General features: G+C 50.7%; 1 long non-coding RNA gene across 1 annotated transcript; it reads right to left on the minus strand.

The window, feature by feature from the left end:
* Positions 1 to 29,732: 29,732 nt before the first annotated feature.
* LOC144733900 (uncharacterized) lies at positions 29,733 to 59,500 on the minus strand. Its single transcript, XR_013588453.1, has 4 exons — positions 59,185 to 59,500; positions 56,860 to 57,131; positions 55,179 to 55,376; positions 29,733 to 29,828 (listed from the first exon to the last, which is right to left on the minus strand). It is a non-coding gene; the product is annotated as an uncharacterized LOC144733900 (long non-coding RNA).
* Positions 59,501 to 72,089: the final 12,589 nt, after the last annotated feature.

Here is a 72,089-nt window from a genome sequence, read left to right on the forward strand (position 1 = left end):
GGAGGACCGTTTGAGGTAGGACAGTTGTTTCAGAACATTACTTTCGTGGATAGGCTGGAAACTAAATTCGTTTAATGTTTAGACAGAGGTGTAGGAAATTGCATGAGCAGGGGTGACTCCCAATACATTATCAAAAAGGTCACCAGCTTCAGAAAAATGAAGGTTAAAATTGACGACTATTTTTGGGGCTCTGAAAAATAGTCCCCATTTTGGTTAGTGCAACAGGCAGATTATCTGTGTTAGATGCCTTTTCTATACATTTGATTGTTTTCCAGAATATCATGTCATTGCCATGTGATTGCATCCAACAGGGAGATGGGGCAATACCAATTAGCTAAGTGTTGTGTGGGCTAGGTTGCATAATTACTTTGCAAGTTTTTGAGGGATGGCAACCGGCTTCGGGAGGCCTTCGCCCAGCGGTGGATTGAACATAGCCGATTATGCAATTCGCCATGCAACAGCAGCAGCGGTGTGAGTTGACCTTACCTCTGCTAAGGAAGGCTTTCCTCTGAGCACCCGCATGCTCAGTGACCCCGGTTGAACTTCAATGTTGGGGAGTGAGTATTTGTAGTCGAGGAAAACTGTCGCCGTAGTCTCGGTTCCCAGCTCTGAATGCGCTCTGTCACACACACAAAACACAAAGATTCCGCGTTTTTTCCATGAACAGACTGTTGGGGAAAGTGCTGTAAGCGAATTGCACCTACGAAGGCCGACATAGCACACGAGGGGGGTGGTTGGCCAATACCATGCCCGGCCGCCTTTGTTTCCCCATTGGCGACATCTAAAATTGGAGTACCGTGATGTTTCACCAGTAATTACAAGAACCAACATCATCAGGCGACAGCCAGAGTTGTGGAGAAATCCTCCCCCTGTTTTGGTCTTAATAACTTACCTTATAACAATATACGCGTTGAAAGCACGAGGAGCGCCTATCCAAAGAGAGATGGTAACTGCGCTTCCTGCGTGCAGGGTCTCCAGAAAGTTTGAGCCATTTTGGAATGAGACGTTCGACTTCAGAAAGGAAAGGTGATTTGGTATCTGCGAAAGGGAAAATTATTGTTGAAATAAAGAATACAAATAAATCGTGTGCACACACGTGGATTTTGTACCACTTTCCAACATTTGCCCTTGAAAAGATTTAATTAGCGATATAATAAAGCCATCTCGTTATCTTTCAAGTTGCATGATGAGATGACGAAGATGCTTGAGCAGTGTTTCTTTTATTACAGCAGTCCCTCGGTGAACAGTGACATCATCGGGTTCACGGTTTTTCGGGTTAACGTTTCGCATCCCATTGGGACCCCCATGGTTTCAACTTAACATTACGAATTGTGATGTAACAGTAACATGTTTATGCACACGGGCGCCAATTTCGGCATATCGAGCGCTCGTAAGTGTGGCTGAGCCATGCCCTCGGTCAATCAGCGACGCCTATCTGTGAGCGTTTATATCTCGACTTTCTTTGTTTACATTCTTGCGTTTTCTGTCTTGGCAGTGGAAAAAGCTCTCTCGTGCAAACTCTGTGATGTTTTACTTTTTTTTCAACTTATAAGTGCATTAGATTCACAGTTATTTTAGTTAACAGTAATTATTGTGGAGCGGATTAAAACGTTAACCGAAGGACTACTGTACTATTAATATTATTTCCACGTTATGGGAAAACCTGCGGTCAATAAATTTGGCCAGAATTCCACTTGGCAAGGCCCAAACAGAAATGCAAACTTAAGCTGCCCCACGGACTTTTTTTTAGATCGGATACAGCAGGGAGTGTACAGTAGGGCTGAACGATTTGTGGAAAATATCTAATTGCGATTTTTCTGACAGATATTGCGATTGCGATTTGATTTGCGATAAAACATTTAAAAATCAAGCTTCAGTTCAATATTCACTGTGTAATAGATTTAAAACATGTGATGGAGCATTACCACATGATTCCATCAAAATACGAACTGATCTTTATCTTCTAATGCAAGGATGAGAACTTAAAATATACGAATTACTTCAAACATGTGTAATAAAAGACTCGGACGCTTCTCTCTGTCCTGTGTCCTTTATTTGGGTTCGATCTCTTTTCCCTCATGGCACTCCCCTATATACTCCTCGCTCTGCAGCCCCAGGCTGCTGTCGCTCACGTAGCCCAACTCCCTCCTAGCAGACCCGCTGCTGTCTCGTCGCGCAGACCCCCGCTGCCCAACTCCTCCATTGCAGACCCGCTGCTCTCTGCAGCCTCCTCGCTGCTCCTGCTGCCCCGGGGTCGGTCACCGTTGGCGACGGTGCCGATCCTCGTGGTCCGTGTGTGTGGCGATCTCGCCACTCTCTCTCTCACCCTTCGCCCTGCGTGGCCTCACACTTTCCCAGTCTCCGATCACTCCCCTACTGCTTCCGGTTTCCCCCTTATAGACCTGAACCCTCTCCCCCACGTGACGTAACTCCTCCCCCCATGACGTCACTTCCGGGAGGTCGTTTACGCCCGCATTACACCACCCTCCCCCGTAGAGAAAATCCAGCCGACCTCGGCTGAACACAACTCCAACAAGCAATGCGAGCGAACACGACCGAATACGTACGAAAAAGGACACAGGACACACAATAATATACCGAAAAAACAAGAATACAACACAATAATTAACGAAATGTGAGGGATTTCGAGCGGGTGCGGGTCGCCGGGCCGTCCCGGACGGTCGGTGGCCCACCCGCCGAGCAGGAACGTGGCAGGGTTTTAAGAGCGACAGGCTGAAGTTCGTCTGTCGCTATTGGAGGCCAGGCAACGTCCCGGTCCCCTATTCTCGAAGGCGCAGCATCAGAGGCGTCCCGCAATCGCGTCCGCGGCGGGGTTGGAAGGGCTGCGGGCCTCAAAGGTTCCGCAGCCGTGGTAGGCGCACCCCGAGCTGAGTCTTCTTTCCCCTGCCGCGTCACAGCCGGCTCATCTGTGAAAGGCACGACAGGCGCTCTTGCAAGGTCAGCAGGCACAGGCAAGGGCGAGTCGGTAGCAACAGACCCCGGCAAGGCAACCTCAGGAGATGACGCATCCGGTCGAGGGGCCACGTATGGTTTCAACCGAGATGTGTGGACGAACCAACGCCGAGAACCAAACCGAACACGCGCCGACTGTGGGTTGGGAACCTCGATGAGGCGAACAGGCCCTTGCCATGGTTTATGTAACTTAGGAGAGGTACCTGGCCGCACCTGTGGACAATGGAGCCAGGCCAGGTCCCCCGTTTTCCAGGGGCATTCCCCTTTTGAACGTCGCGCACACCGCTCGTTCCGAGCCTGGGCTTTGGCCGTAGCCATGCGGGCCCCTTCCCGCGCCTCAGTGACTCGGCGGACGGTGTCCTGAATATAATCAGGAAGAGGCTTAGCAGGTCCCCTCGCTCCGGTTCCCAACTGTTCATTAATCGGCGGTACGTTTTCACGACCGTACATTAGAAAAAACGGCGAATATCCTGTAGCCGCATGCGGCATCATCCGGTACGCTGAAAGCACCCCAGGGATATGCAAATCCCAATCCGATTGTTTTTCACTAACCGTGTGGCACAACATGGCGGACAGGGTCCGATTAAGCCGTTCCACCATACCATCCGTTTGTGGGTGGTAGGGAGATGTCCGTATTTTTTTTGTTCCCAGAGCCGCACACACCTCCCCCAACAATTTAGACGAAAAATTCCGGCCTTGGTCTGTAAGGAGCCTCTCCGGCGCCCCTTTGTCCATAACATACCCAAATCGAAAGGCGTCTGTGATAGACGCCGCTGACTGGTCAGGCAAAGGCCAGGCCATCGGCCAGCGGGAGAGGTACTCCACCCCTACCAGCAAGTATTTATTTCCCCTAGCGGATGGCGGAAAGGGTCCCAAAATATCTAACGCCACCAACTCATTAACTCGAGACACCTGAATAGATTGTATCGGCGGCACATATGGATGTTTAGGTGGCTTACGGCGGGCACAATCGGGACACGCGCGAACGTGCCCGACGACATCCATCGTCATGCCGTGCCAATAGTAGTCTCGCTGCAGCGTCAATAGCGTCTTCTGCACCCCCAGATGTAAAAGCGTGTCACTATGCAGAGTCCTAATCAATTCGTACCGCAATGATGCCGGTACAACAAGACGCCAGCGTTCCTGCATCCCTTCCCTCCACATCACCAAGCCATCACGGAGAGCGGTTTCCGGCACGCCTCCCGCACAGAGTCCCCCACTCCCCTTCACAGGCCGCTTACGTAACGTTACCAAAGAATCATCCAACATTTGTTCCCGAATCCACACAGACCTCGGGAGATGTAGAATGCCATCAGCCGGTACCCCATCAGCCGGCCCCGGCTCAAGCGGAGCTTCAGGCACTTCGACTGCCAGCACGACAGGCTGAGGGGGGTGCTGAATCGGCCCACACCTATGCGTCCCCGACGCACACGCGCAAGGGGATCGCTGCGGCAGCCTGGAAAGTGCGTCCGCATTAGCGTGACGCACTCCCTTCCGATGGTGAATTTGGAAGGAAAATTCTTGCAGCGTGTCCAATCACCGCGCCAGCTGGCCGGATGGTTGGTCCATTTTAAGAGCATACTGCAAGGCTGCATGATCCGTGCGAACAATAAACGAACGACCGTACAGATACGGTCGAAATTGGGGGAGAAAAAAAACAATAGCCAAAAGTTCCCTGCGAGTGACGCAGTAGCGGGTTTCAGCGGGAGACAAAACCCGGCTACCATACGCCATCACGCGTTCCACACCACCTTTGGACTGAGATAACACCGCCCCAATGCCCGTGTCACTCGCGTCCGTATCCAGAATGAAGGGATGTGCAAAATCCGGATAATCCAACGTCGGTGCCGTAGCCAATAGATCGCGTAGGCCTCGAAACGCGGCCTCCTCTGGCGGTCCCCACGCAAATTTATGTCCTTTACCCGTAAGGAGATGCAAAGGCCTTGCGATCGTAGCAAAATTTGGAACAAACCTCCGATAATATGAGGCGAACCCCAAAAACCGACGCACATCCCCCACCGTGGCAGGGGTTGGCAGGTCACGGGCGCACGCAGTTTTGTCCGGATCTGTGGCCACCCCGTCCGCACTGACAATGTGCCCCAAATAACGCACGGAGTGTTGCAGTAGGTGACATTTCTTAGGCTTAAATTTCAAATTAGCAGAACGCATCCTGGTGAACACAGCCTCCAACTGTGATAAATGCTCGTCAAATGTGCGGCTAAAGACGATAATATCGTCTAAATAGATAAGACATGTCTCCCACTGCAACCCCGTTAATACCAACTCCATCAACCTCTGAAAAGTGGCAGGGGCCGCATTCAGCCCCATCGGAAGACAGTTAAATTGGAATAACCCCTGCGGCGTACGGAAAGCAGTCTTTTCTCGCGAGGACTCGTCAAGGGGAAGCTGCCAGAAGCCCGAAGAGAGATTTAGCGTTGAAAAAAACTTCGCCCCCGACAAGGCATCGAGAGAGTCGTCCATACGCGGCAGGGGATACGCATCTGCCACCGACACTTTATTTAATTTACGAAAGTCTACACAAAATCGCAATTTGCCATATTTCTTCTTGACTAAAACAACAGGTGCGCTCCATGGGCTGTTAGACGGAGATATTATGTCCGCAGTCAACATGTCATCCACTGCCCCTCAAACATGCTCTCGCTCAGCCGGACTCATCCGATGCGAGTTCAACCGAATAGGGGCAGCGTCCCCTGTGTCAATATGATGGTAAAGCAACGAGGTGCGTCCTAAGTCCAAATCGTCGGAGCTAAACACATCAGAATAGCTCAATAATAATTTACGAATCGCACAACGTTGTTCCCCGGAAAGAGCTGAATTCTCCCCACACAATTCAGCAATCCAGCGATCATCTGCAGCTCCGGGGCCCGAAACACCTCCAACAAAACCCCGGCCGGACAGATCATCATGAGCTGTAAACGCAGTAGTGGCATGTGCCACAACGGTACCCGCCGGCACACACACGCTTTCGGCACTCGCGTTAAGCACCTGCAAAAACGGCTGCTGGTCTGGCCGGATAATAGTTTGTGCCCCAACCAGCGCCGATCCACCCGTGATGGTGGCGGACGGCGACAACAAAACCCCAATCGCTCCTTGACGACCAGGTACAGGCTTCCGATAACGCAAAGAAATGAGCATCTGTGAGCCAGGTGGAATATCAACAGACACTTCGGACAACGCCTGCACCTGGGCGACAGGAGCAGGTCGCCCCCAGGGCGACGGCAAAAACGCAATTTTACGGCCTTCCGGTAATTCAATGCAGTTCTCATTAATTCTAATTAGAATGGGCATTTTGGCCAGAAAATCGGTCCCTAATAAACAAGGAACCGCAAGAGACATCGAAATTAACACAATTCCCGAGGCCGACACTCCCCCGATAGCAATGTTAGCGTCCACCTGGCCCACAATGCCCATGCTACCCCCGTTCGCGGCGACGCAGGAAGCGTAAGCCGGACTCACGGCCTCTGGTGGGATGTTCAAGAGATGGAATATTACATCCGAAATAATGGTCACGGACGCTCCGGAATCTACCAAAATCCGTACGTCCACCCCTTGTATCGACCCAGGTATGGTGGACGAACCGGTAGCGGCCGCGACGACTCGCCGAGCCAACTTACGCCACTGCGTTACCGAGCGACAAGGCGCAGTCAATGGCTTCCGTTATTAACAACACCCGGATCGCATGACAACGGTGATGAGTGAGGTGTCAAGCCTTGCCGGGTGTCTGGTGCGCACCGACTTGCCTGTGCTGGCGAATCCTTTCTTGGAGCGGCCGCTGTCGAGGCCTCCTGCTGGGGCGGACCTGGGACGCGGGCCCAGCAGTCCCTGGCGTAATGGCCCTCACGCCCGCAGCGGAAACAGTCGATGTCGTTGCGCCTGGCTGCGGGCGCCCCGTCCCGACGCGGCCGTGTCGGCGGCGCAGCCCGCGGCCCCGGCCCACCGCGGCCCGGCCACGGAGCAGCGGCAGCTGACAGCTCCTGCGGGCTCCTGTCGTCCGGCACATAAACTGCCTTCTTGGGGTCCCAACCCAAGGCTCCCCCTTCGACGATGGGCCCCCCCGTAACTTGCTTCCACCGGCGCAGGTTGAACTGGGCATCCAGACATTTAGCCGCAGCCCGGGATGTGAGCTTCTCGGGACCGCACACCGGCATAGGAATGCCGCGATCCCGGGACAACTCCAGCATCTTCCCCAGGATGAGAGGTTCCAGCAGGTCAGGCTCCGTCTCCGGGTATGCGGCCATAGCCAGCTCCAGTACCACGCCCCTATACGCCACCGGAGACTCCTCAGGTGCGCGTTGCCGTTGCACAAACCGGCGATGAGCATCATCCGGCGGCTCGTAAGCGTCTGCCATTTCGTCGAACACACCTCACAATGTTTTCTTCTTCGCGGCTTTTATAGAGCGAAAGAATCTAACGGACTCGTCATCGAGAAGAGTCGGAAGAACTTCTAATGCCTCGGCGTCAGTCCACCTCGCCGAGCGTACCGCTGCCAAAAATCTGCAGGCGAACGCACTCCAATCGCCCCCCATGGAGAACTCCTTGACAGTCGTTAGGTGAAGACTGCGACTCCTTGGCGCGCTTCCTCCAGCCTCTGACTCATCCGGTGGCATGTTCAACATGGCGTCGCAATGTCGTGTCGACAAGATGGCGGCCTTCCGTCGCGGAGGGCCCAAAATGGCGGATTCCCGCCTTTCGTCGTGCGCCACGCCCAAGATGGCGTCTTCGTGCCGCGTGGCCGATGGCGTCGACAGAGAAGACACCCCGGGCTCCTGCGGACCACCAACATCTCCTTCCGACGCCACCCTCGGCGTGACGAGCTCACACAACTGTGCAAGTACGTTCTTGAGAGTTTCCAGTTGCTCCGCCATCTGACTCCATCTTAAATCCGCATCCTTTGGTGCAGACGGGTCCGCCGACGCGGCGACATCTTGGACCCCCAGACCCGCACTCGTCCCAGCACGGATCTCCTCCTCTGCCGGAGTCAGGTCCACCCCAGGAGGAAGGTCATCGTCGTCGGAAGATGAAGCCGATGCCGGAGACGGAATATTCTTTTTTCTCAGTTGTTTAGCCATGCCGTTACACTTTTGACACCAGTGTAATAAAAGACTCGGACGCTTCTCTCTGTCCTGTGTCCTTTATTTGGGTTCGATCTCTTTTCCCTCACGGCACTCCCCTATATACTCCTCGCTCTGCAGCCCCAGGCTGCTGTCGCTCACGTAGCCCAACTCCCTCCTAGCAGACCCGCTGCTGTCTCGTCGCGCAGACCCCCGTTGCCCAACTCCTCCCTTGCAGACCCGCTGCTCTCTGCAGCCTCCTCGCTGCTCCTGCTGCCCCAGGGTCGGTCACCGTTGGCCGACGGTGCCGATCCTCGTGGTCCGTGTGTGTGGCGATCTCGCCACTCTCTCTCTCACCCTTCGCCCTGCGTGGCCTCACACTTTCCCAGTCTCCGATCACTCCCCTACTGCTTCCGGTTTCCCCCCTTATAGACCTGAACCCTCTCCCCCACGTGACGTAACTCCTCCCCCCATGACGTCACTTCCGGGAGGTCGTTTACGCCCGCATTACACATGTATTTATGAAAATGTTTTAAGATAAACAGAACAATCAAACATAAAACAATTGTTAGTTAAATAAATAAAGTATAATAAAAAGAAACAATTCCAATAAGAAAGTAATAGAACTTTTCAAATCACAAATTTGCTAATAGCATTGTTTCAAATTGCGATTTCGATTTGAAATCGATTAATCGTTCAGCCCTAGTGTACAGTAGAACCCTTCTTAACGACCACCCCTGTTAACGACTAATCGCTTCACGATGGGCCTCCATAGAGCCCACCTACCGATCATTCCCCTGTTTATTACAGGCTGTTGTAGGTATAGTAAATATTAATTAATGTATCGATTAACCGTGTTTTTTTCTATATTATGTGTTTATAATGTTGTTACTATCTTTATGCATCAATAATGATTGTTTAAATATTATAAAGTGCGTTTTTTTGGTGAAAAAGGGTAACTTTTGATGCAAGCGGAACGAATTATGCCTTTAATGTGCATTTCCTATACTGGCTTAACGACCAACGACCGGTTTTGTGTAACCAATTACCGTCGTTAAAAGGAGGAGTTCTAACATACACCAAGTTCGAGAGTGGCCCCCTTTGCAGTGATGGAAATCACAGAGTGCACACTAGAATCACGAACGGCGTTTTTTTTTCCAGGGGGAAAATTAAACGCTGCTCTCAACCAGTGCCCTATTAGAGCAACTGAGATGTTCGTGAGATGGGGTGGGGTGTTACTGTGACCTACTTCTGAGTGGGAGGCCTCATGTAAACAGGTGAGCTGTACCAAGTAAAGTTATTGGCTATAACTTGGCCCTGCCAGGGGGGGCATTTGGTGGCCTACCACCTACTACGCTCGTAAGGAATCGTAACTGCAAGTGCCCGACAGTGGTGATGTGAAGATAGGTACCTCTAACATCGTTACCAGGTAAGGCCCGCTACTGAGCTACTATGTAGCTTCTCTTTCAGAAGCGACCTGATCATCACGAAAATGATAGCTCAACGGAGTGGCTTATCAACATCGTGTGTAATATTATAAGCAGTCAAATTAACTAAATGCACACTTCTAAATGTGGAGGGATAAAAGCGGAGGACCCGGAGAAAAATCCACGTGACCATGGGGAGAGAGACACACAAACTCCGAATATATGGCAGGTGTCAGGATCGGCGTCGAACCCACGACCTCCTCCATACCCAGTCAACCAGTTAATATCTCCTACCGTGGTGTAATGAGCAGCACACCGAACGTGCAATGGAAAGGTTTCTGGCTCAATGGTGTCCACCTATGTCCATGCCGCAGTGCGAATTGGTACACCGGTTAGTCGATTGTCAGGTGGTGGGTGGCGGGGTGAACCGTGGTTACTTCCACCTCTCCTAGACACAATAATCAGAATCGTTATCTAGAATGGACGAATCTGTGAGCTCTGAAACTCTTTTTCACAGATGTCCACATCAGGCCAGTGTGGCTTGATGTGTGTTAGTCTCGTGTCACTTCCCCCGCACCTCCGATTAGCATGGTTGGCTTACGTACGGTGGTGCCAAAGAAGTTCAATGTATGTGCAAGAAAATATATTTCAGATCGGTCCACATCTGGCCAGAATGAACGCAGTGGCCAAATACCGCTCTCTACAGGGCTCTCCCTAGAGCCCCCTGCGATGGATGCTCCTTTGCACCAGGAGTGGAGTGAGCGAAGCCACTGCTTGCCTCCAAGGTGATGTTGAACAGGGGTACGGATGCCAAGTTGACCAGACTGGTGGCGTCAGGCCGCAGTTCCTGGATTTCTCCCTGGGTATCGCCACTCATGTAGATGCTGCTCGGCTGGAACATCATGCCCAGAACGTCCCAGGACTGCGGCACGGCGCCGGTTCGTGCAGCGGGGTGTCTTGCAACCTAGAGGGGGGGACAAACGTTGCGTTTCAAGTCGCAAGGGGACAATTTCACCGCCTAAGAACGCGAACCTAAAATTAAATGGCGTCTTTAATTCAGGTTGATTGGGTTCCAGGTGTTCACACGAGTGAATAGAGGTGTTGTTTACACCAAATTTTCTTTTAGGTAATCACTACTTCTTTAAAACGTACGCTTTCGCGACCAATATAATCCACAATAGAGGTTTTTTGTTGGTAATTACTGTCAAAACGTACTCAAACTGTAAACGTAGTGGGTTTACTCTCCAACACACAACCGGTTAGTTAGTGCTGTACTTGCACTTTTGTTTACATGACATGAACCTTACCGATTGGCCGTGTCAAGTGGTGGTGGTGGGTTTAACGACACACACATTTATTTTGACGCAATCTAACCCAAAACCCCCCCTCTATTATGGATCATTACTTTTACAATACAGCCGTGGGGATCATCACAAATAAGCCACAACAACATGCAGATCTTATAGCTGATTTAATTGGAAATCCACTGCTATGTGAAGGCCTCCCCAGACCCTGTGTGGAGTTATTTAACTACACTCCACTACGCTGGTGAGTGCCGATGTTGATGAAGGTGGGAAATGTGGAAGAGGCAGGTGTGGGAGGGGGGTAAAGAGGCATAGAAGCACAGTACCACAATTGATTTTGTAACACTACTTTCTTCCAACTACTGGGGTGAGTGGGCATTTTCTGTCACTGCACCATGGTTGTGGAATTCTCTATCGTGGGAAATTCGTTCATCTGATAATGTGGACACATTTAAGTCTTGTCTTAATAACACATCTTATTAGGTCAGTTAATTCTATTTAACTTCTCCCTCTCTCTTGGCCTTATTCTTACAAGGCGCCTTCAGACATTAGTAAAAGGCACCTTAAAGATAAAATATAAATTGTTATTATGACCAGTTCATGAAGCCTAGATTTGAAGCTTTCGTGACTGCAAGGAATCATCTTCTTAGGTTTTTTTGGTAAAGTCACGTAGAAAGTAAAATAAAATAAAAACAAAATTCACGACGTTTCGGAGGCAACACAAGTCTCCGTCATCAGGTGGGACCGTCACAGCCAGATTAGCTGTATCAAGTGAGGCAATGATTCAAGATGTAATCCCTTAAAAGCGAGTTGAGGGGGGAGGGAGAGGGAGGGGGGAGCTCATCAGACTATGGTAGCCAATGAAAGGAACGTATCGGGAGGGAGGGGGGGCGAGGCCAAAAGGGTGGGCGATGGACGTGGAAGCGCTTGTGCGCAAGCGGCCAATTACTGCACACACCAACACAATGGAGCGATTGTGCGTAAGCGGCCAGCCACTGCACCCGCCAACACAATGGGCAGAGAGGAGGAGGGGAGGTCTAATACACATGATAGACAAAAGAACGAAAATGATGATGGGTACAAACTTAGGGGGAGCTCATCAGACTATGGTAGCCAATGATTGGAACGTATCGGGAGGGAGGGGGGGGCAGGGGGGGGCGAGGCCAAAAGGGTGGGCGACGGACGTGGAAGCGCTTGTGCGCAAGCGGCCAATTACTGCACACGCCAACACAATGGAGAGAGAGGGGGAGGGGGGGGTCTGATACACATGATAGACAAAAGAACGAAAATGCCCATGTTTATACCAATGCTGGCTGAACAATGAAGAGAGTACTGTTAAAATAACTGGGGATGTTAACACTCGGTAAAGTACAGTAAAATAGTGCTTGTCAGATAAGATGGTCCAAAAAATTTGTGATTAAGTCTTTTTTTTTTTTTTGCGTGGTTGATAACATCTTTCCAATGATTACTAAGTTTGTACCCATCATCACGGTTGAAATTATGTCTGTGTTTGTATATTTGTATGGCTTCGTGTACAAACCTTTGATGGTAGCCGGGAGGTTTGCAGAGAACCTTGGTCTCGGAAAAGACAATTTCATGAGAGCCCACCGAGTTGTAGCAATGATCGGCCACGGCAGAAGAATCAGTTCTGCCGTGTTTCAGATCTGACTTGTGCTCGCGGACACGATCAGAAACATGACGTTTCGTTTCTCCAATGTAGCAATCACCACAAATGCAACTCAATTTGTAGACTCCAGGATACTGTAAGTCAGGAACGACATCCTTCACAGATGGAATCAGATCACGGATTTTATGCACTGTACTGAATCGGACTTGGATCTTATGTTTGTTTAGAATTTTGGAGATCTTTTTGGTCACGCCAGCTATGTATGGTAACGTGATGGTTTTGGTCGGAGTTTCATGTGGCTGTTTTTGTGTGGTGGGAGAGACAGCTTGGCGGATAGTACGGTCAGAGTATCCGTTCATCCTGAGGGCCCGATGTACATGTCTTAATTCACCGGTCAGGTGGTGTTTGTCAGAAATGCCATGTGCTCTGTGGTATAGCGTTTTGATGAGAGAGTTCTTTTGAGATGGGTGGTGGTGGGAATCCGGTTTCAAGTAGGAGTCTGTGTGGGTGGCTTTTCTGTAGACAGAATGTCCCAAGGAACCGTCAGGACTCCTCTCAAACAGAATATCCAAGAATGCTATCAGATACTCTGCTCCCTTTCACAGGCAAGACCTCTTCAGCAGTACTCAACTCAACCCAATTAGTCTCTATGGTTAAGGACATGGTACTATCTCCTGATGACATCCTCGTCAGCTTTGATGTAGTATCTTTGTTTACCAAAGTCCCAGTACCGGACACCCTAACAATAATTGAGGACTTAGTCCAACATGGATTGAATTCTGATGCACCTGCGCTGGTTAGGCATTGCCTCACCAACACCTATTTTACCTGGAATGGCACCTTCTACAAACAGAATGAGGGTACCCCTATGGGCTCCCCTTTGTCATCAGTTATAGCCAACATATTCATGGAAAAGTTTGAATCAGACGCCATCCAGACATCCACCCTGCGTCCTTCCCTGTGGAAGAGATATGTGGATGACACTTTCGTCATCTGGCCACATGGCCTCCCAGCATTGAACCACTTCTTGGACCACATCAATTCTAGACACCCATCCATCAGATTCACCATGGAAGTGGAGAAAGACGGTAAACTACCATTCTTGGATATTCTGTTTGAGAGGAGTCCTGACGGTTCCTTGGGACATTCTGTCTACAGAAAAGCCACCCACACAGACTCCTACTTGAAACCGGATTCCCACCACCACCCATCTCAAAAGAACTCTCTCATCAAAACGCTATACCACAGAGCACATGGCATTTCTGACAAACACCACCTGACCGGTGAATTAAGACATGTACATCGGGCCCTCAGGATGAACGGATACTCTGACCGTACTATCCGCCAAGCTGTCTCTCCCACCACACAGAAACAGCCACATGAAACTCCGACCAAAACCATCACGTTACCATACATAGCTGACGTGACCAAAAAGATCTCCAAAATTCTAAACAAACATAAGATCCAAGTCCGATTCAGTACAGTGCATAAAATCCGTGATCTGATTCCATCTGTGAAGGATGTCGTTCCTGACTTACAGTATCCTGGAGTCTACAAATTGAGTTGCATTTGTGGTGATTGCTACATTGGAGAAACGAAACGTCATGTTTCTGATCGTGTCCGCGAGCACAAGTCAGATCTGAAACACGGCAGAACTGATTCTTCTGCCGTGGCCGATCATTGCTACAACTCGGTGGGCTCTCATGAAATTGTCTTTTCCGAGACCAAGGTTCTCTGCAAACCTCCCGGCTACCATCAAAGGTTTGTACACGAAGCCATACAAATATACAAACACAGACATAATTTCAACCGTGATGATGGGTACAAACTTAGTAATCATTGGAAAGATGTTATCAACCACGCAAAAAAGACTTAATCACAAATTTTTTGGACCATCTTATCTGACAGGCACTATTTTACTGTACTTTACCGAGTGTTAACATCCCCAGTTATTTTAACAGTACTCTCTTCATTGTTCAGCCAGCATTGGTATAAACATGGGCATTTTCGTTCTTTTGTCTATCATGTGTATCAGACCCCCCCCTCCCCCTCTCTCTCCATTGTGTTGGCGTGTGCAGTAATTGGCCGCTTGCGCACAAGCGCTTCCACGTCCGTCGCCCACCCTTTTGGCCTCGCCCCCCCTCCCTCCCGATACGTTCCTTTCATTGGCTACCATAGTCTGATGAGCTCCCCCCTCCCTCTCCCTCCCCCCTCAACTCGCTTTTAAGGGATTACATCTTGAATCATTGCCTCACTTGATACAGCTAATCTGGCTGTGACGGTCCCACCTGATGACGGAGACTTGTGTTGCCTCCGAAACGTCGTGAATTTTGTTTTTATTTTATTTTACTTTCTACGTGACTTTACCGAAAAAAACCTAAGAAGTTCATGAAGCCTGTTTTCGCCAGGCAAAAGTTTTCAATAAATATAATAATGAACCCGATTCGATTTTTTTACAATTTGTATCTACGACCAGACATTAACTACTCCAAAAATTGGTATTTTTCCGCAAAATAAATTGTTGACAACTTGATTCAACTTCTTATATTTAAAGACATACCTATCGGAAAACGCTAAATTTAAAGATTCTGTTCTTTTTTTATTAGATGAAAAATGAATCAACTTAACTCTATGAGGAAAAGCTCTTCTATATTTTACCGTTTTAGAATTATTCAGATTTGAACATCATAAAATGCGGATTTTTACGTTCAAAACTGCTTGAATCCGAAATATCTCAAAACAATATAAAATGCAACAATGGTTCCCACTTTAATTGTATCTGCTCTTTAACGCCCTATCAAAAAAAAAATCTATGTTATTTTTTCAATGGTTTCTGAATGATATGCACAAACATTTTCATGGGGCACTTGAAATCGAAATTTGGGGTCTCTAGAATGAAAAATCTAGGATTTTCCGATGTTTTGCTGTTGATTGCATCCTAAAAGCTACCTTTGTACCTGTGGCAATCAGAGAGGAATAGCCTTGGGGGCAGGGTGTCTCCTGATTGGGGAGGGGTTCGCACTAACACGAGCATGATGGATTGGACTTATTTGAGTGCGCCACGCTAACCCATTTAGAGAACAAAGGGCGTGACTTGAGACCACGCTGACCACGGTGAAACTCCTCCTCATTCACGGCAAGAGAGTCGACCGTGTCGGTGTGTCAGTCCAGCGATCATCGTCTCGGAGCCAGGAGTGTTGGTGACAACAACTTGCAGGCCTGTGAGCGTGATGGACTGGGGTTCTGCCGTTGACTGCTGGGCTGTTCGCCAGTGTCTCATCACAGCAACCCTCGTCTCTGAGCTAGGAGTGGATCGTCACAGAGGACCACCTGCCGCTGCCGTCAAAGTGGCCCTCTGCAAATGCTGGGGACTGCGGGGCATTGGTAGCTGGGACACTTTCGGGGAAGAGGGGAGGTGACCACCAGAGGGCTTGTGAGGTTGTCCCTGGAACGTTTTTGTTTAATCTGTTCCAGAACTGGGGAACAACTTCATAGGGACCCTGGATGGTTGCTCCGCAGCTGTCTCCAGTCAGCGTTCGTGTTTGAGGAGATCCGTGAAACTGGTATTGTCGGGTTGTTGTATGATTGTATTGTTTGTTGTTGCTGTTATGTGGCCGTGATCCTTGTTATACACCACACACGGTCATCGGGGGGCGTCTCGTGAAATAGTGGTCCCACCACATACTAAAACACAGTGGTGCGAGCACTGAAAGCTAGGGTTTCAGTTATAGAACGACTCCTTCAAAGCTAATGTCGCAAAAGGACGCACCGTTACAGTATCAAATTTCAGCTTTCTATCTTGTCGAGAAGTACTCTAGAGGTTTTTGAGACACAGATTAAGGTCTTTATTTAAATAGATTATTACTGGTTAGCGCCACTGCACCATATAACATGGCCATCTGGAACGTTCCCTCCCTATATTAGGAAGCCACTGGCAGCTATGCACTATTACATCATCAAGATTGGCAAACTCATTTCTTTAGAACTGCTGCTTGTTGTTGTGTTTAGTTTGTTATCCTTCCCCTAGTACCTCCGTTTAGCGCGGTTGGCTACGTATGGTGCGAAATAAGTTCTACATACGCACATATAAAGTGATTTTTTTGCTCAAATGAGAATTGAGGCGGTGTTCATCAACTGTCTAGACTGCAGTGGTTCTCAACCAGGAGTATGTGGACCCCTGGGGGTACGGTGCAATGTCCCAGGGGGTACGCGAGGTTATTTATAAATGTGTGAAATTATATCATACATCAGCGTCATTGGTGAATAATCATGTTGCATGAATTTGTCGATGCTAAATAACTACAATAATATTTAAATCCATACGGTAAGCTAGAACGATATAAACGACCTTTCTAAACTCACTGATCATAGCCAATGTTGGTTTCCAAGAGTAACCAGCGAGCGTGAGCAAATTATGTCGCGCGTGCAGCGCGCCTGTTGAAATTTGTTTTAATCATGGTGGCTGGGCAGATGTATTTATGGCTGCCCATTCGAGTGCAATCGAAGGCCAGATCCCACTCAGCTTCCTCAATCTGACGAGATCGGGGTGCATTCTAGGTGATTTGGTTATATTCATATCGTGGCTGACAGAAATTATGAATGGAATTGATACATCATGCGAGTTATTTATTGCTGGGCAAGTGACGGTCAAAATAAATGATTGGGTTAAATTATGACATCACCCTGCTGCTCTATTTAAGACCGGGAGCAGGTTGGAGGGCGTCACTATTCTGGCAAATCGCCCGATGATGCTGGATGTAATTACCAGTGAAACGTCGTACTCAAAATTGTAAATGTTGTGGATTCATTCTTCAACATACCGGTGGGTTAAAGTAGTTAACTATTTGTTTTTTGTCAACGTGACATATTTTTTACTAATTGGCCGTGTCGGGTGGTGGAGGGTTGCGACACATTTATAAATAACGCGATCTCACCCAAAAAATTTTATTATGAATATTATTGGTCGCGAAAGCCTACGTGTTAAACCAAAATAAAGAAACTTACCGCTTGAAAATGTCCTTTTTCGTACGAGGTCGGATAAAAAATCACCGCAAAATGGGTGCGATTTTTGCTGAGCGTCATACTCTCAATGGTCCTCGTGAAATCTTGATGGACAATGCTGCGGCAGAACACCATGGAATTGTAGTTGTGATAAAACGGCAAGATGCAATGCACCATAGGGGAGGAGGAGGGGGGCACCGTGTGTACAGGCGTCTCTCGATTGACGAAAGGGAATCTTATCATATCTCAAATGAATTTATATAGTGCCTTATCCAAGGCACTTTACACAGAATTAACAATGGTACATACTGATTTGATGTTGGAGATGAGGTGAATGAAATAGATTAGAGGAAGCAATGAGGGAAAATCTGTGAGGCTGCGTGGATTCGGTGAAAGGGAAATTGATGGCAGTAAATGACGAGTGGATTGAATGAATGGGGGTTAATGAGTGAAATCCGTACAATGATAATATGAAGAGCGAAAAGTAACGGTGGTGGCGGTTGTGAGGGGGAGATTGAGGGGGTCATGGGGTAAGCTAGGGAACAATAAGTGCGAGTTTTTGAGTGCGGAACGGACACCATGCCAGCCGTTCCTGCAAACGAATTTTCGTAAAATACGGCTTTTCCCATTCAATGGATACAAAAGAAAAATCAGGGATCATCATCGCGAGCCGTGGGCAATCCACTGCTGGATGAAGCCGCCCAAAAGCTGTGGCCTTTCTCTCACAATCCCGCAATGTAACCATCTGCCTTGCAAACTATGTCCGAGCCAATATCGTCGCTTCCTTCGCTCAGTGGACGTCGTCGCTCCCTTTGTGAATGCCTTCTCGCGGCATCTCGCCACCCAAGCACAACTTTCTTACCCGCCAACCCGGTGTAACTGGATTCGAATTAACGATGTCGATTTCGCCAAGACGAGAATATTGCGTTCAAGGTAACACCACTGGTGGTGGTGCCACGATAATTCGGTCGTCTTCCAAACCCCCTTGTGATTAGAAGACGTTTGGCATTAGCTCCAGAATATATTATCAAAGATTGTTTGGATTATTTTTCCTGCTATGAATGTCCAAATGGTGGGGCCACATCGTTTAGCTATAATTTGTGGTAGCCAAGTCCCTTCTAAGAAATAAGTTAATTCCTCAGTGGGCTTTGCCTGGTAGGATGGGGATGGTTTAATATTGTATTTGTATGTGTCTGGGCGATTTGTTTACCTTTCTTGTATTTTTCACTACTACCGTGTGTTTGTACTGTTTGTGATTGTAACGTTTTTACCCCGTGCCCCTACTGGCCATCTGTGAAAAAGAGCGTTATAGCTCATCGGATGATTTCAGCAGTATAAATAAATATTCGAATTCTGATTCAAAGTAATATAAAAAAAATACATTAAAACTTCACAGCAGAAGAACTCCTACATCAGCAGTTCTCCTGCTGTTTGTTTCACCTGATGACGGTTGCTTGTGTTGCCATCTAAACGTTGTGATCTATTAATTTCTATCTACGTGACTTTACCGAAAGAACCAAAGAGTATGTATAAAAAACATTTTATTTTATTTTACCAGTTAAAGCCAACTGAGCCATTTAGCTCTTTTTCAGAAGCAACCTCGTCACAAATGATAGCTCAACAAAGTGGCTTATCATCATGGTTAATTTTTTTTTAGCAGTAAAATACTCTTAAGCGGTAAGCGCGCTGCGCTATGAACCAGGCGACCCAAGTTTGATTCCCGCTCATGGCCACCAAAACCAATGACAGTGATTATCTGAACCAGTCCTGTGCCTCCCCTAGGTCGCCTCAGCCTCAAGTGAGTACCTTGGGCGATGTGTAGTTAAAAATCGCCACTGGGGAGACAAAGGTGGTCAGACGAGGTGGCTGGCCACCCACGCCCTCGTGGGCCACAGTGCCGGCCTTCATAAGTGCTACTCGCAAACAGCACTTGCTCCTACAGTCTGTTAAGGCTACACAGGGTTGGGGGATGTTTGTATAAACAACAACTCAATAGAGGCAGCCGCGATACGCAAGGTGATGGACGTTCGTCACTCACTCCACGGCGATGGGAACCTGCGCGCCTCCTCCTTCGACGCCCTCCCGGTACGCCACAAACCCCGATAACACGACCCGCGTGGGGGCGGAGAAAACCGTGGGGGACATCGGGTACAGCTGGGCAGTGTACGACGGCTCCACGGTCACTTGCCAACTGAATAACGGACAGAGAAATGTGTCAGTCTTAACACTTTCGCTTTTTTTCTCGCTTCTTGCTCCCTTCACTGGAACAAACTTCACCTCCACATTAGGCAGTCACCTTCACTCACTTAGTTTCCACTCCACACTAAAAACTCACACTTATTGTTCCCTAGCTCACCCCACGACCCCCTCAATCTCCCCCTCATAACCGCCACCGTTTCTTTTCCCTCTTCACATTCTCATTATATGGCTATCACTTATTAACCTAATTTATTCAAACCATTCATTATTTACTGTCATCAATTTAACTTTCATCAAATTCACGCATTACAGATTTGCCACCCATTGCTTCCTCTCATCCATTCATTCACCTCGTCTCCACCGGTACATCCTGTCCCATTGTTAATTCTGTGCAAAGTGCCTTGGAGAAAGCCACTATGTAAATTATTTTAAGATAAGAAAGCAGCGGCAAAGTGTGGTTACGTTAACTTTGACTGTGATCTTGTATTTCAAGATCACAGTGGAAAGGCAGCACGATGAGCGAATTTGGAAAAACAAATGTGCGTGGCTCCTGGGCAATTTACCCTCATCGGAATTCAACCACAAAGGTGAAAGGGTGATTACCCTAAAACTTTAACTGTCAAACACACCAAAACGCAAAAGAGTACAAATGCATTTCGTCCGGACAACTACCTAACGGTTTTCGCACCGTCAGTTGAATGCTTCCGAGGACGAACGCACGTTGGAAAGCGTTCAAGCGCATGTGCGTGAAAGGGGGAACGCCAACCCATGCACCGTGACTGTGCGTACAAATGTGAGTTTGCATTTATCGGTTGTCCATACTTTAAGTACAGTTAGAACCCCTCTTATCGTCCACCCCTGTTAACGATTAATCGCTTAACAGCAGACTTCTATAGAGTCCAATGTATAATGTATAGAGTTGTAGTGTATAAAAGTGTAGTGTATAGTGTTGTACAGTAGAACCCCTCTTAACGACTACTCCTGTTAACGACTAATCACTTAATGACGGGCCTCCATAGAGCCCAATGTGTTCACTTACTGACCATTCCCCTGTTAATGACGCGCTGTTGTAGGTACAGTAAATATTAATTAATGCATTGATAAACCATGTTTCTTTTAATATTATTGCGTTTATAATGTTATTATTAAGTTACCATTCCTGGATGTTTTGATTGAGAAGAGACTTCATGGCTCGTTGGGACATTCTGTCTACAGGAAAGCCACCGACACGGATGCACATCTAAAGCCTGACTCCCACCACCATCCAGCCCAGAATAATTCCCTCATCAAAACACTACGCCATAGGGCCCATTGCATCTCCGACCAGCACCACCTAGCCAGTGAGCTGGAGCAAGTACGACAAGCCCTCAGAATGAACCATGGGGAGACAACCTTCTGAGGACTCAATCAAAACCATCACCTTGCCATACATAGCAGGGTTACCAAAAATATTTCCAAAATCTTAAACAAATACAAGATCCAGGTTCATTTCAACACAATACACAAAATCCGTGATTTGATCCCATCTGTAAAGAATGTGATTCCTGACATGCAATATCCTGGTGTCTACAAACTAAGTTGTGGCTGTGGCAGCAGTTACATTGAGGAAACTAAACTACATGTCTCGGACCGTTTTCACGAACTCAAGGCAGATCTGAAGCATGGTAGGACCAATACCTCTGCCATTGCAGATCAATGTTTTAATGCTGTAGGCACACACAAAATAGATTTCTCCAAAACGAATATACTCTGCAAAGCCACTAGCTATCATCAGAGATCTGTTCATGAAGCCATTCAGATATATAAACACAGACACAACTTTAACCGAGAAGATGGGTACAAATTGAGCAATCATTGGAAGGACGTGATTAACCAGGTAAAGTCTTCACCTGCCGTTATGTTTCCATCCTTCCTGGGATTTTAGCTGACTCTCTGAGATGTATTATTAGGTTGGATGTCTTTGTATTGACAGGCTGGATGTCCTTTTTGCTCAGTCACCGATGCTGCGGCATACTAAGCTCGTGCATTGACATGCTCATCTCTCACAATACAATAGGCACTTCCACAGCATCAGGCAGACCATCTTTAGCCCCGCCCTCTTACCCTGAGGTTGCACCCATCTCAGGCCTACATAAGACCTTGTTTCAGTAGCTTTTTCTCTCTCTCACCTGAAGATGGTCGCTTGTGTTGCTATCGAAACGTCGTGATCTATTAATTTTCTATCTACGTGACTTTACCTAAAGAACCAAAGAGTATCTTTATGTATTAATAATACCCACAATTTAAACATTATTAATAACGTTTTTTGGTACAAAAGGGTAACTTTCGATGCTATTGAAATTAATTAAGCCTTTCACGTGTATTTCGTATACTCGCTTAACGACCAAAATCACTTAACGACCGGTTTCGTGGAACCAATAACCGTCGTTAAGAGGGGTTCTGCTGTATGTAAAAAAAGAAAAATCAAACCTCTGCCTCCCTCCTTCCACCCGCCACCGCAACTGCCAACGCCGCTCTCCGTACCTTGCCGTGGATATGCCGACCACATTGAAGACTTTCACTTCCACTGCATATGGCTCTGCGCGTGTGATCGGCGAGTTCCACAGCACAGCGGCACCGTCGAGGATCATGCCGCTCGGAGCGACGCTCAGTTGCCACATGACTGGGTCAGTGCCCTTGGAATGCAGAAAGGATTTCAGTTAGCCTCTCTGGAGCATCTGAGATATGCCGCTTGTGAGAAAAGAGGCAGATTTTAAAAGAAGATGGGGAATCCATTCCGAAATAACACATTAAATACTACGAAAATTGCGAATAGGTTTTACACTTTCTGGCAATAAAACAGGCGTTAAGATATTCAAACACCAAATAGATGCTGCGAGGATGACCGGAGTTCGCATGACGGTGGTTGATAGCTCCTTAACGAGGTCTGTGAGGCACTGTGGTTCAGCAAGGAATTGTAAATAGAAAATGTGCATGCTGGCGGAATCTACCACGTGTGAAATATGTGAATGAAGACAATTTTAAAAGGAAACGTAGGAGGACGTGAAACTACTTTATTATTATTATTTTCTATTTTCCACCGAGGATGAAGGCGGGTGTTGGTGGGCTTTAATGCTTATAAAGATCATTGGTGTAAATTATTATTACCATTACATTTGTTTACCCATGAATAAGCCTCACTGAGTCTCATGAATGTTTATTTTCACGAGGGGGACCTGCCAAGTTCTTGGAGCAGGTTGCAACAATGATCACTGCGTGTTTTCTCACCAAGCGATTTGCGGTGCCTTTTTTCACATTTGGGAAATGTTGTGACTCAAATGATACCTCGGGCTATTTTACGTCCCGCCGCCACCCTCGCTGTCGTGTATGAAGCAGACGGTAATGTTTTAACCGCGAACACACCGGTGGTTATCAACCAAAGTTTGGCCTGACGAACTTTTCACAACAAGAAACGTGCCCCAACGTGCCCCCAACGCGCCCTAAAACCCCAAAGGTCCTGCGGCCGTCCTGCCCACTCCACCCCCCTCCCCGTTCTCTGCTCCCCTGTCACAAAGATGGAAACCTTCAGGAGTTGAAGAGATTCGCCGTAGCTCTGCCCTTCCACCACGACGGCGTCGGCAACGACTTTCAGCTCTGGCGGCAGGGTCTCAAACTTGCAGTCATCGCCGTACCATGGCAGGCTGCAGATGCACCGCCCAAATGAGCAGATGCCATGTGGAACATCAAGGCCTCTACCGCACGCGCTCGTGGGGCACTGCTGGTAAAAGGTGAACAGTACCTGTGCAACGAGAAAGGAAACATGAGAGAGAGAAGATGTCTGTTCATAAGAGGTTTTTTTTTTAAATCCTTTATATTAAGTTTGCTTGCTTGCTTGCGCGCTTACGACCGTGCAAATCTTTCGGTCGTTTTTTAACCCACTTCCCGTGATCCAATCGAGCTGACATTTTGCACACAGACTCGTTGTGCGTGACAATGTATTTTCGTGAAAAAATGTTTCCAAAATTTTCCACTTTTTAGGAATTTTTTAAAATATTTAATTACCAATTGCTTAATGGTGGCAGTAAATCATCTGACCCATAGGTGGCAGCCATCTCAAGCCAGAGGACGAGAGGACTCTAGCCGCCCGTTTCAAAGACCAATGTGGGCTGGGTTGTGGCCCGTTGAACACGCATATAAAGGATTTATAGTGAAACACTTTGTTTTTACGGGCTAATTGTTTTTCGGTTAGATCGTGTACATAAAATGTATCGTTAAACCCGCCATCAACACACAGCCAATAAAGGTTCGTCACGTAAACAAAACGTGCCAATTAGTTACTAGTACAGCACACCGGTATGTTGGAATAGTAAACCCACAACATTTACAATTCGACTAAAATTTCTGTCGTTTGTCCATCGCCCCCCACCAATTTTCAAAAACGGAATCATAATCTGAATTAACACTGGAGCAGGAGGAATCTATCTTGATTTTAAGCTTTCGTGACTGCAGGGATCCATACTCTTTGGTTCTAGCATGTCAATCTGTAATTTGCATGTAAACGTAAGATCCAAGAGCCTGACGACTACGGTGCTGAAGAGGCGGCCATTGTATTGCGAGAGATTAGCATGTCAATCTGTTAATGTAACCCCACGACTACGGTGCTGAAGAGGCGGCCATTGTATTGATAGAGATTAGAGATTAGCATGTCAATGTGAGATGGCTCCCGCAGCAGCGGCTGTGGTAATGAAAAGATTGGCATGTCAGTGTCAGAGAACCGGGCACAAGGCCACCTCGTGGGCAACAATAGCTGCCGGCGTTGGCTGCTGCACTGTGAAAGACCAGCATGTGAACGCAAGAGAACCACCGCAACAGTGGCCATGCCAGTGAGACATTCAGCCTATTAAACAACGAGAGCCACCGCCACATCGAGGAAAAGGGAACAGCGGCTATGTTAGAGAGACATTTAGCCTGTTAATGTAAAGACATTTAACAAGGTAATGTAACTCAGAGAGTCGGATATAACTGCTAACATCGGCAGGTAGGATGGAAGCATCAAAGCCAGTTAATGCTTTGCCTGGTTAATAACGTCCTTCCAATGATTGCTCAGTTTGTACCATTCTTCTCGGTTGAAATTGCGTCTATGTTTTTTATCTGGATGGCTTCATGAATAAATCGGTGTTGATAGCCGGTGGGCTTGCAGAGTACCTTCGTCTTGGAGAAATCAATTTCATGTGTGCCCACAGCATTAAAACAATGATCAGCCACGGCCGAGGTATTGGTCCTACCGTGTTTCAGATCCGTCTTGTGTTCACGGACATGGTCTGAGACATGTCGCTTAGTGAATTTTGAAGATCACATTGATTATATTGGGAAAAAGACAAAAATTAAAATTGGTTTTCTATATCGACACAAGCACTGCTTCCCCCCTATGTTCCGTTTGGAATTGATTAAAGCTACCATACTGCCTCTACTTGATTACTGTGACATCGTGTATAAATCAGCCCCAAGAACTGTACTGAAGAAGCTTGACTCAATGTATCACTGGGCCTTAAGATTTGCATTGAACTGCCCATATAGGACTCACCACTGTGATCTCTACATTGGGTCAAACTTAACATCTCTGAATGTTCGACGGCTTGTGCACCAGATATTATTTATTCATGATGTACTTGCAAAAAAATCCGCAGATTACCTGCTGGATCTCCTCTCTGTTTCAAAGAACAAATTTGACCTAAGGTCTACACTCATTTACCAGCTTCATATTCCCTATTGCCGTACATATACTGGAGGAAGGGCCTTTGCTATTGATGCCCCCATGATCTGGAATGCTGTTGCCAATAAATTGAAACTTGAATCACTACCTATGAGATCTTCACTCAAAACTGCTCTAGAGGAGTTGTACACTCTTAGCTGCCAGTGCTATTCAGTGGCCTAAAATAAAATGTTTCGCTCCGGATGATCGCTACAAAGTATGACCTGTGTTTTGATTTAGTGTGCTGATCTTAAAGGTGCATTGAAAAATTATAATACTCCGATTGATGCTCCTGCTGTTGTGGAGTGACTCATGCAGCCAGCAATGGCTGCAGGGTTTTGGTAGTACATGTTGTTTATGCCATTTATTGTGAAAATTCCGTCACAGTTCCTATGATCACTGTTTCATTGCTTTCATGGCTTTATTTTGGTGATTTCGAAAAGTGTATTGGTTTAGCCATGTTTGTTTGTTGTAGTACAGAGTTAGACTGATGGCCTTAATCTAAGTTGTCTTGTGGTTGTTGTTGGTTGTTTGACTTGCATCCCACTGGGATTTTTGCACACAGCGTTGGTGTATGGTGATTTTTTTCTGCAATATTTTGCTGTCTTTTCTTGGATTTTCTGTTTGCACTTAGTCACATATTCACTTTAAGATATTTTTTGTTCATGTTTAAGTTTTTTGTTTGATGCGGTTGCACCCGATTCAAGAGCCGAATGGCTCACAGGGCTATACATAATAAATGAACTTGAACTAGTTTCCCCAATGTAACTATTGCCGCAGGCACAACTTAGTTTGTAGACACCGGGGTATTGAATGTCAAGGATCATATCCTTCACAGATGGGATCAGATCACGAATTCTATGTACTGTGTTGAATCGAACCTGGATCTGGTGTTTGCTCATGATTTTGGAAATCTTTTTGGTGACCCCTGCTATGTATGGCAAGGTGATGGTTTTGATTGGGTCCTCAGATGGTTCTCTCCCAACGGGTGGGGTGACAGCTTTACGGATTGTGCAGTCCGAATATCCATTAATTTGGGGGCTCGGCGTATGTGCTCCAGTTCACTGGCTAGGTGGTGATGGTCAGAAATGCAACGAGCCCTATGTTGTAGAGATTTGATGAGATAATTATTCTGGGCTTGATGGTGGTGGGAGTTCTTCTGGGCTTGATGGTGGTGGGAGTAAGGTTTTAGATAGGCATCCGTGTGGGTGGCTTTCCTGTCCCTATGAGCCATCTGGTCTCTTTTTGATTAAAACATCCAAGAATGGTAACTTGCCATCCTCTTCCACCTCCCTGGTGAAATTTAATAATGGAATTGATGTGGTTGAAGAATTGGTTCAGTGCTGGCTGGCCATGTGGCCAGATGACAAACATGTCATCTATGTATCTCTTACACAAGGAAAGACGTAGGATGAATGTCTGGATGGCATTTGTCTCAAAATTTTTCATGAAAACATTGGCTACCACTGGAGATAAGGGATAACCCATTGGAGCACCTACAACTTGTTTGTAGAATGTACCATTCCAGGTGAAATAAATGTTGGTAAGGCAATGTTTCACCAGGGCAGGTACATCAGCATTCAGTCCTTGTTGTTTAGTTTACCAGGTAAAGCCTCATTGAGCTATGTAGCTTCTTCTTCAGAAGCGACCTGGCGATCACAAATGATAGATCAACAAAGTGGCTGATGCCAATATCACGTGAAAATCCACAGCAGCAAAATTATATAAATGATGCGTGTTTGCAAATTTTAACCTGAACGTGCCTTCAGCTCACGGGGTGTGGTTAACCCATTAGGATAATTGCCTAATTGAAGCGGATTATTTTTGTTAACTACCATAAACCATTTTTATTGGTACCAGATAAGGACCCAATACTGAGCTATGTAGCTCCTTTTTAGAAGTGACCTGGACTATCACTATCACAAATGATAGCTGAACTTAGTGGCTTATTGTCATCATCTCGTGGAAATTTATATCAGTAGTCAAATGTATTCATAATCAACGTTTTTGGGTTCATGAATAATATTGGTCGCGAAAGCCTACGTGTTAAACAGTAGTCAAATGCTCTAAACGCGCGATGTTGATTCTAAATATAGAGTAAAAACCGGAGGACCCGGAGAAAAATCCAGATGACCACGAGGAGACACAGACACGCAAAGCCCAAATATACAGCTAGTGTCAGGGTCGGTCGGGATCGAACCCACAACCTCCTGCATGCCATGAGAGGTAGTTAACATCTCCTAGCCACCGCGTACTCACAGTTGCACACAACAAAAACAAATATCCCCCGTATAGCCTGAACAGACTGTCGGGGAAAGTGCTATTAACAAGCATCATGAAGGCCGGCACTGCGGCACACAAGGGGGTTGGTGGCCAACACCACATCTGACCGCCTTTTTTACCCTAGTGACGATGTTTACACACTACTGCACCAGGTACTCATTGGAGGCTGAGTCGACCTAGGGGAGGCTCAGAAAAGGTTCAGATTATCGTCACTGGTGTTGGTGGCCATGAACAGGAATGGAACTCGGGTCGCTGGGTTCATAGCACAGTGCGCTAACCGCTACACCACCACTCCACCCAACAGCTGCAGACACGCACACACACAGACAGCGACTCACCGTAGAGGCAGTGAAGGAGCTCTGGCCACCGCGGCCTGGCGCCACATTGACGGACGCCGCTCCGGCGTCGTGCATGGGCGTCACGCAGCGCACTTGCTCGCCGGAGAGCCACCTTCCCTCCACCACCTGGTCCCCGAAAGCGCAACGGTAGCCCCCGTCTGCGGACGCATTCAAGTTGCGGCCCTGCACCGAAAAAACACGGAAACTATAAAACAATGAACCTTATGGGAGCCCTAGTCTGGCTCTGTGATCCTCAGTGAGTAACACTGGACCCTATGGGAGCCTTGGTCTAGCTCTGTGAGCCTCAGTGATATAAACTGAACTCTATGGGATCCTTAGTCTGGCTCTATTAGTCTCATTGATGAACACTGAACCCTATTGGAGCCTTAGTCTTACTCAATATAAACTAGAAACTTTTTTTTATTTTACTAGGTAAGGCTCACCAAGCTATGTAACTCTTTTTCAGAAGCGACCTGAATATTACAAATGATAGCTCAACGAAGTTGCCTATCATCGTGCGGAAATTTATAGCAACATCTCCTGGCCACCGTGGCGCCCACATGAATAGGGGTGCATTATTTATTGTCATCATCATTATCAGCTGTGGTCAATCCACTACTGGGAGAAAGCCTCCACACACAGTGCAGGTCATGGGGGTTGTTTGCCTAGACGTACATATGTGTGTACATACGTTGAACTTTCACACAGCACGTAGCCAGCCCTACTCATCAGAGGTGCGGGAGGACAACAAACTAGAACACAAAAAGCAGTTCTAAAGAAATTTGTTTTCTATTCAGTATAGTGGTGTAGTTTATAGTAGTGTATAGTGTAGTGTACTGTGTCGTATGTATGGATAACTTTCATACCTGTCATCCTCTTATCAGTTTCTACCTTCTTACAGACCAATTCAGATCTTATTGGTCACCACGTGCCCTTATAAATCTCAACTTTCATCCTACAAAGTACTGCATTGAAACTGCTGTACGCCGTATGGACCTGGAAACTCAATTTCCCTGTATAAGAATACGGGGTAAACTATATGGGTTGACAGCTATGAACTTGGTATGCACCGCACGTAGCCAACCGTGCTAATAGAAGGGTGCGTGTGAAAAAACTCCGTAGCAGGTACAGACCGTGATGAGCACCAACGTGCCGCCAACGTCGGGCCCAGTGCTCGGGATCACGTCCAGCACCGTGGGCACAGGCAGGCAATCGCTTCCATACAGACCCTCGGCACAGCGGTCGCAGAGCTTGCCTGCCCACTTCAGCTCACTGCACACGCATCGTCCTAACACAGATGAAAGCAGCCTTTTCTAATTGACACATCTTGGCGTAATTTCAATCTGTCCAACAAATGTCAGTCTTTTTATATACTGTGGTCCCTGGGTCCCATTGTTTCTATTAATGATGAGTTTACGATACCAGGTTGGGGCCGCCAATTTCGGCCAATCGAAGCGCTCCCTAAGTTGGACTTGGCAGACCTCAGGAAATCAGTGACCGCCCCTTTAATGAGCGTTTTGAGAGCATCGAGTGTGCGGCCATGAATTCCAAAACATCGACTGCATCATAACCAATCCACTGCTGCTGCTGTCTGCACTCCGTTAAAGGAGGAATGGATGATGATCCACTCTTGCTTCTGAACAGACAATTGAGTGAATGACAACATCTAAAATTACATATTTAATCTGCTACTATTAATCCACATGAAAGATAACATCCTTGAAATTCAGTACCTCGTCGAATGTCTCACTCACCCGTGTTGAGGTCGCAGTGCCCATGAACGCAGAGAGGGCACCGCAGGCACGAGGGCCCCCAGAATCCATCCTGGCAAACAGAGCAGTCCGGTCCGGCAAAATATCTGTAACACAAGCACCTGCAAAAAAAACAACAACACCAAAGTGTAGACTCGCTTGATAATAGAGCTATCTCTCTCTCTAAATCAATGGTCACCGTCCTGATTTTGACATACGCAAATAACATGCACCATACTGCAATCCACAATCATACAAAAACTTAATTATAAGCAAGTGTAGTGGGTACAGATGGAGACTGAGGCTTCTCTTGGAGGCAACACGTTTATTACAGATAACCCTATAACACAAAGGGGTATTGCCCCTTCACCAGGTAACCTAAGGGGGTAGACCCCACGGGCTAGCTACCCTCAATACACGGGGTGGGCTATCACAGACCGGACCCCAGCTTGGGTCTGTGTCATGTAGTCAGAGCTCCTCTTCCAGGCGACGACGTAGGTTTCTTCATCTCGACAATAGCAGCCGATGCCGCCCAGGGCTCCCACTTATAACCTGTGTGGCAGGGCTCGCTCCGCCCCTAGCCATGCCCACCTTCTCGAGACCCTGAGAAGGATCTTACCTGGGCACGTGATCACCCCAGGCCCTCCCTTTGGGAGGTCCCTGGGTTGGTACCTCTGGTCACGTGCCCTTCGGGTTCAATTAGAGTGTCATGGCCCCTTTTGAACACCGTATTGTGCCTCTCTCAGCCGGCTTCACACAGTGACATGCAGTGGCATCCAACGATGTGACTACATCACCCCCCCCCCCCCGCGTAGCACACAGACGTCCCGGCTGCCAACTCCCCAATAGAAATCAATTAGTCCTCAATAACAATTCAACAAAACTACGTGTGCCTCAACAGCAACCCCAATAATGAAATACCCAAGTCCACCTATACAATATATACACTACGTACAAATGTATAGACACAACCGGGGAAAAGGGTGGGAGTACAGGAAACCACACTGGATAGGGAAAAACCAATGCAGTACATGCGCGAGCGCTCATGACCCCTCATACCAATAACCTATTTCACCAACACTGTATATCAACATCCGTCAGCACAATAAAGATCAGGTTCAGCCAATGACCAATACGGCCTGCCGAGTGCCACAATCAATTGACGGTGTGGGAGTGTGTGTGAATGGGGGTCATGAAAAGCGAAAAGTCTTAGATCAAGTCCTCGTGGACGGGCCCCTGGGGGAGGTAGCCCACTCACCCCGGAGGACCCGGGGGGAACCTGCAAGTGTCCCGGCGAAGCCGGCTCTTCACGGGGAGCATCGGAGTGGGAAGACGAGTTCCCGACGTCCGGAGCCGGAGGAGCCGTAGAAGATTGCAACTGGAGGAGGCATCAGTCGCGCGGCATCTGAGGATGGGATAACACGACTCCACTGACCCATCTCAGCGGGCACACCCCTCAGCTCATCGGACACTCGGCTCTTGCGTTGTGGAGATGGGATGAAATCACACGGAGCAATGAAGGGCTTGAGGCACGACGGGTCAATGAACCAGCACCGCTGGCCCCAAAGAATTTGAATGTGCTGCGGTCGAACGACCCGAACAATGTCGAAAGGTCCTCTCCAGGGTTAAACCAATTTTGGCGACGTGTCCACCGGTACCTGGGGGCAGTGGAGCCAGGCTCTGTCCCCTGCAACCCACACGTGGTCAAAAGCACGCAGACCCCATAGTCGCTCAATAGCCAATTGGCGTGAATTAAAAGCCTCACGCACTTCCGACAGCTTCTGAATGTTTAAGCTCATAGAATCTGAAACTTTTTTATTTGGCTTTGTGTGGCGCGACACGCAGTTGGACATCAATTGGGGGGTCGTGGTCCCTGCCGTACATTAAAAAGAACAGCAAATAGCCGGTGGATGCATGAGGAGCCATACGGTATGCGGCCAGAACTCTGGGAACCCGCAAGTCCCAATCAAGTTGGGACTCGCTGACTTGATCGTTCAGCATAGAAGTCAGCATCTTGTGCAGGCACTCCACCATTCCATCCGTCTGGGGCTGGTATGGTAACGTACTAATTTTCTTTGTGCCCAATAGGTCGCACACCTGCCGCAGTAATTTGGATGAGAAGTTCTTTCCCTGATCGGTCAATAGAAGTTCAGGAGCACCCTTGTCCATGACATAGCCATCAAGAAAAGTGTCAGTGATGACAGCCGCCGACTGGTTGGGGAGCGGCCAGGCCATAGGCCAACACCCACTAGCAAGTATTTATTACTCCATAAGGGTGGCGGGAAATGGCCAAGGATATCCAGAGTGACTAATTCATTAATGCGGGAGACCCGAATCGATTGCAAGGGCAGACAACAGGGCCTGGCCGGGTGTTTCCGCCGCGCACACTGCACACATCCCTTCAGCAAATCAGTCACATCCTTTGGCATGCCCGGCCAGAAGAAGTCAAGCTGGAGTGTGGCAAGGGTTTTGTGGATGCCCAAGTGCAAAAGTCGTTCGTGAGCAGCCCATACAACCATACCCCACAGGGTGGTGGGCAGTGACATTATAACAGTGCAAGCTGCTATCCCAGCACATCAGCAGGCCATCCCTCAGGATGACCGAGGCTAAGTCCCTACGGCCCTTTTCCCCATCTGAGTGCACAACGCGGAGGCATAATTTGACCAGGGAGGCATCCTCCATCTGCAGTGCAGCGTGGTCAGAGCACACTGTAAAGTGTCTGCCATACAAATACAGGCGGTATTGTTGGACAATAAAAACGACCGCCAGGAGCTCTCGGCGAGTGACGTAGTAGTGTTGTTCAGCCGGAAACAGCACCCTGCTGCCATACGCAACAATGCACTTCCCACCATTGACGACCTGGGACAGAACCGCGCCGATGCCGGTGTTGCTCGCGTACGCATCAAGAACGAACGGCGCAGCAAATTCAGGGTAGTGGGAGAGAGGGGCATTGACCAAGGCCTCGCTTAGTACAACAAATGCGGCCTCTTCCTCCCCCCAATGTAATTTCTGACCCTTGGTTGTCAGCGCGTGGAGGGGATTCGCGATGGTAGTGAACCCGGCTACAAAGCGGCGATAGTAAGATGCAAAACCGACAAAATTTCGCACCTCCACCACCAACGTGGGGATCGGCCAAGTCTGAACACACGCTATTTTTTCGGGGTCCGTAGCAATGCCTGACTTGCTGACAATATGCCCGAGTTACCACACGGATTTCTGCAGGAGGTGACACTTTTGGGGCTTGAATTTGAGATTTGCCACCCACATTTTGATAAAGACAGCCTGCAACCGATCGAGATGTTCCTTGAACGTACAGCTGAAGACAATAACATCGTCAAGATATATCAAACATGAGTCCCGCTGAAGGCCAGCTAGGACTAGCTCCATCAAACGTTAGAATGTAGCTGGCGCGGAGTCCCATCGGAAGCCAAATACATTTGAAAAGGCCCTGTGGCGTATGGAAGGCCGTTTGGGGCCTAGAGGCCTCGTCTAGCAGCAACTGCCAAAATCCAGACAAAAGATCAAGGGTAGAAAAGTAGTGGGCACCCGCTAGGGCATCCAAGGAGTCGTCCATTCGAGGGAGAGGGTAAGCATCCGCCACCTATATCTTGTTGAGTTTGCGAAAATCAACACAGAAGCGCAAGCAACCATCATGTTTTTAAACGAGAACGATAGGGGCCCCCCACGGGCTGGTGAATGGCAAAATTATGTCCGCGGCTAGCATTTCATCAACTGCTAGCGGACATGCTCCTTCTCCACAGGGCTCAACTGGTAAGGGTTCTGCCGGATGGGAGCGGCGTCGCCCGTGTCGATATGATGGCTTAAAAGTGTAGTACAACCAAACGTCAGAAAATTCCCATAACAGCGTCCTCAACTTATCCATCTGATACTCGGAGAAATCTGCACCTTCCGAACAAAGAGATCGTATCCACTGCTCATCCGAACCTGTACCCTGCGGCGGGTGTGGTGCAGCCCCAAAACTCCCCCCAACACAATCCCAGCAAAGTGCGGGTGTTGCATGGGTAAGCACAGTGCCCTGCGGAACAAGGAAGCCTGCAAACCGGCACTAAGGACTTGGATAAAGGGTTCCCTGTCATTGGACACTAGGGTTTGCTCTCAAACTAACTCCAATCCCCGAACAGCCGTATTGGAAGTTCCCAAAAGGATCCCTCCCGCAGTCGCCGCCGGATCGAGTGGCTTGCGTAACGCTACGGGGAACCAGCATTTGTGCACCAGGGGGAATCCCTACCGTTCTAGATGCTAGCGCATGAACGGTGGCGTTGGCCATCCACAGTTGAGTTGCCAGATGGAAATTCGATGCACCCCTGGTTAATTATAATTTTAACAGGCATTTTACCTAGGAAATCGGTCCCGAGCAAGCATGGAACGGCAAGGAACGAAGAAACGAGAATCGGGCCCGTCAATTTAATATTGCCAATGCACATTTGAGCTGTAATTTGGCCAATGATGCCCAATGAACCCCCATTAACGGCAAAGCACGGCACTTCAAAGGGGCGTAGGGAACGGCATTTGTTGGACAAAATATTGTAAATAAGCTGAGATGATGGTCGCCGATGCACCAATATCGACGAGCATTCTAAAATTGACCCCTTCGATGGAACTAATAATGACGGATGAAACTGGAGTTGCGGCAACAACCCTATGGGCCAGCTCCGACCACTGACCTGGTCAGAGTCGCCAGTTGGCCCGAACGCATTCCGCACCTCCCTGCACCAACACATGGTGAACACACAAACCAGCGCAATGAGTGTGTGTGGTGCTGCAACTCGCCTTGGGTTGCCGCGAAGATTAGGATGGGCGGGTGGACGATGGCTAAGATCCGGAGAGGCATCGTCGTGGTGCCCAGCAACCCGACGACAGGTGGCCTTGCAGGCTACAGTTATAGCAGGTGATGAAGCCCCGCTCCGGGCATGGTGAAGTCCTTCCCCGTTGTTGAGAGCTGTCCCAACGTGGCCGCTTGTCCCTTCTCTGCCCCGGGTCGATGCGAAGGCCTGGGCAGGTTCCGACTCCTCCGATGTACTGCGCATCTCACCAGGAGCAGCACACGCCATCAGCCCCATCTCCCACTGTAGGAGCACAGGTCGTCGTCGTCAATTGTGTGGACAACGATACGAAGGTCCCGCGCTAACGCCAGCTTCTCAAGGACTAAAGCGTCGATTCCCTCTTGGTCCATCTGAGGGAAGGCGGCCTTCGCCAACGCCAACAGCACGCTGTGGAAGGCGAGGGGTGTCTCGGCTTCCCACCGCCTCCGTGCAGCGAAGCGATGGCGCGTGTTGTATGGCGGCCCGTAGATCGCTGCCATCTGTTGCAGCGCCTGCTGCAGTGTAGATCTCTCGGCCGGTGGGATGGTGACCAAGGCTGCCAGGGCATCATCGTCCAGGGCAGCGGGAAGCACTTGCAGCGCCTCCGCCACTTGAAGGCCGCCCAGTCGCCTCCAGAGGCCGAAAACTCCTTCATAACGGGCAGACGCTGCTGAAGAGACGGGACGCACCGCATCGATCGCAGCGCAGCTTTGCTTTTGGCGGGAATCCCGCCGCACTCCGCCAACAAGATGGTGGCCACCTGCGCTGGTCAAGCCGCAGAGGTTCCTGATTGGAGGAATTCTTGGGTGGGAACTGCGGGAGCCTCCGGTTGGCGGAGACTTTCGGCGGGAACTGCAGTCCCGCTCGGCTCCAACCCTTCCTCCTCCGCCGCAGGCTCCCCGCGGTGTATTTCGTCCAGGATGGACGCCGCTGCATGCAGAAGCTCGACGAGGCGAGAGTGTGCCGCCTGAAGCGCCCTCCCCGACAGTGGTGAGCCATCGAATGTCCGGACGGCATGCTGCTGGACCGGAGGCACCTCTCCTCCTTCCTCCGGGGCTGCCAACTTTGGGGGCTGTCGAGTCGTCGTCCTCTTCATCTGCAGACCTGGTACGTAATTTTAGTCTAGTCTCTATACTATATAGTTAACTAAACAACTGTTTGGCCACTTCTGACACCAGTTGTAGTGGGTACAGATGGAGACTGAGGCTTCTCTTGAAGGCAGCAAGTTTATTACAGATAACCCTATAACACAAAGGGGTATTGCCCCTTCACCAGGTAACATAAGGGGGTAGACCCCACGGGCTAGCTACACTCAATACACGGGGTGGGCTATCGCAGACCGGACCCCCAGACCCCCTTTTGGGGGGTCCCCGGGTTGGTACCTCCGATCACGTGCCCTCCGGGTTCAACTAGAGTGTCATGGCACCTTTTGAACCTTGTACAGTGCCTCTCCCAGCCAGCTTAAAACAGTGACATGCAGTGACATCCAACGATGTCACTACACAAGGTTTAATTTTCCCCACTCTATTTTTGTTTGCAGAAATACTCCCAAGGCTGTGCGATCTCACAAATACCACGTGCGCATTATTTGATGTCAATGACATGTGTCCTAATTAAAGGCAGTTTTTTTTTTCGGGACAGGAAGTTGAAATGTAAAGGCCAATTGGTCATCCCTAAGCATTATTCGTGCAGGTTTTAGTTTTTTTCACGCAACTTATACACACCATGCAGGATTTTTTTTGTGCGTTCGTTTGTTGTCCTTCCCCCGCACCTCCAATTAGCACGGTTGGCTATGCACGGTGCCAAAAAAGATAAAACGTACATACACACATACATATAGAAAGACAACAATGCAAGGCGAGATGAATGTGCGCGGTAATTGTGTAGTGGTGTTAACTACTCGCTGTTCGCAAACTGAGAGAGCGGATCGTAAACAAGGTTTTCTCGCTCAATCAAACAGTCAGGGTCAAATGGGGTGAGGTAGGATCCAAACGCCAGATTGGGAAGGACCAATCGGAGTGTTCCACAAGGTGGCCGGGGATTGGACAACCCGGCCAGTTCTGCTACACGAAGACCCAAGTCGGCCGAAGACATCTAGGACCCTGGACCAAGCCCTCCAGCTCTTATCAGGGCTAGGGCTCAGTGTAACCAGTGGTCGGGGAGAGATCCCCTAGGTCCAGCCAGAGGACGCTGGGATAGCAGGGAGATTAGATAGCCTGCAAGGTCCGGAGGCTGTACCTTCTCAGGGTAACGGGTGAGGGGACCATATACCCCTTTGTTTGATAGGGACTGTGTATTTAGATAATAAACAGTGTGTGCCATAAAGAAGTTTAGAAGTCCGTCCTTTACAACACTACAACTGGTGTCAGAAGTGGGGTACTATCCCAAATCATAAATGGCGTTGAGAGGGTCGTTGCCTATGGAAGCAGGGTCTTGTCCCCTGCAGAACAACGCTATTGCGTGACCCGACGCGAGCTGCTGGCCATTGTTTATTTCATACAGCAATACAAGCCATACCTGTACGGTCAACGGTTTACCGTTCGCTCCAATCACTCTGCGTTGCAATACGCTTTGCGCGTTGACCAACCGTCTGGCCAGCTCTCCCGATGGCTTGAAATCCTCCAGGATTACAATTTTATGGTGATTTACCGCAAGGGTACACAGCACAATAATGCCGACGCGCTATCTCGTCTTCCGCCAGAAAAAAAATGCGCGTGATTTACGGGTTCTGACCGCTGCAAGCCGCCAATGGTACAGCCGGTTTCACCTCCTGAAACATTTTCTGCCGCGTTTCCCTCCGATTCTGTGCCGGAGGCGGACCACGAAAGTCCACTAGCGAGTGACGACTTGCTGGGGATAACGTTGGACGAATGGGGTCGGCACCAAATGAACGACGCGTCATTGTTGCCTCTGCGTCGTCGCGCATGTGATACGACCTCACATTCGGGTAAGTTGAACTCTTTTGCTATGCGGCGCGGTCTGCTCATGCATTGGGATGCTGATTCCTCCCAGTACAAAATTGTGGTGCCTTCGGCTTTGCGGTGTACGGCCGTGTGCGCGGCACACGAGCGATTGTCGCACTTGGGTGTGCACAAAACCATGGGTTTGCTAAGATTACAATTTTACTGGCCGGGCATGCTTCGCGACGTGGCTGATATTTTAATGGGCTGCACCCAATGTGCACAACGAAAGCCGCCAGCAAAGCCGGCATGTCCACCACTGCAGCGCATATCGGTATCCCGTGTGAACGAGCTGGTTGCTCTTGACATTTTGGGGCCTTTCCCTACAACGCCTCGTGGTAATAAGTACCTTCTGGTTGGGGTTGAGTATTTTACACGGTGGCCTATGGCCTGGGCCCTCCCCAAGCAGTCAGCAGCAGCCATCGTGGACGCCTTTGTTCAAGGCTATGTGTTGGACAAGGGCGCTCCAGAACGGCTGCTGACCGATCAGGGAAGAAATTTTTCAAGTACCCTGTTGAGCGAGGTATGCCGCTTGTTGGGTACTAAAAAGGTGCGCACTTCGCCCTATCATCCTCAAACTGACAGCATGGTGGAGCGCCTGCACAGGACGCTCACCTCTATGCTATGCCATCAGGTTGATGAATCCCACCAAGACTGGGACTTGCAGATTTCGGGGGTCCTCGCTGCTTACCGCATGGCGCCACATTCAGCGATGGGGTTCTCCCCGTTTATCCTAATGTATGGCAGGGAGCCCATTCCCCCCGCTGATGTTCGGTTTGGGATAGAGCAGCTTCCATGGTCATCGAAGCTCGCTGATCATTTACGCTTCAATCTCCGGAAGCCAATTCGAGCGGGCCAATTCGAGGTTGCAAGCCCCTCGCACGTCCGTGCATCAGTGGGCTCCAGGTGATAAGGCATGGCTTCATTGCCCCCAGGTGCCGGTGTCTACATCGGCAAAGCTCCTTAAACCATGGCGAGGTCCGGTTGAGGTGGTCGAGATTGTGCGACCACAATGTATTAAAATCCGTTGGGGATGGCGTCGCTGGTTTGTGCACCCTTCTCGCCTGAAGCCATTTGTTGCGCCGCGTGGCTCTGCATCAAACTCACAACATGAGGGCCGAGCGTGTGATGTGTCCGACGAGCCGGATGTCGCCCCGTTGGTACCTAATCCACGGCGCAGACATGTCATTCCTCCCGCAGATGATGCAGGACTGATGGAGTCATGCGAGCCGCGTTCTGCCGCTGGGAACCGGGGGGCGCCACGAGTCTCTGCAAAGAAGCCTCAGGACCCACCCAACATTATTGTCAGGCTTCCTGACCCGCCCGACATTTTTGCCAGGCTGCCTCACCCACCTGCGCCTAGAGTATCTGCAGAGAGACCTCCTGACCTACCCAACATGTTTGCCAGGCTGCCTGACCCGTCTGCACCAAGAGTCTCCGCAGAGAGGCCCCCTGTCCCTACCGACATTTTTGCCAGGCTGCCTGACCAGCCTGCAACCCGGATGAGGACACCCATCCCCTACGATGGGCCCGCGAAATATACGCGGGCTAAATCGCGTCGGTTTTCATGATTGGCCACCGTTTTTTTTTTCTGCAGCGGAACGCTGCATGGTTTGTTGCGTCGCGAATGTCGTTATTGGTGATTGTCTCTCACCGTGTACATATGTTGCGTTATTGTGGGGGTATTTATATTGGGTGTTCTTGTTGTTCTTGTGGTTCTTGTTGTTTTTGGCACACACCTCGGTTCATTGATGGGGGTTTTTCTGTTTGTAACAGCCAGGACGGCTGAGGCTTCCGAAGGGGGGAGTGATGTAGTGGTGTTAACTACTCGCTGTTCGCAAACTGTGAGAGCAGATCGTAAACAAGGTTTTCCCGCTCAATCAAACGTTCAGGGTCAAATGGGGTGAGGTAGGATCCAAACGCCAGATTGGGAAGGACCAATCAGAGGGTCCCACAAGGTGGCCGGGGATTGGACAACCCGGCCACGAACAGGTATAAAAGCCAGAGCGCTAAGAGCTCTAGGAGGAGTTCTGCTACACGAAGACCCAAGTCGGCCGAAGACATCTAGGACCCTGGACCAAGCCCTCCAGCCCTTATCAGGGCTAGGGCTCAGAGTAACCAGTGGTCGGGGAGAGATCCCCTAGGTCCAGCCAGAGGACGCTGGGAGAGCAGGGAGATTACATACCCTGCAAGGTCCGGAGGCTGTACCTTCTGAGGGTAACGAGTGAGGGGACCATATACCCCTTAGTGTGATAGGGACTGTGTATTAAGATAATAAACAGTGTGTACCATAAAGAAGTTTAGAAGTCCGTCTTTACAATACAACAACTGGCATCAGAAGATGAAAACAAGACGGACGAACCGCACGCGAAGTCCCGACGACGCAAGCTCCGACTCACCTGTGGGGGCTGAGGGCGGCAACACGAGCGATTGTCACACCTGGGTGTGCACAAAACCATGGGGTTGCTAAGATTGCAATTTTACTGGCCGGGCATGCTTCGCGACGTGACTGATTTTTTAATGGGCTGCACCCAATGTGCGCCACGAAAACCACCAGCAAAGCTGGCATGCCCACCACTGCAGCCCATCTCAGTATCCCGTGTGAACGAGCTGGTTGCACTTGACATTTTGGCGCCTTTCCCCACTACGCCTCGTGGTAATAAGTACCTTCTGGTTGGGGTTGAGTATTTTACACGGTGGCCTATGGCCTGGGCCCTCCCCAACCAGTCGGCAGCGGCTGTTGTGGACGCCTTTGTTCAAGGCTATGTGTTGGACAAGGGCGCTCCAGAACGGCTGCTGACCGATCAGGGAATACATTTTTCAGGTACCCTGTTGAGCGAGGTATGCCGCTTGTTGGGTACTAAAAAGGTGCGCACTTCGCCCTATCACCCTCAAACTGACGGCATGGTGGAGCGCCTGCACAGGACGCTCACCTCTATGCTATGCCATCGGGGGGCTATGTGATGCCGCCGCCACGAAGCCGTTCGGCAGGCGCCCCATCCCCGACCTCGCCACCACCAAGCGACGGAGCCAACCCCTCGTCCCCCTCACCTCACCTCACATGAACACACCCGCACGCATTCCCCCCCCCCCCCCCCACAGAGCTCCGAGGGGAGGTCACCTGGCCGACCGATTTTAATCTGAGAAACCCCTTATCGGGATTAACTTTCAGGTTTCCGGCGACCAGGGAATTGGACGACCTCCCCCGACGCTACTTCGCACCGCGGCGCTGTGACCGGCCTTAAGATGGTATGGTCGCGGCGAAGGGCATTCGGCCACCGCGGTTGAAACGCATCCCCCCACACACACCCCCACGGATCGATGAGACAGGCAGAGGAGGGACGGGGCAGCATAGTTTAGCGTGCCAAAGCGGGCTCGAGTGCGTAGGTGTCATTGTTAGGGAAGTTAAAGGATAGGGCTGGAATTGCAAATAATCACAGGCGACTCGGGCGCATAGTGCGCAATTGATGGGGCAGGTGGTGGGGACATACGGAGGCTCCGCGCTTAACTTCCACAGCAGGCCGTTGTGATGGACGCCGCTGCATAATGTGCATGACCAAGGCGCCATGCATGAGAAAGGGATTAATTAGAATTAACGCCGCACACGCAGCGCATCTGATTAGCATAGTAGGGCACCCGAAACCGACACACGCGCGCGAACGGGCACGCGCCCATTGCTAAAACAAAACTGGGAGGGAGCGGACAGGGGACCCGCTACGGAGCCACCCCCCCTCCCCGGACATGTTATATGTGCGATCGCCGAGGGCATCTAGTGAGAGACTGTCCTAAAATCACCCGAGCTAGGCAGACGCGGGGGTTAAACTCCAACGCCCCCTAGAGCGTGGACCGACTAGGGGTGCAATCAACGCGGTCCCGATACAAATAGACGATAATGAGAATAATGGCGAGCGAGTGATCTCCACACAGGTTCCAGCAACAACGCCCACGGAAACGGTGACTCCTGGCGACTGGCTACGGGAGCTGGTGGCGGCGATCACGGGGGCCACGTCGCTGGTGGAAGGGGAGGTAAACGGAATGCGTACCCGAATCCTGCTGGACACGGGGGAGGTCGCCTCGCTCGTGAGTGCAGCGCACTGCAGCGCGATCGTGGTCGACGTGCGTCACCTGCAGGCCCCAGACCGCGTGCTGCACACGGCGAGCGGAGCAGGAATGGGGCTGCTGGGGAGAGCCACCCTAGAGGTTCGCATAGGCATCCAGGTGTGCACCCAGGAGTTCCACGTGTCGAGTGCGTTGTGTCACGAGTGTATTGCAGGTACCGACCTCCTAGAACAGCTGGGACTCAACGTGCAACCCCGCCAGCGATGCGCCACCATGGAAAGCAACGGCGAGCGGATTCCGTTCCTGGGACGAGAGCCGATGCGCCCCCGCTTCGCACCTGTGGCCGCTATCCTGGCGACGGCAGTCACCATCGGGCCGCTCACCGAGATGCTTGTGCCGGTGGCAACATCCCCCACCGACCCCGCGCTCCGACCATCAGGGGAGGTAATGCTAACTCCTCACCCGGAGTTGGCAAAACGATATGGGGTCGTGGAGTCCGCCACGTTGGTAAACGCAGATGGGGACCGATTGTTTATGCGGATGTTTAACCCCCACAGTACCCCAGCGATACTACAACGGCGCACCCCGATAGCCACCGTACACCCCCTGCACGCACACCACTCTGACAAATTGGTGTTCGCACTCTGGGCTGAGGACCCCGGTCGTTCTGAGTGGGACCAGGACCTGGCCTGGCGAGTCGGCCCGACTCCCCGAGCCGAGGTCGTTCCCCTGCTCGACGCGTTACATGTACCATGGGCGGATTTACCTAAGAGAGAGGCCGATCGGCTGCACAAGTTACTGCGGGAGTATGCCGACGTGTTCAGTGAACACGACTCGGACGTGGGTGGGACCGACCTTGTTAAGCACCAAATTGACACCGGTGCAGACCAACCCATCAAACTCCCTGCGTACCGAGTGGGCGCACCCGAACGCACCCAAATCAAAGAGGCGGTTGGGGACATGCTTCGCGATAACATAATTCAGCCCTCGGCAAGCCCCTGGTCAGCCCCAGTGGTACTAGTAACGAAAAAGGATGGGTCAACCCAGTTCTGCGTCGATTACCGTAAACTGAACGCAGTCACACTCGGCGACGCCTTCCCCATACCCCGCATCGACGACACTTTTTACAGCCTCGCCGGAGCGCGATATTTTTCCACCCTCGATCTCGCGTCCGGGTACTGGCAGGTGGAGATGGCGGAGGAGGATCGGCCAAAAACCGCATTCACCACCCCGATGGGACTATTCGAGTTTCGAGTACTCCCGTTCGGACTCACCAATGCGCCCACGACGTTCCAGCGGCTGATGGATTTGGTGATGCGGGGCTTGCAATGGGAACAGTGCCTGATTTACTTGGATGACGTGATCGTGTTCAGTAGATCTTTGTCTGAGCACTGGTCCAGGCTACGAGAGGTATTCCAACGACGGCGAGCGGCTCATCTCAAGCTTAAGCCACGTAAGTGTTACATCGCACAATGCGAAGTGGAGTACCTCGGGCATCGCGTCAGCGAGGCAGGCGTACGCTCCGATCCGGAGAAGGTACGCGCCCTAGTGGAGTGGCCACGGCCAAGGAATCTGACGGAGATCAGATCATTTTTGGGGCTCGCCACCTATTATCGTCGATTTGTAAAGGGATTCAGCGAGATTGCACGCCCCCTCACCCAACTCACCTCCCCTAAGCACCCCAATCAGTGGACAGGGGCCTGCCAGACGGCCTTCACCACCCTCAAAGACCACCTCACCCACGCCCCCACCCACGCTTTCCCCGATTTTACCACCGATTTTATTTTGGACACCGACGCCTGCAGCAGCGGGCTGGGCGCGGTGTTGTCACAGGTACAGGATGGGACGGAACGAGTCATCGCGTACGCCAACCGGACCTTGAGTGGGGCCGAACTGAACTATTGCGTGACCCGCCAAGAGTTGTACGCCGTGATTTTCGCATGTAAGCAGTTCCAGCCGTATTTGTACGGCAGGAAATGTCGCATACGCACTGATCATTATGCTCTGCAGTTTCTTTTTACATTCTAGGAGCCGCGGGGGCAGATGGCCCGGTGGTTGGCGCAGCTGCAGGAGTACAACCTGCAAATCGAGTATCGGGCTGGCCGGACGCATGCAAACGCGGACGCCTTGTCGAGGCGGCCCACGGTATACGCTGAGACAAGGGCGGAGGAGGCCTGCCCGTGTTTCACGGGGGGACGCTGCCGGCAAGCAACGGACCCCGAGAAGCCGCGGCCACTGACTCCCCCCCCAGCGAGAGAGAGTGCAGTGTGCGCCACAGAGACCCTCACAGGTGGCACCGAGGATCCCGTCGACCGCCCGGCAAGCGCGGGTCCCACGGCTCGGGACCTGGTGGATCACCCCGCCCCAATCGGACGGATCCAGGAGGATGTCGGCTGCGCCTTCCCGGGCCTGAGCGACGAGCAGCTGAGACAGACCCAGCAGCGGGATCCGGATCTGGTGGCAGTGGAGGCGGCACTACAGGAGAAAAAGAGCGCCCTACCAGGACCCTAGAGCGGTTTGTATGGCCGGTTGTGTGTGCAGAACGGGGTGGTACGGGAGTTAACCGAGGCCGGCCAGCCGGGGTGCATCTGTGTCCCTGCCCAGGTGTGACCCCAGCTGCTACGGCTGGTGCATGACCACCCACTCGGGGGCCACGATGGGGAACGACGCACTCGAGAGACCCTGCGTCGCCAGTATCTCTGGCCCAAACTGGCACAAGACGTGGCCGCCTGGGTACAGGGCTGCCGCGCCTGTCAGCAGTGCGGGTACCCCTAAGGCCGTTCCGCGTCAGCCGCACGAACCAGCTGGTCGGGATCGACCTACAGGGGCCATTCCCGCGGTCCCATCGAGGCAACCGGTATATCCTGGTCGCAGTAGACTATTTCACCCGCTACCCCGTGGCAGTGGCCATCCCTGATAAAACGGCCCTGGTGGTGGCCCGGGCATTCGTGGAGCATTACGTACTTAAGCACGGGATCCCAGAACGAGTCCTTACCGACCAGGGTACCGAGTTCGAGGCCGAGCTGTTCCAGGCACTGTGCCGAGAATTCGGAATCCAGAATGACCGAACCACAGCGTACCACCCCCAAGCGAACGGTATGGTAGAGCACATGAATCAGACCCTAGCGGGGAAACTCAAACGTATGGCGGCCGCAAATCAACGGGATTGGGACGAACACCTCCCCTACGCCCTTTTCGCCTACGCCACCACCGTACACACGTCGACGGGACAAACCCCGTTTTTAATGATGTTCAGCCGTGAGTCTCGTTTACCCGCAGAACTGCTATTCGGCGTTCCTTCCCCCCAGCCGGAGGAGGGAAGCCACCTCGTGGAACACCTGATGGGGACCCTGCGAGAAGCCCGAGGCCGAGCATACCCGCAAGGGGAAGCCACGCATAGGCGGCAGGAACAGGGCGCCCAACCCCGCATGGAACCCCCTTGATTCCTGACAGGCGCTAAGGTATGGCTACACACCCCTCGCGTCGGGGCCGGGCAGGTGGGGAAACTGACGACCTACTGGCGGGGACCCTGGGTCGTGGTGTGGCAGATCTCCCCCTGGACGGTACTAATCTATGGCGGGGAGAGGGGTCGGGAGACGGTGGTCAACGTCCGCCGCTTAAAACCATGCAAAGCGGCCCCGGTGAGAGAGAACCCCGTCACCCGAAGGCCCCGAAATCCCGGGGTACCCGCACTCCTCGTGTTGGGGGGCCTCGCACACTACATGGGCCCCACCGGGTCCCAGAGACGCCCCGATCCAGTCAGGAGACGACGCGGGCGACGGCTCCTAAACCCTTCTGCTGCTGAGTTTGTGCCCCAGCCCGCAGGTACCGAGGGACAGAGAGAGCCGCTGGAGTGGAGGAGGAGGCCGCCGCAGGAGCTACAGAGGACGGAGCCACCCGCCCCGAGACCAGCCACGAGGTCCGGACGGATCCCCCGGACCCCGCAGCGTTTCCCCGTGGGCGCGGCCCAAGCAAGGTGCTCCAGTCAACCCGGGACGGGGACTGGCACCTCGGGCTATGTGATGCCGCCGCCACGAAGCCGTTCGGCAGGCGCCCCATCCCCGACCTCGCCACCACCAAGCGACGGAGCCAACCCCTCGTACCCCTCACCTCACCTCACATGAACACACCCGCACGCATTTCTCCCCCCCACAGAGCTCCGAGGGGAGGTCACCTGGCCGATCGGTTTTAATCCGAGAAACCCCTTATCGGGATTAACTTTCACGGTTTCCGGCGACCAGGGAATTGGACGACCTCCCCCGACGCTACTTCGCACCGCGGCGCTGTGACCGGCCTTAAGATGGTATGGTCGCGGCGAAGGGCATTCGGCCACCACGGTTGAAACGCATCCCCCCACACACACCCCCACGGATCGACGAGACAGGCAGAGGAGGGACGGGGCAGCATAGTTTAGCGTGCCAAAGCGGGCTCGAGTGCGTAGGTGCCATTGCTAGGGAAGTTAAAGGATAGGGCTGGAATTGCAAATAATCAGAGAGGCGACTCGGGCGCATAGTGCGCAATTGATGGGGCAGGTGGTGGGGACATGCGGAGGCTCCGCGCTTAACTTCCACAGCAGGCCGTTGTGATGGACGCCGCTGCATAATGTGCATGACCAAGGCGCCATGCATGAGAAAGGGATTAATTAGAATTAATGCCGCACACGCAGCGCATCTGATTAGCATAGAAGGGCGCCCGAAACCGACACACGCGCGCGGAGGGGCACGCGCCCTTTGTTAAAGAAAAACTGGGAGGGAGCAGCCACCACGCTCGGAGCCGCATCTCTTTGATGTAGGAAGGATAAAAAGGGGGCGAAAAGGGGAGATCTCTCTCTTACTCCAGCACCAGGCGACAAGACGCTCTCCAGCCCAGCGACCCGGACGTCCGTGAAACGCATCGAGGTACGCTGCGAGCACGGGATCAACGGACCGCCATGAGTAAGAAGGGGAATTAGGATCATAGCCGATAAGTAGGGAATAGGTCCAGGGGTAGTAGAATAGGCCAGCCTCGTCGACTCATACTGACTCAACAACCAGTCCCAGGTAGCAAACGATAAATCCTTAATAGCTGACTGTGTCCCGTGTGATCTCGCTGAGAAGTGGGAACGCGTGTGGTGCTGTGTACACAGTGGCTCGCCACGTAGGAGCGCTGCGTAGAGCGGCGCACGAGTGGGTGTCGCGTGTGTGCAGGTGTGTGCGCTCGTAGCGTGGGGGAAGGGGTCGGTGCGTCCAAAGGCACCAACTCCGTCTATCGCCGCAGGGACTCGCGCGGTGTGAGGGTAGCGTCATTCGCCCTCCGACCCCTGACCCCCGTTTAGAGCGCGTGATTGGTGGAGAGACAACGCAGCGTTTACAGGTGAACGAGAGCATGCGGCGAGCTATGCCTCTCACACGAGCTCGCGGAGGGACGGACCAGGGAGGGGAGCCGACAGGCTATGAGCCCAGCGACAGCAGCAGCTGCTCGCAGAGTAGCGAGGGGTCGGCGAACGGCGGAGCCCCTGCCATGGGCAAGGAGCAGGGAGGGACTTCGGGGACCAGCGGCCCCTACAGCTGCATTGAACCCTCACGTCTATGCTGTGCCATCAGGGTGATGAATCCCACGTAGACTGGGACTTGAAGATCCCAGGGGTCCTCGCTGCTTACCGCATGGCGCCACATGCAGCGATGGGGTTCTCCCTGTTTTTCCTAATGTATGGCAGGGAGGCCATTCCTCCCGCTGACGTTCGGCTTGGGATAGAGCAGCTTCCACGGTCATCGAAGCTCGCTGATCATTTACGCTTCAATCTCCGGAAGCTGTCTGAGGCACGTGATGCGGCGATTGAAAATTCCGCCTCCCGCCAGCGGGCCAATTCGAGGTTGCAAGCCCCTTGCACGTCCATGCACCAGTGGGCACCAGGTGATAGGGCATGGCTTCATTGCCCCCAGGTGCCGGTGTCCACATCAGCAAAGCTCCTTAAGCCATGGCGGGGTCCGGTTGAAGTCGTCGAGTATGTACGACCACAATGTATTAAAATCCGTTGGGCACAGCGTCACTGGTTTGTGTACCCTTCTCGCTTCAAGCCATTTGTTGCTCCGCGCTGCTCTGCGTCAAACTCACAACACGAGGGCCGAGCATGTGATGTGTCCGACAAGCCGGATGTCGCCCCGTTGGTACCTAATCCACGGCGCAGACGTGTCATTCCTCCCACAGATTATGCGGGACTGATGGAGTCGTGCGAGCCGCGTTCTGCCGCTGGGAACCGGGGGGCGCCACGAGTCTCTGCAGAGAGGCCTCAGGACCCACCCAACATTTTTGTCAGGCTGCCTGACCCGCCCGACATTTTTGCCAGGCTGCCTCACCCGCCTGCGCCTAGAGTCTCCGCAGAGAGACCTCCTGACCCACCCAACATGTTTGCCAGGCTGCCTGACCCGTCTGCACCAAGAGGCTCCGCAGAGAGGCCTCCTGACACACCCAACATGTTTGCCAGGCTGCCTGACCCATCTGCACCAAGAGGCTCCGCAGAGAGGCCTCCTGACCCACCCAACATGTTTGCCAGGCTGCCTGACCTGTCTGCACCAAGAGTCTCCGCAGAGAGACCTCCTGACCCACCCAACATGTTTGCCAGGCTACCTGACCCGTCTGCACCAAGAGTCTCCGCAGAGAGGCCTCCTGACACACCCAACATGTTTGCCAGGCTGCCTGACCCATCTGCACCAAGAGGCTCCGCAGAGAGGCCTCCTGACCCACCCAACATGTTTGCCAGGCTGCCTGACCTGTCTGCACCAAGAGGCTCCGCAGAGAGGCCTCCTGACCCACCCAACATGTTTGCCAGGCTACCTGACCCGTCTGCACCAAGAGTCTCCGCAGAGTAGAGATGCCTCCTGTCCCTACCGACATTTTTTCCAGGCTGCCTGACCAGCCTGCAACCCGGATGAGGACACCCATCCCCTACGATGGGCCCGCGAATTATACGTGGGCTAAATCGCATCGGTTTTCATGATTGACCATCGTTTTTTTCTGCAGTGGAACGCTGCATGGGTTGTTGCGTCGCGAATGTCGTTATTGGTGATTGTCTCTCACCGTGTACATATGTTGTGTTATTGGGGGGGGGGGGCAGGGGGGTATTTATATTGGGGAACTTGTTGTTCTTGTTGTTCTTGTGGTTCTTGTTGTTTTTTTTGGCACACACATCGGTTCATTGATGGGGGTTTTTTTTCTTTGTGTAATAAACGACTGGACCACGATGTCTGGCTCAGTGTCCTTTATTATTCGGTTCGTGCTGTACACCCACACGGCTGTCTTTACTCTGTAGCTTCTCCACGGTGCTGACTCCAATGTCGGCCCGATCCACAACAGCAGCTCCGCTGCTGTTTCTCTCACACAGCCCCCCTTGGCTGTACTCGCTGCTGCTCTTCTCCCTCCGCAGCTCTGACAGCTTCTTGCTCTCTCTCTCTCTCTCCGCAGCTCCTCCTGGCAGCCACACCGCTGCCTCTAACAAGCAGCCCCCTCTCTCTCTCTCTCCGCAGCTCCTCCTGGCAGCCACACCGCTGCCTCTAACACGCAGCCCTCCTGGCTGTCTCCTCTGCAGCTGCACACCACTCCGCAGCTTCCTCTTATCTTCGGGGTTGGCTCCCGATGGCCGTCGGCGCCCCCCCTCTCCACACTCGCCCGCGTGGCCTCACTCTTTTCCGCTCACACCCTGACTCCCTTCCCCTTCCGGTTTACCCGCTTAAGGTTCCGAACCTTCCCCCCACGTCACATGACTCCACCCCCCGTGACGTCACATCCGGAAGGTCGCTTACGCCCGCATTACATTTGTAACAGCCGGGACAGCTGAGGCTTCTGAAGGGGGGAGTGATGTAGTGGTGTTAACTACTCGCCGTTCGCAAACTGAGAGAGCGGATCGTAAACAAGGTTTCCCCGCTCAATCAAATGGTCAGGGTCAAATGGGGTGAGTTAGGACCCAAACGCCAGATTGGGAAGGACCAATCGGAGGGTTCCACAAGGTGGCCGGGGATTGGACAACCCGGCCACGAACAGGTATAAAAGCCAGAGCGTTGAGAGCTCTTGGCCAGTTCTGTTACACGAAGACCCAAGTCGGCCGAAGACATCTAGGACCCTGGACCAAGCCCTCCAGCCCTTATCAGGGCTAGGGCTCAGTGTAACCAATGGTCAGGGAGAGATCCCCTAGGTCCAAGCCAGAGGACGCTGGGATAGCAGGGAGATTAGATAGCCTGCAAGGTCCGGAGGCTGTACCTTCTCAGGGTAACGGGTGAGGGGACCATATACCCCTTTGTGTGATAGGGACTGTGTATTAAGATAATAAACAGTGTGTGCCATAAATAGGTTTAGAAGTCTGTCCTTTACGACACTACAATTGTACAGTACTGTACCCGTAGTGTCCATGTACAGTATTTGTACACTACTACAGGAACAGAAATCGCGTTTGGCTGAACCTTGCTGCCTCCTCCTTCTGACTGGAGGCTGGGAACACCACCACGTGGTGACCTGGGACCCACGATGAGCCGCTTGGGAGATGAGGCGAGATTGAGTTAAGGTGCAGACTAAACAGAGACAAGGTAGAGACAGGATGGAGACCAGATGGAGACGGAGACAAGATTGAGACAAGACGGAGACAGGTCAGACACAAGACGGAGACGAGACGGTGCTGCGGGTTGTTCCTTGGTGGCGGCAGCAGCGTCATCGCGAGCAGTGCAGAGACGATGCTCTACAGCAGCGATCTCACGGTCAACCGCGAATGATCGAGCCACCACAGGGGGGAGGGGGCGACTAGTGATTTCTGCACCTCGATACATTTGGCGCGAAAGTGCAGGAGCCGTGGTAGCTAAGGGGCCGTCCATAAATGGCTTCACGCGATTTTGGACTATTTTTGACCCCCCCCTCGTCACACGGCATCACAAAATGTAAACCCCCCCTCAAATATGACGTCACAAAGCTTTGCCCCCCCCCCCCAAAACCATATTTCCATTTTGAAAATAAAACATGCTTCAAATCGCTTTCAACTATTGTCATTGTAGTGCATTGTAGTGCATATTTAATGTGGTTTTGCACTCTGATGTTGTAGGAGTGTTATAACAATTCTATATTTATTTAAAGTTACACATTTTAATGTGACGTCACATTTATCACCCCCCCCCCCCCCTCGTCACAAATGTCTAAACTCCCCCCAGGTGCGTGACGTCATTTATGGACGGCCCCTAAACATGCGAGAGGTAAGGGCTTGTTGTACATAAGTGTTTTTTACTCATTTTCAGAGGGGGGGGAGGGTGTTGGAACTTTTGCCAAAAAATATATCATTAGAAGTGTGAGGAGCATTGCCACATATTTGAAACTAGTGGGTTGGATTTGATGATGATTGGCGAGGGGGGGGGGGGCACGTCAGGGACTCACACTAAAGGCCACCCAGTAGCCTTGCGATGAAGAACGCAATGAAAAATAACACGAGAAAAACACAAGGACATCATTAACAACACAAGAAGAATACAATGAAAAGAAGAATACTGCAATGAAGAACACCTGCTCAACATAAAAAAGCCAATGAAGAACACCTGCTCAACATCAAAAGCGTACGCCTAAGCTCCACCCCGTGTTGATGTCACACGCACGTGTCACAATCCGAAATCGGAGAAAAAACTGTTCCGGGAAAAAAAGTTACGCACGTGTAGGACTCGTATTGACGCGACAGCTTCTCTGTCTTTCTCGGTTCTTTATTAACGCGTATAGTTCACATCTCCTCCGTCGGCATCGCACAATGTCCCTCCATTCTTTCCAATGCACAACTCCCCCTCCGCTGGCTTCGCTCGCTCTCTGGTCCTCTCCTCCAGCGACCTCCCTCTCTGCTCTCTCTCTCCAGCTCGGTCGCTCTTTCTTCTCCCTGCCGTCTCACTCCGTCGTAACTTATCTACCAAGGTCCGTTACTCCGCTGCTATCCTGTACTTTATTCTATTTATCCGCTGCTACCATACTCTATCTTCTCTTGTCCACTGCTACCGTACTATACTCTCTTGTCTACTGCTATCGTATACTATACTCTCTTGTCTTCTGCTATCGTATACTATACTCTCTTGTCTGCTGCTATCGTATACTATACTCTCTTGTCTGCTGATCCGTCTCTTCCTCTATCTGTCTCTTGTCTCAGGCACCAACCAACTCAACTCCAACTGCAACTCCAACAACTCCCGTTTCTCCCCACGGTCTTTGCTTTTATCCCCGAACTAATTTGCTCCAATCAATTAGGTCATCCCCCGCTTCGCTACTCGCCCCCCAGCCCCCAGCGTCACGTGATGTTGTTGTCGTAGCACCGCGTCGCCAATCTCAGACACTCACCCCTCTCGACCAATCACCGGCCTGCGTCCTCAATTACCCCCGGACACCTGCAGGCCTCCCTTAATTACCTCACCCCCTTAATTGGCGCAATAACAACTGTATGGCGCCCGCTCCCTGTATCCCCGTTTGCCCTCACTGTCCGCCGCATGTCGTATCACAACCCAACACGTGACGCGTGTTTTCTCAAGTCCTACACACGTACACACGCGTGTGTAAATGTACCATAATGATTCGAAATAGTTGCCCTATCTGTGGAAGCTGAAGAGGAAACCCTTGCAGCTATTGATGTCGAGTTGTTCTCGGCATAGCGAGTCCCCGCCCTCTGACAGTCGACACCTCTCACCCAGCTCATGAAGTGGTCTCTCCTCACTCCAACTGTTGATAGAGCCCTCTGTATGGCTCTGGGTGTGGTCCTGGGTGTGGCGTGTCACCCCCAACCCACTCCAGCAGTAGAGACTGTATACCTCTCAGCACGCTCACAGCTTCTGGGGCTGCACAGCTTGAGGCTATTGCAGCCCTGGTTTTGGTTTCTCCACTCCAGCAGTGGATCAGACTCCCTTGCTCCACTCGGTGGGGCCAGTGGCCGGTGGCTGATGGCTCCCCTCACTTGGATTACTTCCCTCCCTTTTATAGCCGGTAAATTGGTATACACACCCATTCCCCTAAAACCGGTCTCACCAGCTATAACTGACACAAGAGGGAAGCCAAGGGTGTGATCCTAAACTTTCACCTCGTCACAGTATATATATGTCCGGCAAAAAACAACCCCCTACCTCCTTGATGGTGCCGGATGATAACGCTGTGGTGAACAGTAATATGGGGGGAGGGCCAATTTCAATTGGACATTCCCCTTATGGCGTTTGTAGCCACCACAGCGGCAAAAAAGAGACTCTGGACAGGTGTAAGGTGCTGGCAATCCCTCTACCTTCAACCTAAGTGCCACTAAACTACGTTAAAAAAATCTAACCAAGCTTGCTGCTAGAGGCTCACGGGCGACAGGCATCTATGACGTCTTTTGGCCAAACCCCATTTGATGTAGCCAGGAGACTGTGCCCCCACCCTCGGGGTTCCTCCAGAAACAGCAAAAAATCACTGCGAGTGGTCACATGGAATGTTTGAACGCTCACTGCAGAGGAGAACCTGCCACTCTTCTGTCGGGAGCTGGACTGGTACCGATTGGACCTCTGCGGCTATCAGGTGGCCTGGTGGACTGATTCTGGCTCCAGTCACCATGAGGGGTGGAGAGTCCTCTGCTCAGGGCAGGAGAATGGCAAACAACTGGGAGTGACTCTACTTTTGAACAAAAGAATGAAGGGGGTGTGGGAGTGTGGCGGTGAGGTTTGGGAAGCTGTAAGTCCCAGGCTACTGTGGGCTCGCCTTCCTATTAACCGGACGCGAGGGGTGGTGGTTGTGGTTATTTTTGCCCCCACAGAAGATGAATATCAGTGGAGGGATGCAGGCAAGGCCGATGAGTCAGATGCTTTCTATGACCTGTCACAGGTGATAGCTAAAGTGGCCACTCAGCATAGAGTAATCCTGTTGGGTAACGTTAATGCCCAAGTGGGTAATGATGCTGGCACTTGGGCTTGAGTGATTGGAAGACATCGGCCAGATCAGCTCAATAACAATGGTAGAAGGCTGCTAGTCTTCTGTGCAGCCCATGGGCTTTCAATTACCAACACGCTGTTCTGGCATTGGATCATCCAAACAACATAATGTATGCATGCCGGGTTCTACAAGAACATCTGTGGGACTATATAGTGTCCTTGACACCATGACCTACCATGGAGCTGATCTGCCCACTGACCATTGGTTTGTCATCTGTAAGATGCACCTGCCATTCTTCCACTGCGGTGTAAATCTAGGACCCCATTCAAATCTGCAGTAGCTTGGTCTCAGCTAGCTGATGAAAGTTGCAAGCGAGAATTACATCATCGCTTGCAGCTGGGGTTGGCATCGTCCCCCCCCCCTCCTCTTGATGCCTAGGGGAAATGGGCAAGGTTTATGACTGTGGCTCATGCAGCTGCAACGACTGCTTTGGGTACATGGTACAAACCTCCCCAGAGACCCTGGCTGATCGAGGAGGTGTTCCGGCTGGCTGAGAAAAAGCGACAGACCCACTCTCGGCCATCACTCAGAGGTTCGGAGAGCTGTGTGGCACTGCAAGGATAGGTGGTGGTCACTAATTGCTAAAAAGATGTAGTCTGCATCAGTAGCCCGTGATCATAAATCACTCTTTAACTCCATCAAAAAATAACTTGCAGCACCACACCTATCACCATCATCAGGGGAAAGGAAGGTGATCCGATCTCCGACCCCCAAGAACAGATGTGCAGATTTGTTGAACACTTCTGTGAGGTCTTGGGGGAGGGGGAATCCCTCAGTCTGGAAAACATCATTGGGCAAAGTGGGGATGACCCTCTTGAGGCTGCGGTGCCTCAAATATTGTAATAGGTATTTACCCCCTGTGAGTAGCTGGCTGAAGTTCCATCTGTTGAGGTGCGGAAGTCTGAGACAAGGATATAGCTGGGCTGAGATTATCCCCCAAGCAAAATGCTGAGGGAAGGCGGAATTTGTGTGTAGACTGCCGTATATGATATCATAATAACAGTCTGGATCACTGGAGTGGTTCTGCAGGATTGTAAGGATGCCCTTGTGTTCCCCCTCTTTAAGAAGGGGGACCACACAGACTGTAACAACGACAGGAGCATCTCCCTCCTCAGTGTGCCGGGAAAGGTCCTGGCAAGGATTATTCAACATTGCCTTGCCAGGCACGCTGAGGAGAGGTTTGTGGAGCCCCAGTGTGGTATCAGGCAAGGGCGGTCATGCACAGATGCCCTATTTTCTCACCATGTGCTACAGCAGAGGTGTAGGGAATTTTAACAGGCCCTACATCTATGCTTTATTGACCTGGTCAAGGCCTAATATACCATCAATAGGCCTGGGCTCTTAGTTGTTCTTCATGCTTTTAGAGTCCCTGACTTTCTGCTCACGATCGGGTTAAACTATGTGGCCACGAGTCGGAGCTATTCCCTGTTCACCTTGCGGTGCGACATCCTAGTTCATGAAGCATTCTATGGCTGCAACGGAGGATTCTCCATCTGGTAAGGATACAAGGGGGGACTGATCAATGCCTGGGTATGGTTCTCTACTGGTCAACCATGTTAAGTATGCTGATGATCTGGTCATTTCTGCTCACTCAGAGAAGGAGTTGGAGGCGCTGTTGCTGAACCTAGAATGTGCCACTAAGTGGTGTGGCCTCACGATCAGCCCTACCATATAAATACAACGGAGCCGCACGACTTACGACTCAGGTGCGTAGCAGACCCCGCGGCCACTGCAGTTGTTGACGGTGGCGCACGAGACCTCGGTGCACGCTGCTCCCGTCCAGCCCTCATCACACGAGCACCAGTTAGGCCCCACGCAGCGGCCCCGTCGGTTGCACTGCTGCACATTGTCACAGACAAACTTCTCGCACGCAGCCCCAGCGTGGCCAGGATAGCACCTGCCGAGAGGGTAGGGGAGATAGGGGTGGTTGGTGGACGGGAGTAGGGCGGTTACATCATTAATCGGACAAAAACTGATGACGAGTGTGTACATCAGTTTTTGCTTCTGATGACTAATGTGTACGTCATTGGTTTTTCCTTCTAATTCCATTCCATTGACGTAATGTGCATACGTCATCAAAACGAAACCGAAAAAAATCTAAAATCCGTAGCAAGACTCCCACCCAAAAGGCCGTGGGGGAGGGGCATGTGGTACAGTTTTGGCGCTGGCTATCGTAAAGTGGCAGTAGTCATGTCACTACGCTTCTTTGCAATTAGTACAGTACAACGTCCTTATAAAAACAACTACCACGCCTATCTACATAAAACTAACACTGAGATCCGCTCTCGCGTTCCGAGATTTGGCAGTGAATGGGACACCCACCCACCACCCTGCGACTTGGAGACGTTATCGGGCATGGGACAAGGGGTTAAAAATTGATGTAATTACACACATGGCTATCTGATTCACTCCCTCTACCGATCTACCTCCTGAAAGCTCCCACATCCCCCCTTTGCAAATCAGTAAGCGGTCACATGCTATATCCAGCTTCAGTGTCATGTGTTGCACTCACGCAGAGCTCCGAAAATTTTAATCCGAGTTAATCCTCAGTTGTAGCGAAAGCTCGTTCGCGCATAATATTATCACTGCACAATAGATATGCGACACGCTTAAGGCCATGCGAGTGGCTGTTGATTTTTTTGTGATGAGTGATGGCATTTCGACGTTGCGCACAACAGCGGTCAATTCACAACACGAGGTGTTGGTAATACATTTCTCTGGAATTATATCAATCCCTGGTCGATTGTTGCTAGAGGCCTTCTAATTTGGTGCATGTACAAAAATGGGGGTGTCGCCGCTACTAAACTCCTTCTCCCCCCCTCCAGGGAGCTCTCTGTGCGTGAAGTGTGGGCGCGAGAGCGCGCATGGGCAAAAACAAAGGAGTCTATAGAGGGGACGGTATCGCATGGGGTGACTGATTGAGCCACCGAACTCGATTTGAGCCACTGCCATGGTCTCGACAAGACTTCTTGCCAGAAGTGCCAAGACGCGGCTACGATGATTACGTGAGCTCGTCATGGCTATGAGGATTTTATATTAGAGTTGTCATTTGTATTGCAGCAGCCAAATCATCTAGATAATCTCAACGCATGTTTATAAATGTGCAGGAAAAAACCGGAGGACCTGGAGAAAAAAATCCACGCGGCCATGGGGAGAGAGATATGCAAACTCCAAATATACAGCAGGCATCAGGGTTGGGATCAAAATCACGACCTCCTATATACCAGGCGAGGGAGATAACATATGTTAGCCTCCGTGCCACCACTACTATCCATTAAAATAGGTAGATTTCGACATCTTAAATGTTACCACCCGACCTCATGGTAGCTGCAAATAAGCAGTGGGGGCGCGTTATTTTGCAAAGACAGCGGCGCCATTACCTGCAGTGGTTTTGCCAGGTGCAGGCGCCATTACCACTGCAGTTGTTGACACCTTCACAGCTGATGTTGAGGTCCTTCAAAAAAGGCTTCCATCGAACATACTCGGGGTATTTGATCCGAGCCAGCACATCCACCTCTCTTATTACTGACCAGGAGTTCTCGGTGGCATTCAACTGATGTCCGGGATCGCTCAAAGACACCCACAGGTCATAGTCTGCACTCTCTACGTTATTGAATATGTTACGTTCGACTCCAAGCAATGCATTTTGCACCTGTAAAAGAAAGATCCATTTTTATAAAGCAAATCTTTGCATATTGTATAGTAGTGTATTGTATAGTAATGTATAGTGTAGTGTATAGTGTAGTGTATAGTAGTTTAGTGTATAGTAGTTTAGTGTATGGTAGTATATTGTGTAGTGTATACCAGTGTATACTGTAGTGTATAGTAGTGTATTGTATATCAGTGCATAGTGTAGTGTGTTATATTATAGTGGATAGGAGTCTATAGTAGTGTTAGGGTATAGTTGTGTATTGTGCAGTGTTTAGAATTGTGTAGCAAAGTTTATAGTAGTGTATTGCGTAGTTTATAGCAGTGTATAGTGTAGTGTATAATAGTGTAATGAGAGCCTATGTCCGGCTCACGTGGTGATAGGCTCTGCCGGTCCTGCTCTACAGCCAATGGGGGGAGAGCCTGGGAGCATGGCCCTGGCGTGATCGAGGGATGTCAGCTAGGATGATTGGTTCTGCTGGTCTTGGCCTCAGCCAATGGGAAGACAAGTCAGGGGCGTGGTCCCGGGAGTTGATGGGGGAATCTGGAACATTCAGCGCAGGCTAGGATTGGCTGGAGCGTACCACGTGACCCAGGCATTAAATAAGGGAAGAGCCGAGGGACACGTGGTCAGACAAGGAATGAAGAGAGAGCGGGGCCACGCGCGAGCGGGGCTCCGAGTGCCACGTGGCGGTGCGTCTCTTGCGAGCTGTCTGCCCATTTCCCGTTGCCTGCCAGCAACGGGGAGTGCTTGTGAACTGAGATAAGTAAATAAAAGGACCAATTCCACAAACCGTCTCCAGAGTATTATTACAATAGTATAGCGTATAGTAGTGTATAATAGTGAAGTGTATAGTAGTGTATAGCAGTGTATTGTGTACTGTATCATAGTTTAATGTATAGTAGTCTATAGTATCGTAGTGTATAGTGTAATTTAGAGTATAGTAGTGTAGTGTATTGTGGAGTGTATAATAGTGTAATGTATAGCAGTCTATAGTACTGTAGTGTATTGGTGATTTAGTTTAGTTGTTTTCATTTTTTATATTATTTTATTTTCACCTACGTGACTTTACTAAAAAACCAAAGAGTATAGATCCTTGTAGTCACGGAAACTTAAAATCTAGAATCGGCTTAACTTAGCTTTCTTATTAACCAGCTCAACTTCCGCCATCCATCCACTGCGTCACAAAGCTTTAGTTTGAACTCCATGCCCACCTCCCAGCCCACACACCGCCCCCACTCACCCTGGCTCCTCCCCCCCCCTCTACCCCCCCCCGCAGCTATATAATCCCTCGTCGCAGCCATCTCTTATGCATACTTAAGCGATTGTTCTTTCGCTGTTTTGTCCCCACCTGAAGATGGACGCTTGTGTTGTGCCCGAAACTTCGTGATTTAATTTAGTTGTTTTCATTTTTAATTTATTTTATTTTGACCACTGACCATTCTCCTGCTAACGACGGGCTGTTGTAGGTACAGTATCTAATAATTAATGCATTGATTAACCATTATTCTTTTAATATTATGTGTATATAACGTTGTTAGTATCTTTATGCATTAATATACTTTGTCTAAATATTATAGAGTACGTTTTTTGCGTGAAAAATTGTAACTTTCGATATCGGAACGAATTAAGCCTTTAACGTGTATTTCCGATACTCTATTAACGACCAAATCACTTAACGACCGGTTTCGTGGAACCAATTTTCGCCGTTAGGAGGGGTACACGCTGTCATTTAACCCATATGTGTGTGTGTTCAACTTCTTTCAATCAGCAATTCTAAAGAAGGATGTTTGTAAATATAGACGATGATGTTAAAGTGCATCATAGCTCCCAGTGGCTTTCTAATATCGGAAGGGAAGAGCATTCCAGACGGCCACAGAAGCAGCAGCAGCATCTGAAAGCGCCGTATGATGATGCGGTGTCCGTCAACATATAACCGAATGTTATTGTGACAACGGCAACGGTGACGGCTACACTTCTAAAGTGTTCAATGAGACCACTTCACCTTCAAGATAAACATGTTATCGACCAATAATAACTAACACATGAATCGTACCTTTACAACGGCTCCAGTGTGTGGACACACGTTCTGTTGAAAAATGTTGTTGGTAACTCCCTGCCTTGACACAACGGTACACAATCCATAGCTGCAAGTAATCGACACAATGGATGTCCCCGCGTTGTTTTGAAACTCATTTCCAGACAGGCTGAAGGCAAAGTCCTCGACCATGTAACCGACGCTTATGGTGACAAGCGATTTTAAAGAACTCGAATCGATCACGTTGGATGTGAATACATTGTCGACCAAATAGAGGTCAGGTTTTGAGTAATAGGAATTAAAATAGACTGCTTCTCTCCCTGTGTTCGACTCAAAGTTGCTGTTCGTGACTCTGGCTGTTGCACAGTTTTTAATGTATATTCCTCCAGCGCTGAAACAAAACGCAGCGATGTAGCTTCAATACGTGACCGTTATGTCCCCCACCCGCAAAACAGCACAATTAATTTAAGGTGCACAAACATTTCTCCAGTTGATGATTATTGTAATGTCATTGTTTCTTGACTCTGTAATTGTAAATCAGATTTTATCGATGAACTTGCAGTGCAAATAAACAATTCAACTGCAGTCAACTCAACATCACCCACTTTACCCACTTACTCGCCCAGCCACCCACTCAAACTCACCCGCTCACTCACCCGCTCACTCACCCACTCAGTCACCCACACATTCACCCACCCACCAACTTCCCCACACACGTACCCACCCATCCATCCACCCACCCACTCACCCACCCACTCAATCACCCACCGACCACCCAGTCACCCACCCACCCAAACATTCACCCACCCACCGAATTCCCCACACACGTACCCACCATGGGTGAAAAAAACCCGATTTTTCCAGCGGCAGGCATCATTTTTTTCTTTTAGAACCAATTAAACCGGATTTCTCCCAATCTCAGATGATCGGGTTTAATATAAAAGACAATTAAACCCGATTGTAAAAAACCCGACTTTGCCACCTTTGGTACCCACCCATCCACTCACCCACCCACCTATCACCTACTCAACTCACCCACCTGCCATGCTCACGCCCTCTAATGCGAGACTCGTGGTAACACATTTTTCTGTGGTGGCGGAGTTGATAACCACCACCTTCAGAATCAGAAACTGTATGTATCCTGCAGGAGGAATCCGATGAGCTACAATGCTCTTTTCTCACAGATGTCCAGTTAGGGGCATGGGATCAGAACGTTATCACAAATGATAGCAGCTCAACGAAGTGGCTTATCATCATCACTTGGAAATTTATATCAGCAGCCAAATAATCGAATTTATATTAAATATATTAAAAAAATGAATATATATCCCCTCTCCTCTCCCCTTACTCTTTGGCACCGACCGGTATCTCGTGCATGTTTCACCCAGTCCCCTTTTGCCTTTCTTCCTCGGGCGCCTTTGCTTAGTAATCATGTTCCTGGGCATGGTACTTTGTGCCATACGTGGACCCCCTTACCGTCCCCTCTGCGTGATCCCTCACGTTCGTGTCACGGCCGCCAAAAACGGATTTTATAAGGTGACCTGAGAGAAGCGTTTTATCGGTACCGTGCACAATACTCACAATTGATTTCATTTACGTGCAGAGACAGAAAAATGGGGATTTGCCTATGCCTCTACTGGTACTCGGGACTCTAGAAGTCGCTCGAGACCGTATACCATCGGTGTTTCGCGACCTAGAAGACTACATGATTTGTGACTGAAAAAAAGTCCGTTGCAAGATTGGGTGCGAGCTGAATAGTGTGCGCAGGCTGTAGGCCAGCTAGTGTACAAGCGTGGCAGGAATATGAGATTACAGTTTGATTTATTTCCCCTAAGGGGCCGTCCATAAATGACGTCACGCACCTAGGGGGGGGGGGTCAGACATTTGTGACGATGTGTGACGAAGGTGGGATGGGTTGAGAAATGTGACGTCACATCAAAATGCGCAACTTTAAATATAGACAACACGATTTAAAGCTTTCGTGACTGCAGGGATTCATCTCGGATCTTAACTGATTGTGTTCACGTTTACGGTGACTTTCAGACCGGGTTCCACTCACTGGCATTGACTATATATCTTGTATTCTCCGCAAGGAATGGATTCTTTGCTCCGCTGCAAGTCTCCTATTACTACTCTCCCATTGACATATTTCGTTGCTTCCTCTTAGTATCTTTAAAGTGACGGTCAATGGTACAGTGTATAGTGGATTGTATAATAATAAATAGTATAAAATTGTAATGTTTAATACAATATACAAAGTAATATATAGTATCGTAATTGTATAGTGAATATACAGCAGTGTGATATACATTAGGGTGGGTAGAATAATACATAGTGTAATATTACAATGTATACGGTATAGGGCGTTGTATAGTAATACAGTATGTAATTTAATGTTGGGTTTGTCTATGGCAGTATATAGTACGGTGTAGACTCGTGTGATGTAAGAGAACAAAGTTTAGCTGGAAGCATATTATATATTTTGCTACATAGAATTGTAATGTATTACTTACTGTTAGTAGCTCAGCTTATTGGAAAGTATATTCAGTATACTGATGATACTATGTAGTTTATACTTTAGTTGTTTACGTGGTGGTTTAATTACTGCAGCTACATACTATTAACATTCCTTCCCTTTATTAATGTTACCCCTATCCCCTCCCTTTGATGCTGCTAACCCTGCATAATGCACGGGCATAATGATTTTAAAACCCCCGCCAAACCTCCTACGCATTTCACAAGTAGTACTAATCACATATCTGCATTTCCCATAAATATGCTAAATTCCTATTGATATGCAAATTATTTTGTAAAGGCGCCCTTCCCCCCTCCATCCCAGCTTAAATAGTCGCTCCAAGCCTGGAGTGTGTCATTCAGACTATGTCTTCTCGACAGACCTGTTCTTCACCTGAGGACGGCTGCTTGCGTTGTGGCCGAAACGTCGTGAGAATTATTTTATTATGTTTAATTTTAATTATTTTATTATTTCCATTCTACGTGACTTTACCGAAAGAACCAAGAAGATATAGACAACACGTTCTACTTAATTAAATCGACTTTTTAATAAATGTTTTCTCCTACAACATCAGAGTACAGCGCCACATCAAATACACACTACAATGACAATAGTTTAAAGCGAATTGAAGCATTTTTTTGGTGGGGGGGGGGCAGAGCTTTGTGACGTCATATTTGAGGGGGGGGGTCTGACTTATTGTGACGCCGTGTGACGAAGGGGGGTCAAAAATTGTCAAAAATCGCGTGACGTCATTTATGGATGGCCCCTAAATTGAATAGCCAGCACGGCAAGTGGGGAAACTCATTAACTTCATAATGAAACAAAGAATAGGCTTTATATAGGCATTATACCCTTTCTGTCAATAAAACAGGAGTTGTGTCAAGATGTTCAGACACCAAATAGATACCATATCATTGCAAGGCATCATCGAGTCTGCATTAACCACAAATACCTGTGACAAAATGCGCAAACAAACGTGCTCCGATAATATACTCATTGTAAATTTTGACTTAAAACTTTCGTGACTGCAGGAGGACACCCCTGCCATGCATAGTCCCATGGGATGTTGGCTATCAACAACAAGGCAACTCCTATAACTAATTGGGAATGGGACGCAAGCGTAGGGTTGATCACCCTGTCGCTGGCCGCCTTTGGGGAGGGTGTATAGTATGAAAGGCCGAAACACCCTAGGATCCAAAGGTTCACTACTGACGATGCGCTCCCCAAATTTCACCAGGCTCACTGTTCATGAACTCTTGGAAGTGCTTGCACAAAGGATAGTAACATCTCATCCTGTGTTCTTTGGAATCTGCTGGTGCTGCTGTGTCTGCTGTAGCTGCTGTTTCTGCTGGTGCTGCTGTGTCTGCTGTAGCTGCTGTGTCTGCTGTAGCTGCTGTGTCTGTTGTAGCTGCTGTCTGTTATAGCTGCTGTTGCTGCTGTCTTCTGGAGCTGCTGTGTCTACCATAGTTGCTGTATCTGCCGAGGCTTCAGTGACAGCTGCTAAAACCGTTGCATCTGCTGTCGCTACTTTCTCCCACGTAATTTGTCTCCGGTATAAATACATATTCCGATTATGCTGCCTCCTACTGTAGTTGACGTCTGCTACGCTTGCTTTAGTAACTGCTGCTATAGTGTTGTAGCCACCGTTGCGAGTTACGGAAGCTGTATCTGCTGCTATTGGTGTTGAACACGTTATGATTACTCTTTGGATCTTTCGGTAAAGTCACGCAGGTATCAAATAAAATAAATCACGACGTTTCGGGCACAACACAAGCGTCTATCATTAGGTGGGAAAGCACCTGACACAAGCGTCCATCATCAGGTGGGAAAGCACCTGATGATGGACGCTTGTGTCAGGTGCTTTCCCACCTAATGATAGACGCTTGTGTTGTGCCCGAAACGTCGTGATTTATTTTATTTGATACCTACGTGACTTTACCGAAAGAACCAAAGAGTATGGATTCCTGCAGTCACGAAAGCTTCAAATGACGTTATGATTGTTGGTACTGGGGGCATATGCGTATCGCCGTCGAGGGCGGTTTAACCGGCCACGTCACCGATGCCCACCCAACGTGGGCATCACGGCGCCACAGTGGCTAGGAGATGTTAACTACCTCGCCTGATATACAGGAGGGTCATGATTTCGATACCCACCCTGACGCCTGCTGTAATATTTGGAGTTTGCATGTCTGTGGTCGTGTGGATTTTCTCCGGGTCCTCCGGTTTTTCCTCTCCACATTTAGAATCGACATGCGTTTAGAGCAATGCCGTAGCCATGGAGTCAACATTGGGGGGGATCCAATCTTCCAGTGGGTCTGGGGGTCCCCCCCCCAGAAAAAAAACCAAATTTAAAAACGAATTCAATGCCATTTCCTGCCTAAAATATGAAAAAAATCACTAACACATAGGATGGACTTTCTATTTATTTTTTACAATAATGTCTTAGAATGTATTGTATTATATTGCTCTGTTTATTTATTTTTTACCTTTTCTTGCTTAATTGTATGTAATGGCAGAGATTAATATATTGTAACCATAACCACAATAATATAAACAGAAATCTATTTTATAGAAATATATTGGGGGGGGGGGGCATTTTGAGCATAATTACGGCTTTGGTTTAGAGAATGTGGCTGCTACTAGAATTTTCCACGTGATGATGATAGCCACTTCGTCGAGCTATCGTTTGTCATAGCCAGGTAGAGCTACATAGCTCAGTAGTAATGGGGTTGTAGTTTTAGTTTATGTGCCACCAGAGATCCTAGGGCAAAGAAACCCCGGAGCTATTCTGCAGCCGGTCGACTGACGGGTTGGGGGAATTCGAACTTGAACGCCAAAGTTCGTGTGTAGTGGAACCGTTGCATTGCATGTTCAGAGGGTAAACAATCATTTGCGAGGGCTAACGGAAAGCAAACACATATAGTAGAACCCCTCTTAACGAGCCACCCTGTTAACGACTAATCTCTTAACGAGAGGCCTCCATAGAGCCCAATTTTCTATGGGTCTTTCGGTAAAGTCACGTAGATAGGTTCAAAGAAAATAACAAAAAATAACAAAAGAATTACGACGTTTCGATCACAACACAAGTGATCGTTGCCTAACGACGTGTTTGTGGTCGAAACGTCGTAGTTTTTAATTTGTTTTTGTTCCTTTCTTTGAACCCATCTACGTGACTTTACCGAAAGACCCAAATAATATGAATTCCTGCAGTCACGAAAGCTTTGAGTCAAGATTTAGAGCCCAATGTGTTCGCTTACCGACAATTCCCCTGTTAATGATGGGCTGTTGTAGGTACAGTAAATTGATTAAGCATTATTTGTATTAATATTGTGCGTTTAGAATGTTATTAGTATCTTTATGTATTACTATCCGTTGTTTAAATATGATAAAGTAGGTTTTTTGGGTGAAAAAGGGTAACTTTCGATGCTATCGGTAACAAATGAACCTTTTAATGTGTATTTGCAATACTCGCTTAACGACCAAACCACTTTCCTGGTTTCATGGAACTAATTATTGTCGTTAAGAGTGGTTCTACTCTATATCAGTATTGAGCAGATATATTTCTTTAACGAACTGTGATATATTAAAACATGCATTGACTTAATAAAATCAAAACTGTGAAGGAAAATAGCACCAGTTTAACACGTACAGTAGGCTCTCGCGGCCAATGTTATCTATAAGAGGTTATTTTGGGTTATCCCGCTATTTAAGACCAAAACAGGAGGAGAATTTCTTCACAACCCTGGTCGTGGCCTGATGATAGTGGTTGTAATTACCAGCGAAACATCACGGTACTCGAATTTTAAATGTTGTGAGTTTACTCTCCAACAATCAACCGGTGTGCTGAACTAGTGTAGGGCTGTTACGGGAGGGCTGTAAGTGCATACGATCCAATGGGTAACAAACACAGTGGGCGGAGTTACGGGAGTACACGGGGGGGGTGCCCGCAGCGACGTCCGCATCAGGCAGCCTGGGGGGTTGTGATCCTGTTGGGGGGTATAAAGGGGGAGGACAAAGAGAGCTCGGGGCTCAGTCTGGGAACGAAGGAGGAAGAGTGAAGATCCTCTAGCTAGAGCCCTGGACTCCCCTCGACGCCGCCCTTGTCAGGGCTGCAGAGGAGCGAGCCAGAGGCGTGGTTCCGTGAACCAGGGTTAGACCCTGGGACTCCGGAGACCGTAGCCCGACTCACCAGTGTCGGGCCAGTTAGCCTCCCCTAGCTCGTTAGAGGAGGACTTGGGGATAGGTGAGATTAGCTAGGGGGTATCCCCAGTTATCCGGGTGAGGGGGCCGCTACCCCCTCTAGTGTTGTCCTGTACCGATAAGCTGAAATAAATATACGTGTGCCTCAACCTGGGTGTCCAGCGTCTTCACCGGTACTTCATCTGGTGTCAGAAGTACTACGGACATGGAAACACGTCAGACAGCTCGAGCCAGAGTACCGGAGGAGGACACTGCTGAAGTCGTTGAGCCCGAGGCGGCTCACCAAGACATGGCGCAGCCGGGGGCCGACGCCTTCCTACCGGGGCATCGGCATGAAGAGGGGCCGCAGCCAGACGCGCTACGGCTGGCTCACGAGAGACTGGCGGAGCTACTGTACGCCGCTGCCGCCACGCTGGAAAACATCACGCGGCTGGGGGCTGGTGGTCCACCACGGGGCGAGGGGAGTCGTCAACCTGAGCGCCTTCCCGCCATTTCTGAAAACTCAAACTTTGAATTTCCCGCCATCGTCACGGCAGCTGCGGAGGGCGTGGCCGGGCTCAACCTTGGGTCCGACACCGCTCTCGCCGGGACAGCTGCGTCATCTCCAGCGGAGGGAGCGTCATCACATCCGCGACAGGCGATTCCATCTGCCATTCGCGCCGACGCACAGCCGAGTCCCGGGGATAGCAGCCTACAGACGTCCAAGGCGAACGCTGCGCTACAACAACGGCTGCCTCCGCTGAAAGAATTTGTTGGTGCAGAGGGCGACTGGGGCGGCTTCCAGCGACGCTTCATCGCCCACCAAGAAATGGCAAGGTGGTCCGACGATGAAGCCCTCTGCGCGCTGCCGGCGCTCCTCGACGCAGACGCGCTCGCCGCCCTCACATCGGCGCCGAAAGAGAAGCGGTCTACTCTGCCGAAGGCACTACAGCTGCTGGCCGGGGTCTATGGACCTTCAGCGGAATGCAGAGAGCGGTTCTACGAGCGCAAGCGGGGTGAGAAGGAGTCGCCCCTGGCATACAGGACGAGCCTCCTAGCGCTGGCTAAGACGGCTTTTCCCCGTATGGACGACGATGGCGTGGACGCGATGGTCACGGAGAAAATACTCCTCCTGGCAGACGACCTGGACATCGCTGTCGTCGCACAGGAGGACGCCGAGATGACCTCTCTTCAGGCGGCGCGCCTCCTTCACGCCAACCTTCTGTCCCTGCGGCGGAAAGCCAGCAGGGCATCGGCAGGGCGTGCGGTGGCTGCAGCCACCCTTCCGACGGAGGAGCTCTTCGCCGTCGACCATCGACGGCAACAGGCGCAAGAAGTACGGTCGGCCCGGGACGGGTCAAGCCGTTTCAACCGCCCGTCGTCTCCACCGGGGCTCCCGCGGTGTTTCAACTGCGGCGTCCGGGGCCACGTCGCCTCGGGGTGCCGCTCTCCTCGACAGCGCGGGACGACGGCTCGACGGGACGCCGGGCCTCCTCCTCCCAAGCTCCAGCAACATGACCCGGCGAGTCGCGGCACCACACATGTTTGGCCAAAGCACCTACCCGTTGCACGCTCTCGCACCACAACAAACGGGGGGCCGATGTCGCGTTGCGTGGGGCCAACGCGGATCACTGCGGGGACTCAAATCGAGCCCAAACAGTGGTCCGTGTTGGCCCATCGCGTGGTAGCCGCGTCGTCAGGGTCGTCGGCCGTAGTCGGACACATTGACGGGGTAGAAGTACGCATCTTGGTCGATACGGGGGCATCGGCGACAATCATTTCGGAATTAATTTACAATATTCTGCCCGTACAAAGCCGGCCTTTACTGCCGGTTAACGTCCCATTCTATGCCGCTAACGGGGGCTCTCTCGGCATCATGGGACAGATTCGAGCGCAAATTTCTATTGGGGACATCAAATTGTCGGGGCCGATTTTCGTTTCCTCCTCGCTGGCGGTTCCGTGCCTGCTGGGGACGGATTTCTTAGGTAAAATGCCCATTCGTATTTTGATCGACCAAGGATGCATTGAGCTTCCATCGGGGCGGCGCATGGCGTTCCTGCCATCCCCTGCGGCGGCTCGGTCGGCGTTCGCGACGGTACCGGCGTTCGTCGTTGAAACTGTTCGTGTGCCGCCGGGAGCTCAAATGCTAGTGCCTCTGAAACTTCGTAAGCCCTTCGCTAAGGGCATAGGGGATCAGGGTGTTTTGCTGGGACCGTCTAGGGCCGGGGTTAATGGGCCTCATTTGATTCCGGCCCAGACCGTCGTAAGAGGGGACGGGGACCCTTTCATCGCGGTCCTAAATGTGGGATCGCAGACGGTGGTGGTTCCTCAAGGGACGGTGCTCGCTCACGCGACGCCAGTGCCCTGCGAGGAACCTGTCGCGAACCACGTTGGCACTGCTTCCCGGATGCTCCCACATTCGGACAGCGATGAAGGGTGGATCGACGCGCTTTGTGCGGGATCGACGGACCTGACAAATTCAGAGCGCCAACAGCTTAGAACGCTACTGAGGGAATTTTCCGACGTTTTCAGTCGTGATAAATATGATTTGGGTTGCACTCACCTGCTGCGTCACCATATTGACACGGGTGACAGCGCGCCAATTCGCCAAAATCCGTTTCGGTTAAGTCCCGCCGAAAAGGACCATGTCAAATCGGCTGTTGATGACATGTTAGCCGCCGACATCATTTCTCCCTCCACCAGCCCGTGGGGAGCGCCGATCGTCCTGGTTAAAAAGCAGGACGGCTCGTTGCGGTTTTGCGTGGATTTTCGGCGCCTTAATAAAATTTCGGTTGCCGACGCATACCCGCTCCCACGGATGGACGAATCGCTGGACGCTTTGGCGGGAGCGCGATTCTTCTCCACACTAGATTTACTTTCGGGATTCTGGCAGCTTCCTCTGGACGATGATTCTAAACCTAAAACTGCTTTCCGTACACCGCACGGCCTGTTCCAATTCAACCGGTTGCCGATGGGCTTACACTCAGCGCCGGCAACTTTCCAGCGATTGATGGAATTGGTTTTGGCTGGATTGCAATGGGAATCGTGCCTGATTTATTTGGATGACGTTATTGTCTTTGGTAAAACTTTTGATGAACATCTCCAGAGGTTGCGGGCGGTTTTCCTAAAGATGCGGGCTGCTAATTTGAAATTTAAGCCCCAAAAATGCCATTTGTTACGCGAGTCGGTGCGTTATTTAGGGCACATCGTAGGGCGCTCGGGTATTGCTACCGATCCCGCCAAAACGCAGTGTGTCAGCTCCTGGCCGACTCCCACCTCGGTGGGAGAGGTCAGGAGTTTTATTGGCTTCGCATCATATTACCGACGCTTCGTCGCTAATTTTGCAACAATTGCCAAACCCCTACACGCGTTAACATCTAAAGGGGTTCGGTTCCACTGGGGTCAGGATGAGGAAGCTGCTTTCTGCTCCCTTCGGGACGCGCTGGTGAAGGCTCCTCCCTTGATTTACCCAGATTTTTCGAGGCCGTTTTTGCTCGACACCGACGCGAGCAACACGGGTATTGGAGGCGTGCTTTCCCAGGTGGTTGACGGCGTGGAACGGGTGGTCGCGTACGGCAGTCGGGTGTTGTCTCCAACGGAGCAAAGATATTGTGTCACCCGTAGGGAACTGTTGGCAATTGTCTATTTCATCCAACAGTATCGCCCATATCTGTACGGTCGGCATTTCACCGTCCGCACAGATCATGCGGCACTGCAGTACGCCCTGAAGGTTCAACAGCCATCGGGACAATTGTCCCGATGGCTGGAGGTCCTCCAGGATTTCAGTTTTGAAACCACTTATCGTAAGGGCGTTCGCCACACCAACGCTGACGCTCTGTCACGGATGCCAACCGCCTCCGAATGCGCATGTCTCCTGGGGTCGGGGCGTTGCAAGCCAGTGGGGGACGTGATGGTTCCGGTCCTGGCGGCGGCCGCCGACGATGAAACGGTAGTCCCCATTGATATCGCCGAACAGGGGAGAGATTCCCTGCTTGGATTGCCCGTTGATGAATGGGGGCGCCTCCAGTTGGAGGATGCCTCCCTCCTCGCGTTGCGTCGTCGCGCCGGGGAGAGGGGGCGTGTGACGGGTCATGCCGACGCATGGGAAACCCATGCGGGCTTGCTTATGCATTGGGACGGGAAATCCCAGCGTCACCGGCTGGTGGTCCCTTCTGGCCTACGAGGTAAGGTGGTGTGGGCTGCTCATGAGCGCCTCCTCCACCTAGGTACCCAGAAAACACTCGCCTTGCTTCAGCTGAATTTTTTTTGGCCGGGTATGACAAGGGATGTCGCTGATCTGTTGGCGGCATGCCCTCAGTGTGCGCAGCGCAAACCACCGGCACGGGAGTCGAACCCGCCCTTACAATCCATCCAGGTCTCCAGAATAAATGAACTGGTCGCACTGGATATTCTGGGGCCATTCCCCGCCACCTCCAGGGGAAATAAATATTTGCTTACTGGGGTCGAATATTTTACGCGCTGGCCTATGGCCTGGCCCCTGGCGAATCAGTCGGCAGCAGCCATCGTCGACGCCTTTGTCCAAGGTTATGTCATGGACAAAGGTGCCCCGGAGCGGTTGTTGACCGACCAGGGTAGAAATTTTTCGGGGAAACTCCTAAAACAAGTCTGTGATCTCCTGGGAACGAAAAAAATTCGAACCTCCCCCTATCACCCGCAAACGGACGGGATGGTCGAGCGTCTGCATCGCACCATCACGTCTATGTTGTCGCAGCAAGTTTCGGACTCACAGGCTGATTGGGACTTACAAATTCAAGGGGTTCTAGCGGCATACAGATTGGCTCCCCATGCTGCGACGGGGTTTTCACCTTTCTTTCTTATGTATGGCCGCGAACCCGACCCACCTGTTCGGGCACAGTTGCAGATCCCCGTGCCGCTGGGCAAATCTAAATTGGACGATCACGTTAAATTTAACCTTGACAAACTGACTGAGGCGCGGGATGCGGCGAGGCTAAATTCTGACAGGCGTCAGAAGGCGAACGAGCGCCTCAGACTGGCTCGCGCGCACGTGCTGCAGTGGAAGCCGGGGGACAGGGCATGGCTGCACTGTCCCCAGGTACCACTCGCGACCTCCTCTAAACTCGTACGCCCGTGGCGGGGCCCCGTCGAGGTTATTGAGGTTTTGAGGCCTCAGTGCGTTCGAATCCAATGGGGGAGGCGCCGGTGGTTTGTACACCCCTCGAGGCTGAAGCCGTTTGTTGCGGTGCGGGGGCCCACGCCACGCACGCGAGGCCAAGCATGTGGGGGGTCGACCGACTCGGAGGGTCCGTCGCTGCTCTCGCCTGATGTGTTGCCGGCTGTCCCACCCACAGGTGCACCGGGAATGACGGGCTCACGCCCTGGAACCCCCACAGGTGATGCCGACAGTCGCGCGACTTCAATCGCGACCTCACCTCGCATGGGACAGCCGCCACCGGATGGTCCGCCGTCCGGGGTTGCCCCGTGTGACGGGCCTGCGGCAAGAACGCGCGCTAAAATGCGCAGACTCTTATAATATACAGCAGGAAGAAAAAGAAAAAAATTTATTTTCCTTCACGTGTCATGGTTACTGTATGCTGCGTCGGTGGTGTGCTCCTTGCACACTGAGTGTGTTGTGTTGTGTGGGCGCGGTGTGTGTGTTGTGGGTGCGTTGTGTGTCGTGGGTGTGCTGTGTGTGATGGGGGAGTTCCTGGCTAGTTGTACATACGTGCTTACGGATTTCGTATTTATGCGGGGGGGGGGGTGCGTCGGACATTCCCTTCGGGGGTATGGTTGTTGTTCTTGTTGTTGTTCTTCTATTTGCATTTTGTTGAAAAAATGAGGCACACACGGGGTCGAGGGGTAATTGTTCCTTTATTTGGAATTGTTGCAGCCGGGACGGCTGCGAGCTGTAATGGGGGGGGTGATGTAGGGCTGTTACGGGAGGGCTGTAAGTGCATACGATCCAATGGGTAACAAACACAGTGGGCGGAGTTACGGGAGTACACGGGGGGGGTGCCCGCAGCGACGTCCGCATCAGGCAGCCTGGGGGGTTGTGATCCTGTTGGGGGGTATAAAGGGGGAGGACAAAGAGAGCTCGGGGCTCAGTCTGGGAACGAAGGAGGAAGAGTGAAGATCCTCTAGCTAGAGCCCTGGACTCCCCTCGACGCCGCCCTTGTCAGGGCTGCAGAGGAGCGAGCCAGAGGCGTGGTTCCGTGAACCAGGGTTAGACCCTGGGACTCCGGAGACCGTA

This window comes from Lampetra planeri, chromosome 48 (genome assembly GCF_965212315.1).
Source record: "Lampetra planeri chromosome 48, kcLamPlan1.2.h2, whole genome shotgun sequence".
NCBI lineage: Eukaryota > Metazoa > Chordata > Hyperoartia > Petromyzontiformes > Petromyzontidae > Lampetra > Lampetra planeri.